The sequence below is a fragment of the Melanotaenia boesemani genome, chromosome 18 (genome assembly GCF_017639745.1).
Source record: "Melanotaenia boesemani isolate fMelBoe1 chromosome 18, fMelBoe1.pri, whole genome shotgun sequence".
NCBI classification, from domain to species: Eukaryota; Metazoa; Chordata; class Actinopteri; order Atheriniformes; family Melanotaeniidae; genus Melanotaenia; species Melanotaenia boesemani.
The window spans coordinates 20,573,380-20,635,645 of NC_055699.1; the positions used below are offsets into that span (position 1 = coordinate 20,573,380).

A 62,266-nucleotide genomic window follows, 5' to 3' on the forward strand; every position below is an offset into this window, starting at 1 on the left:
TGGCAGTGACGCGGCTTCCGGATTGACTACATTTCCGGCTGATGACGCAGTTTTCGGCTGATGGCGACATTTCCGGCTGATGACGCAGCTTCCGGCTGATGACGCAGCTTCCGGCTGATGACGACATTTCCGGCTGATGACGCAGCTTCCGGCTGAGGAGGGACTTCCGGTCTCTAGCAGGGGGCGGGACTTCCACTGGGAAACCTGGTGTTTTTCCGTACTAACTTGTTCTCCTGTCTGGTGTCGTGCCGATACCCTGTAGAACTGAATATTGTGGAATGAGGAAGTAATTTTAATCCCTATTGAGATTCAATGGCCAATTCAATGGCCAACCACGAACCTGCTGGAAAAACAATGCACATTCGTAAGCTAACACAGCTTGCTAGGGACTTGATTGCCGATCGTCAAGAGCAAATGCAAATGTGAAGACACAAAAGCAACAACTAGTTTTCAATCAAGTCTAGCAAGCTTTCATTACATGCAGAAGCAGAACAGTATAAAGTCCCTGTTTACTCCCAACCAGTTCATCATTTTGTCCTAGACCTCAGCCTACAGAGATGCAGAGAAGATTCACCACCACGCAGGCTTTGCAAATCATTCTGGGTGACGCAAGCCTTCTTGACTCCGATGCAGATGAGATCGACATTGAAGAGGAATCTGAACCGGAGCAGTTTTCGGAGGTAGGAGGTGGTCCATTTTGCGGGCCGGTTGTTTTTTCCCTGGTGGCGGGTCTGGTGCAGGCGGGGGCAATGGGGGGAAAGGGAAAACTAAAATGATTGCATCCAGCAAACTTATTGCAATATTTTTTGTTATTGTGCAATTAACTGACGTATTTCTTATTTTGACAGGCCGATTCTGAGGACGATGCTCCCCATCCCCTGAAAAAGAATCCTCGGCTTGATACCACGGTAACAGAGACTGCTAAAGATGGCACAGTTTGGCGTAAAGAAGAAGTTGGACGACATCTGCATTTCACTCCTATTGAACCTTACGCTGCAGATGGAGAGGCAACAAGCCAGAACAAGGATCACAACTCGCCTCCAAAGCTTCCTCTGCTTTCTTTCCCTCCAGATGCTTCGCACCATTCAAGCCTGCACAATTCAGCATGCAAGAGACACAGAGACTGTGGATTGGTTCATGGCTGTTCCAGAATTGATGGCATTCATAGCAATTATCATCTGGCGAGGGGTGAAGAAGGTTCCATCCTTGTCTGACAACTGGTCCAAGATGTATGGAAACAAAGAGATCATGGCAACAATGGCTAGAGACCGCTTCCAAAAAATCATGCAACACCTTCGCTTTGATTGCAAGGACACCCGGCATGAGCGAGTGCAGACAGACAGGTTTGCAGCAATTTCAGAACTATGGGAATCATTTCGGAAGAACTGTGTCAAATTCTACAGACCTGGTCGGCACATCACCATTGACGAACAGCTGTACCCATCAAAAACACGTTGCCCTTTTCTGCAGTACATTGCCACAAAACCAGATAAGTTTGGAATAAAATTTTGGGTGGCGTGCGACCTGAAATCCAAGTATATCTGCAATGTTTATCCCTATGTTGGCAAAGACCCCAGTCGTCCCAAAGAAGAGAGACTGTCTGAGAGTGTGGTTATGAAGTTGATTGAACCATTTCTGGATCAGGGCAGAACCGTCACAACGGACAATTTCTTCACGTCAATTTCACTTTCCAAAAAGTTGCTCAGCCGGAAAACCACCATCATTGGGACAGTCAATAAGATTCGCAGAGAAATTCCTCCTTCTGCGAAAGTGAAAAACTGCAGTGAGTTCAGCACTCAGGTGTTTACAACAACTAACGCCACATTGACTGTTTACGCAGCCAGCCGGAAGAAGACGGTCTATGTCATGAGCAGCATGCATGGGCTCATTCAGACTGAGGACACACACAAAAAAAAACCAACCACCATCACCCAGTACAACAAAACAAAATGTGGGGTGGATTCCATGGACCAGATGGTGCGGGAATACTCCGTACGAGCTGGAACAAGAAGATGGCCAGTGGCTGTGTTCTATAACATGGTGGACATGGCAGCCCTGAACGCCTATGTGCTTTATCAAGCCTGCACAGGAAGAAAGGAAAGGCGGCCAGATTTTTTGATGCAGCTTGCCAGTGAGTTGGACGCGTCTCATGTGACAGCGAAGCAGATTGAAAGGGACAACGGTCTTCGCAAACAGGCTGCTGAACCAGAGGAACCTGCCAAAAGGAAAAAGTGCCAAGTCAGGAACCAGTGCAGTAAGAACCTTGCTGCAAAAAGATGTGTTGAATGTAGCAAGTTCACATGTGGAATGTGCAAAAAAGAAGAGCCATGGCGCTGCAAGGTCTGCGCAGACTAAGGACAGTTTATTGTGTTGTGTTGTGTGAATTTTTGGATTTTCTGTTTTGTTTAAACTTTTCAATAAACCATTTGAAATAAGCAGTTTCTAGTTTGTGTTTTCATTCTCTTACTAAATTGAACTTTTATGTAGTCCAATCTAAGCAATGCAAAATATTTACGAAAAAACCAGGAAGATTCAAGCTCTCAAGAGGAAGATTGGAGTCAGAAGCAATGAAGTTAGTTTGAGTTGCTATAAAAACTTGCTGCTTTTGTCTTCACATTTGCATTTGCTCTGACGATCGGCCATCAACGCCCAATAAAGCAGTGCAACATTGTTAGCATACTGGTTAGCATAATGGTCGGCACAGGTTCAAAACTGGTCCGACTGGTTCTGGAGAGGGGTATCAAAGTGATACCGCTTTAGTAGTTAGGGTTATAAGGTATCCAATTGTTACCTTTTAGGTTTTCCAGTGTTAAGGAGGGACTTCCGGTGATGACGTGGCAACTTCTGATTGGTCGATGCCACCTGTCAAATCAGTTTGACGAAAGGTGGCCCATATATCTCTCTCAGATGCGTCACAAGCTAACGTGAGCGGTAAACTGGGGTCATACTTGCTGATAGAAATCTTTAGCCCCTTTCCGACTGTAGGAACCTTTTATCCAGCCGTTTACCGAGAAAACTTCTGCATCGAAGTTCTACCAACCAGCCAGGGTCCAGCTGCTGCTGCTACAGCTAAGCCGAATAACCAGCTGAGCCTCAGAAAGTGTCTGGACCCTACAAAGTCCAGCCAGGTAGAAGGCCCGCCTCCCCTGAACAATCCCATCGCCACTCCGACCGTATCAGGTAAAGTAATTTGCTTGCTTCTTTTTTTTAAAAAAAAAAAAAAAAACTTTAAAAAGTTTAATGTAACCTACTCAGCTCTCTGAAGCGGTTAACGCAGCCATAACGAATCCTAGATTCCGATGGTGTCATCTGGTGACGCATATTCCGGGGGCAGCTCTTCTCTTGCTATGTGACTCGCTTGTTTCAAGTACAGCGCTGCCTAGAGGATTGGCAGTTCATTGAAACTCTTTTTTCTTTTCTCTTTTAAGGTGCTGCTGCGCTTGAGCGTATAGCAGTTCCGGGGCCAGAGGGCGCTGCCGTTAGAAGAAAATGTGCTGAAGATATTCTATTCAACCCTATTTGTACTCTTTTTTTTAATGTATTTATTTTATTATTTTTTTTTTTTACAAATAATTATTTTATAATTATTCTGATGTAACTAGTGTTTGCTCATTCATCCCTTTTACAGAGAGGTTGACGAGGCGAAGAAAACAGACGCAAACAGCAGTTTTATCTGGCACAAACCATGTAAATAGAGGTAAAACTTTCACTCAATAATAGGTTACTCTTTTATTTAATTTTTTTAAAAGTGGAGAAATTTATTTTTAAGTACTTTCTTTTCTGTATTTTGTGCAGCTCTAGAAAGACAACGCCGAAGAAGACTGCTGCATCAGCGCGCCCTTTCTGCTGCGATTCCACACCGGAGTACCACGGCGCGTCACACCGGAGGAGCAACGGCCGCATCAGTGCTGGACATTTTTCTCCAGCTTGGGCTCACTTTTATGGAAGTTTTAAGAAAACTCTCCAATCTCCTTTAGGTGGGTAACAGTAGGGTGTGTCATGATGGATGAAGCTTTACTGCACATTGATTCTCCACCTTCCTCTCCGGCTTCTCAGTTTCACCGGTTCAGCCCTCATGCGTCGAGTTGATAGAACGAGGCTCACTGCATATTGATTCAGCGCCGCCCTCTCCACCCTCATCCAACAACAATGAAACAGAACGACCCAGTGTCATAAACATCGTGAACCATACCTCTGCCTTGTCTTCAGATTCTAAATTCAGCAGTGCCAATAAATCCAGTAGCCACCATTCAGCATGGTGGAAGAAGAGGAGATTTTCAAACGAGTAAAGGGGTCCCATCTTCTTCACAGTCGGTTCAAAATCCCTCAATATCAGTCTCCCGCAAGCATTTTAATAATCGCGAAATAAGGCGTAGATTAAACATTCCAGTCCGAAATAACCCATGTTATGGCCCCAGGCCTTCTCGCCTGTTGCCATTTATGTGAACGCTGCTGTGCAGGAGCGACTCGATGATTGGGTGCCAGCTCCGACTCTGTGCCCATAAATACTGTGAAGAAACCACCTGTCAGGGCGGCTGAGTGTACCCTTGACACACAGTTCGCCAGGGTGGCATTGCTCAAGCTTAGTGGAAAACATTGGATTCTTAAACTTTAGAAAGTGATTGTGTTCATGATTTAGAAAGACATTTTCAGATTGATTTTGGTTTGGTGAAGAGACTCTAGTTTGTCTGACAGCTTTTGTCTTGTGGGTTCTTATTTATGTTTGTGTAACTGGTATTAAGTACATTGACGCTCTCATTAGGAGAAGCTCTTGAGTTTTGTGTAAATTGAGTAAAGATAATTGACACTCTCAATAGGAGAAATTTGAGTTAAGTGTTTTGTAATTGTAAAGCATCCCAGAACTTCTCTGGTTGACTTTTGGTTTGTGTTATTTGTTTATTTAGTTGGTTAACACTAGAAAAACCAAAGCTGCGCCATTTGGCGTTTCTACCTTCCATGCCCAGAGTTCAGCCAAATGGCGGGATTAGTTTTAGCTAATGTCCTAACTCAGGTGTGAACGACACTATTGTTCTGTAAATGAGATGTTCTGTGAGCAACCCCCCACACGTTGGCCAAGTTGTGGGGGGTTGCTCACTCTCACTCTCACTCTCCTATTCACCTTCTTGGCTCCCAAATAAGAATGTGCAAGCTCACTGGCAAGCTCCACCAGGAAGTCCACCAGCTTCCCCTGCACAGTGGAGATGCTCAGCACAATATTTCTAAGACCAGTGTATGCACAACCTGTCTAGCAAGCTGCAACGACAAATGATATTTTCACATTATGATCAGAAAATTATTTTACCCTCTTTTTTAAGCAAGAGATCAACACAGTCTGTCTTTTTCATTCCTTCATGACTTTTATTTCTGATGTACAAGATTTGAACAAGGAATCTTTTCTTATAGATGCAAGAAAGTGTACAAATAAATAAGTGCAGTATGTGGGTGAAGTGATTGACATTTAAAACACTCAGTGCAATGAAGTTACAAAAATTTCACATGTTCCATGATGGTGGAATGTTCTCAGTGATTTTGACCTGCATTGTCTGAGCAGACTTGGCACTGCCATGCCACCTCCTTTCTGCATTTGCCACACGTGTACCTGTAGCAATCTACACAGCGCACAGTAGCGTGATTTCTCTTGCAACGACAGTTCACCTGGCACGTTGCTCTTTTCCCTTGGTCCGGTGTGGGAGGTTGTTGGCGAAGAAGGTTCTCCTTGTTGACTTTCTTGGCTCCCAAATGTGACTGAGCAAGCTCACTGGCAAGCTCCACCAGGAAGTCCACCCGCCTCTCCTGCACCCCAGTGCACGCCTGATAAAGCACATAGGCATTCAATGCTGCCATGTCAATCATGTTGTAGAACACAGCGACTGGCCATCGCCGTGTTCCTGAGCGAACACTGTACTCTCGCACCATCTGGTCCATCACGTCGACACCACACTTCATGCTATTGTAGTCGGTGACTGTGTTTGGCTTCTTCTTTCGTGTGTCTTCAGTCTCAACCACGCTGTGCATGCTGCTGAGGATGCAGACAGTCTTTCTCCGTTTAGGCGCATAGACAGTCAGTGTGACACCAGAGGTTGAAAACACCTGAGTACTGAATTCTTGGCGGTTCATAGCTTGTTTTGCTGAACCTGGAAGCTCCCGTCGAATCTTATTGACTGTGCCAAGGAGAGTGGTCTTCCGGTTGAGCAGTCGTTGCGCCAGTGATAGTGATGTGAAGAAGTTGTCTGTGGTCACAGTTCTTCCTTTGTCCATAAACGGTTCCATCAGCTTCATCACCACATTTTCAGAAAGTCTCTCTCCAGAAGGACGACTGGGGTCTTTTCCAAGATATGGGATGACATTGCACACATACTTAGATTTCAGGTCACATGCCACCCAGAACTTGATAGCAAACTTGTCCGGTTTTGTTGCAATGTATTGCAAGAAACAGCAGCGAGTCTTTGACGGAAAACGTTGTTCATCAATGGTGATGTGCCTGCCTGGGTTGTAGGATGAGATACAGTTGGAAACGAAAGACCTCCAAATATCAGCAACTGCAGCAAACCTGTCAGTCTCAGCTCGTTCACTACGTGTGTCCATGTCATCAAAGCGTAGGTGTTGCATGATGTCTTGGAAGCGGTTTCGAGCCATGATCCTGGTGATCAGTGGGTGGCCCAGTTTTGAAGACCATGTGTCACGCAGTGATGGAAGTCTAATTACCCCTCGCAAGAGAAGAATGGCAATAAACGCCATTAGTTCAGGGACGGCCATGAACCAACTGCTCTCCTCTGTCCGACGTCCATGCTGAACAGTCCACTCCTGAACAGTTCGAAGCATGTCAAGAGTGATGAAGCAGAGGAAGCTCTGTAGGCGACTGGACACCGTTCTTCTGACCAAAGCTGTCGGCTCTCCGTCTGTAGCATATGGTTCTACTGGGCTTTGATTGAAAGGCCTCCCCACCTGTTCTTCACACCATACTGTGCCGTCCTTTGCCTTCTCCACTGGCCCAGTGTGGGTCTCCACTCGACCTCTCTTTACTGGGGGCAGTGAAGTCTCCTCATCAGAAGAAACTTCAGAATCTGAGCTCATCTGAAGGACGACATCATCTCCATCTGAGTCGCAAGGGTTGACATGATCCAGGATCATGTCCAAAGCCTGCTGAGCGCTGTTGACTTTTGGCATCTTCACTTCTTGGCTTACCGTTGTTCACCATGAAAATCTTGAAGCTGTGAGTGAGCTATTTATCCACCTCAGTTCCCTAGTTTAGTCGTTCACACCGACGCCCACCATTTCACCAATTTGTGAAGCACCCACAACAATCCCACAATGTGGTGAAACCAGTTTTGATTTTGCTTTTCTGTTCCCAGGTCAAAAGGAATGTAATTATCTCTCATTTGAAATACTTGATTATGCTTTCCTTTTGGCCTTTGTGGAAACAGAAACGTGATAATCTCTCACTTGAAAGCAAGCTGGGCGTACAATAGTGTGATGACGATGAAAACTCACATGACCAATGCTCAATAAAGGGTACATGAAAATGTGAGAAATGGTCAAAAGCACATATACCGTTTGTGGTGAGTGAAACTATACAGCACAGTTGAAAGCAGACTACAAGGCTCTTTTCAAGCACACTCCTCCCCCCAAGGAGTATGCTTGAACAGCTAACGGCAGGTAATGGCTGTGTTTACAAATATAAAGGTGCTAATTGTTGGCCATTGAATTGTTAATTTCAAACCGGGCAGCCTTTTGGCTGTACTCTGGGCATGGTAGAGGGGTAAGAAATCTCTGGGTTTTCTAGTGTTAATTGTACCTGATAACAGGACACCTTTTGTTTGATTGTGTATTGTAGTATTACTGGGTTTTTTGCCTTTTCTATTTTAGGACTTGATTTATGTTATCTTTTAAGCTCCCGTTGTGTTTTTGGTTTACTGTATTCGTTTTAGTTGTAAACGGTATAACAAATTTTATTCCAACAGAATTGGTTGATTGTTTTGTTACATTACCTTGACCCTAGATAAGGGAGGCGTAACACCCCAGATCTTGCTCAATTTTACACTGATGTCCATCATATCCTCACAAATCTGGCTACCGAAGTATCCACGGTGGTTAGACGCAATGATCTGGTGCAATTAGAAGTACGGACTGAAAATAATCAATCATCTTTCACTCGCCATCGACGATCAGAACATAAATGAAATTGCAGCAGCTTTTGAGGATTTATTAGAGTGCATGGTACAGTCTAATGAAAGCATAGCTTCAGACTCGTGCTTGGAATTTATTGCTCAAATCATTGTCAATCCACCAGGCGGTGCTAAACGGAAATTGGAAAAAACTCTAGATTGAGAAATTATTCATAAAAAAATACGATAAGATAAGCTATGCTTTGCCATCAGCATTGCTCATCTTGTAAATCCAAACCTCACCAATTACCAGGCTATGTTGCGCGTTAAAGAGCTACAGAGCCCGGTGGGTCTGGATGATCAAACACCTGTCACGTTCAGTGACATAGGGAAATTTTAAAAAATCCTGAATCAGAAAATTGTTTTTTCCAGAATGCCAGACAACCATTCCTTATCACAATTTGAAACTGATTACCACTCTAATCCTCTCTTTTCCAAATAAAGAATCACTACTACGGTATAAAAAACCTTCGCAGCTTTATCTGCGGTAAATACATTAGCAATTTTTGCTATAGATGTTATGAAAAGCCACACACACATCTGTAGGGGATATTGCTCGGTCTGTAATGCACCCTCCTGTACCCAGGAGAAGCTTGCGCCTGTACTGTGCTCTAACTGTAACAGGACATTCCTGTTTTACGAGACATAAAGAGTTTAGAGCCACCTCTTCCTTGACTCGAACTCCACAGACCAGTATTTGTTCGGCGATAAAGCGCTGTCCAAAATGCCGGATGCTGTACACCGTTTCTGCGGGGGATGGAGTGTGTCCTCACACCTGTCCGCATCTAAAATCTAACATCTGCAGTTAGAAATTGCCGGGTGAATCCGACACAGCGGGTGATGAACAACATCAGTGCTATATACAGCCTCTCCCCGTTGTCACACAATGTACTGCAAAACTGATTTTTTATGACTTTGAAACCTTTCCCAACAGTCAGGATGTACATGTTCCATTTCTGGTGAGTACAAAGACACTACAGGGTGTCCAGTGGGTATCATACGGTCTAGATTGCTTTTTCATGTATGGTTGTTGGACCTTCAGGATGTGGGAAAACTTATTTTGTAAAAAATGTGTTGGAAAATGTGAAATGTGTGATGGATGTTGAACCCTCTAATGTGGTATGGATTTTCACATCTTACTAGCCTATGTATGCTGAGATGATGAAGTTTAATAAAAGAATTAAATTTGAACAAGGATTGCCTGAATCACTTGAAAATGAAGATCTGTTTCCCTCAGATCAGAATCATCTGATCATATTCGACGGCCTTTTCCAAGCAGGTGAGCATCAGGAGGTGGTGAAGATCTTCACGTAATATAGACATCATAGATATATGAGCGTATTCTTGCTCACTCAGAATGTATTTCATCAGGGTATATACAGCCGCACCATTAGTTTAAACGCAAAACTATATGGTGCTTTTTAAAAACCCTCGGGATAAATTACAAATATTGGCTCATCAGCTCTTCCCCACACAAGAGATCCCCACGGGTATTTAATCCTGGATCTCACGCAGACCTGTCCAGAACGGTACAGACTGAGAACGGGCAAACTTCTGGGTCAGTGGCCGACTGTTTATGTACCCAAATCTAAAGAACTCACCATCATCAACATGTCAGCGCACAGAAAAAGGAATGCAGCGTTACTTAGAGCTCTGTACCATGCAGCGTCATGGAAAGGTAAGGAGATTCTGTTTCACTGCTCACCTGACTTTCTTCATGCTCTGAGCGAGATTGCTTTAAATCTTTTGAAAGAGAACATTCCTCTGACCTTGTGCCAATATAAAAAACTGAAGAGGCAAAAGAGAATTATCTGACTGTTGGCTGTTAAAAAAAACTGGGATAAAACGCAAGAGACAGGCCTTAAATAAGCTGTCGGGTGGTTTTATTTTACCGCTGCTTTCTGCAGCTGTACCTATCCAGGGAAACCTTTTAGGTGGAATCATTAGAAGATAATTAGAAAAATAAATAAATTATAATAATAATAAAAGAAAAATGTTTTGCAGAAAATGTTATTTGTTTCACCTCAACAATTAAATCGATTAAATCGGATGCAGCTGGAGGCATCTATTAGGCAGACAGCTGAAAATGATCTGGACGAGAAGATGAGGGCGATCTTAAACAAACCGGGGCTGAATTCTTACGAGAAGGTTAAGCGATGTGACGCGCTGCTTTAAAGATATCTCACCCTAATCAAGGAAGGTCTTAAAGGTGACAGCCGAGTTACTCTGACTTTACGCCTTGAGTCAGCAAGCGACCAGCATCCTGACCAACCGCAACCTGAGCTTGAAAATGGATCCGAGGTCAGGCAGCATCTTTCTGCATCCGACCAGACTGACTTGGATGAAATAGCAAATGTATTGGAAAATACATTACAAAGAAACTATCCAAGAGCAACGGTAGTTGGACTTCAAAAGGGGAGTTTGTTCATAAGGGGCAGATTGTGGAAGGCTTACGCATAATTGATTTATTGAAAAACCTAGCACATTCCTTTTAAAAAAAGAAAAGAAAAAAAAAAAAAAAAAAAAAAAATCTCAAGTCACTGAGCCTTGAGGCTGGATGACATTTCTGAGTACTTTAAAAGAGTTAAATATCCTTTTACCATCGGTGACTAATCCTGAAGCGCATGAGCAATACGGACTTCTGAAAACTGGCAATGCACAGTCAGAAGATTCATCACGTATGCAGAGCTCTGGACAGGGAGAAAGAAAATTATTTTATCACCAAAGAGGAGTTCACCGCTGGAAAAAGAAAAGCAAAAACCTGAGAGCTCTGCCTCTAGAGATGGAATGAACTCTAAAGAAATTAGGAGGAGCCGGTGTAAAATTGTAAAAACATCCTGGATAAACTACCCCATAAAATAAAGAAAAAAAAAAAAAAAAAAAAAAAAAAAAAAAAAAAAAAGGAAGAAATTTTATGTATGTATGTATGTATGTATGTATGTATGTATGTATGTATGTATGTATGTATGTATGTATGTATGTATGTATGTATTTAAAAGAGTAAAAGTTTTGCCTTTCTTAAAAGCCTTTATTCTACGCATTATTTTTCTGATCCAGTCTTTTTCTTTTTACAGAAAAAAAGGTGAAATAAAAGTTTATAAACAGATATTTTAAAATATTTAGAAAAAAAGAAGCTAAACATCTACAAAATACCGTTTTAAAATAAAAATAATTAGAGCCTGTAGCATTCGTTAAACATTTGTAGAGAGCAAGTCTGATGATTAACACAGCATGAGTGCTGTTTTCTGATACAACGCTCATATTTCTTTACAAAGCTGTAAAGATAATTTCAAGATAATTTCTTAACTCAGTGTGATAGAGGGATAATACTTGTTTAAAAGATAAAAATGGCAGGCTCTGTGACAGAGATAAAAACACAGTGATGTCTGCATGTGGTAGACAGGGGGTGCTGAAGATTGTGATACAAGATTTTCTGTGAGCGGTCTTCCAGAAATTGTAGAATGCTGGAGGGATAATGAGTAACAGCTGGGCGAAAACCACAAGAGTCAAAGAAGGTAGCAAGGCCGCCCTGCACCAGGGTTAGAGAAAGCCAGTGCTCTCCGGGCAGGTGAGCGGGTGCATGTTCACTATAAAGTAGGCAGGTGGTATAAAGTCATGAGTCAGCGACTGTATCTGATCAGAGGCCCATACCCCACAAAAAACATCTTCCCTAGTAGATGGCGCAGAAGACTCTCCAGTTGATGGTTATTTTTTTCACACCTGCTCAGATCAAAAATAATCCACCAGCACTTGTCTTTTGGAGTTTATCTCCAGAATAGAGTCGTAGCAGGCGTACACAATTTGTTGTCGTCTGGGGTAAAGGTGCTCTGAATCTCATCTCCAGTCTCAGGTTACCGCTGGGTATGAGGGAGAGAGTGTCGGTGTCCTCAGCAGGGTTAAGATTAAACACAAACAGTGAGTATCTGTTAAAATCTTCACGGTTGATGCTCAGCGGCAAAATCTTTAGATGTCGACCCGTAGTGATAAACATACTGTAAGCTAAATACTCAGTATGTCATTAGAGTAAAGTAGAGCAAAATTTCAGGACAAGTGATGTGGTCAAAATCATTCCTTCAGTTTGTCACACACTCTGTTAATTGTTGATGTAGGTTTTTAATAGTTTAATAGTTAATGTTTAAGGCAATAGGTTTGTATCTATATATCTTAGAGATTAATAAATTTTGCTCTTCTTTGATTGTAAAAGGCCCTCTTTTATAAATAACAGAAAGTGCAAGATGTAAAGATCCACACTGAACTTTTAAATAACCATTTTCTTTATGACTCATATCTAGACCCCTCTTAATGGTAAAGCATATATCTCTTTCAATGTTCAGTGATATTAGAGGGTAAACTAACACAGGGGATTTATAATTTGTAGAGTCAAAATTATTTTATTTAGAAGACTCATGGACTTTCCAGTGTAGCCCAGTATGTGGCTTGTGTAGTGAAAGAGAAAATCTTTGTCTTGCAGTTAGTTACATGTTGCTCAGCTGACAAGGAAAAACTGACAATTACCCTGCTACTTATTTACCTATTGAATGGATTACATTAGTCATCACAACAATCGCCCCCCCCCCCTGAGAAATTTGTCAGGAGCCACCACTGCTACCCACAGTTGTTTAAATAGGTGTGGTTACACTTACTGATATCAATTAAGAAGAAATCTAAAACAAAAAATGTGACTCTTCATGATAAACCATCTTGGCTTATGAGGGGGATATACACACACACACACACACACACACACACACTTGTTACTTTTCATCTTCTTGCTTCTAGATGCATCAGTGACTTAGATCATTTAGTTTTACTCATATTTACTTTAGCAATATTTTAAAAAAGGGGAAATGCAATGCTTAACATCTTGTGATACCTCTTTGTAAACCAAAAAGCACAGCTACAACTTTGACCTTTTAGATTCTCATACAGCGACTGACCTTATTTCCCCCACCTACACACATATTTTTGTTCTTTTTATATTTGTTTTGTTCATTTTTGTTCAAAGTGTTTAAAGCTAAAATAGTAAATACAAAAGGAAGGAGTTGTCATTCATGCTCTGCAGCGTTTAGGCTGCAAACAAATTAAAAAGAAAAAAAGAACAAACAAAAAAGTCTCAGAACTGCTTCCACACAAGTGAGCATGATGAGCTGCTTCTGCAGCATTAGTGACAAAACCCTGCAAGCTCCACCAGGAAGGCCTTAAATCCACATCTTCACAGGTGCAGCCAGTTAAGATGATTAAGATCATGGGAACAATGCATCACCTAAAAACTTCCACTGCAAAGCCAGCAGGGATGCAACCAACACACATATCTGTTCTTGTAAAAGGTTATAATTTAAATATATAAATCATCTTAACAATATCTGCGTGATCGGAATTCGTCATGCAAAATATGTGAATAAAAGTTTTGTTTTTTTTTCTAACTTATTTAACTCTAACTTAACTTCTAATATTAAAGCTGGGGTGGATGAGCATTGTAAAATGAACAACGAAGTACAGGTTTGTAAAGAAATTAAAGCAATGCTGCAGCAGTTGTGTAAAAAAGTTAAATTGACAAATCATCTGACTGGCTAATTTAAACTTTTGTATTTCTGGTCAGAACTGCCATATGAACATTTGGATATTATAATATTTAAAGCAAGAGATCAGTGTTGGTTAACTCAAAATTTTCCATGTTGCAGCTGCTTTTAAAAGCTCTTTTAACAAAAATAAGTTGAAGTAATATTTTTCTGTATGACTTTAATCAGTCTCTGTCATGGTTTTGAGGCCGCTCTCACAAATGGTCTGTATAATTTTCTTACTAAAAAGTAATGCACAGATATTCGTAAAAATCCTATAAAATTCTGAATCTATCAGGGCAATCGTAAATTAGTGGTGGCACTCTGACGTGTTCTCTGGAGGACTTTTCATGATTAAATTGAGATTAACAGCCCATCGCATGGGACAATGAGCCGTTATCATATATTAAATTAAAACCCCAGTGGTTCATTAATTAATTACTTTGCACAAGCAAATACTGAAACATTTAATGTCCAGTTTGAAAACTGTGATTGCCTCCTGAAAATTGTTTTTACGTTCCAATTTAATTTCAATAAAACTCTCCCATTTAATTTTTTTCCACATTATTTGTAAATGGTTATTGAAATGGTAGCTTATACATGTGTATATATTTGATAATCTGTGATGTAATCCTGACTCTCACTCATAGCTGCGTTTCCATTACCCCTAAAATTGTGCAAAACCTAAATATTGCAATAAAAACTTGTGATTAAAACACCAAAATTTCGAAAAACAATTTAAATATTGAGCTGTTGCTTTTTTCACAGTTATAGTACTTAATTTGAACTGTCTGTACAATTGCAGTTAAAAAAGCAGTTGCACAATAGTGATATAACTTCAGTTAGCTTTGTCGTTAGCTAGCTAGCAGTAGCAGGGACGAGTCAGTGAATCAATGGGAAAACGGAATCGTGATTTATGAATCAGTAAAGTGATTCTTGAGTATTGGTGGATTCTTTCATGACTCATATAACACTAATAATAAATCCACAAGATGTTGTGCATACCTTTTCAAATGATACTCTGTGAACGAATAATGTGTATATGTTGTCTAGTGTCCTACTTTTCTCCTATCGAAGCTAATATTGAAGGTGAATTAATGAAAGGAAAATAAAACCTCATGGTTATTTCATGTATTTCTGTGAGATTAGGTTGCATAGTTTGTTCAGATGCAACTTTACAAACCTAAGCTGTGCTGCCATGTTCTTAATAGAAATATAAGGATTTTTTCCTGCAGCCCTTCCAAACAAGCCATTCTGGTTTAGTCTTTTTTAAATTACCGACAAAACGTATGAGTTTATGGAGCTCAGACTGATAATGATTAATTAATCAATGCGTTGATCAGCAGCACCTGGACGCTACTTACCATTTAATCCTAAGCGGTAAGGGTGGACTTAGATTTCCATACACTAATGAAATTTCAGCTAATGTAGCAGTGAAAGTGTTTTTTCCTTGACTGTAACTATAAAATCCAGTTCAAAATCCAAACCCCAGGAAAACAGAGCAGATCTGGAGAGGCAGAAAGAAAAGACATTTTAGTTTTTTTTCCTGATTGGTTCTTTTCTTCAACTGAACATTTTCAGCTGAAAATCACAAAGAATCTGTCAAGTTCAAAAGGCAAATTACAAAGCAGTTTCTGATGGCTAAGGATGTGTCACAACAACAAAAACAAGCCCTAAACACAAACACCACATGCCAAAGGAGAGAAAAATTGCCTTCAGACTTGGTTAGAGTGAATAAACATTTTATAATAGCTGTCAGTGTAAGTGACTGCTTCACCATCTGTCCAGACAATCCAGACGACATGATGTGAGTAAAACAAGTGAAAACGATGATGTGTGAGGTTATGGTGACACATCGTAATGTGTTGACTGATTACTGGATTGTATCTCATCCCTGACAAGGCAGCGACGAGCAGCAGTGACATCCCTCTTTACCAGAACCTCATATCTTGAAGTTAATGTGCCGAAACATTAACTTAATCTTTGCTGCGATGCAGACTTCACCGTTGTTTACAGCAGATTTTATTGTTGCTGGCTTGCTGATTAACACCTGACAAACTTATGGATGAGCTAATATAAATCAAATCAAATTATTATTTTTGTTCCTTGCCAGACTTTGTTTAATAAGGAGCTCATTCAATTAGATTAGGCTACTTTAATAATATCTGCAATATATCTGATGTTGGACTCTTGGTTGAATTACCTGGTTTACGGAAGTCTGCCATTTTTCATGCAGATGGATTATAATGAAAGTGACTTTACAGAATTCTCATTATTTCCTTTCAGCAACCCATTAATTTTCTTCAATTTAAAGTGAAAGGGTGTTTTTTCCCTTGAAAGGCACATTAGTGAACCCATCTCTCCTGTATTATCCTTTCACTTGGTTTGTTTCTTTACAGATGAAGTATGAAGAGAAATTCTAAACAAAAGAAATTCCCTGAGCTGTTGAAATAAATAAATAAATAAACAAATAAATAAGTAAAAAACAAGATTGTGTTAGATTCTATTTGTCAATTGGTGAAAACATCTGAAGTCAAACTCAGATTTTTAGAACAGGGTTGTCAAGCTCCGGTCATCAAGGGCCACGATCCTGCAGTTTTTTGATGTTCCCCTTCTCCAACACACCTGGCTCAAATTAGTCAGAGTGCATAAATTCATAAGCTTTTGGATCAGTTTAATTTGAGTCAGATGTGTTGAAGCAGGTTAACACTGAAAACCTGCAGGACAGCGGCTCTCGTTTACTGAGTGGATACGCCTGGCAAAATTTTCATGTATGTCATATATAACAGGGATCCGTAGTCCCGGTCCTTATAGGACTGGTGTTCTGTGGGTTTTTGAAGTTTTGGTGTTCAGACTCAGACTAATCTGCTGTTTACACAGTGATTTAAGTCAGGTGTGTTGCAGCTGGGAAACTTCTAAAACCTGCAGGACACCAGCCCTCAAGGACCAGAATTAAGAATCCCTGTTATACAATATGATATGACATTATAAGTCATATAAATCATTGGGGGAGAAATTTTGGTCCATTTTTCTATCCTGCATTGATTGAGTTCATTTAATGTTTGCAGCATTGATTTGTGCTCAGTGCTCTGAAAGTCCCACCACAGGATTTCAATTAGGTTGAGGTCTTGACTTTGACTGGACCATGTCAACACCTTGATTCTTTTCCTTTTCAGTCATTTTATTGTTGATCTGTTGCTGTGTTTGGGATCATTGAGCCTTATTCTCACCAGTGTGTTCTTACAAATCGTCTTCAATTTGTTCTAAAGCTTGTTAAGAAATCTCGCAGTCAGATTCACAAAGATGTTTGTAGACCGCAAAACTGTTTGTATCTTTCGTCTTAGATTGGTGAAAGGCTGTTGGCTCTACTTTGCATAAGGAAACGCCAAAAAATGTCCATAAAAGGTCAAGGCTTACGGACCATGTGCAAACAGACAGACAGCAGTGAGACAGACGAGAAAAAAAAATAAAATAAACACAATGCAGAAAAAGTGAATGAAAACAAAAAAATAATAAAGATGTATTGAAAACTGATTGTACTCATTTTACAGTGATACAAATGGTTATTAATAATCACATAGATTCAAATCATATAAAAGCAGCTTTATTTTCAAAGGGTCATTATTTACAGCTGAACTTGGACAACAGTCTGGTAAAATGAGCACATCAGGACAAACAGCTTTGTGGCATCATTACTTAAAGGTAAAGAGGTACACTGTGAAATAAATGTCCATTACATAACCTATTGCATCTTCTACTGTTTGTGAACCACATTATCACCTGCTGTGGCATCCTTTTAAGATGCAGTTTGCATATATCAAGTGGTGCATCTAGTTAAATGCAACTTCTTGGTGAGTCTGATAGTTCCTGAGTGGTGTTATTAACCATAATGTTTAACATGTAAATACATGTATGTATGTAGATGGAGCTGTTGGGTTTTTTGCACATTCTCAGGGGATTGCATGTCTGACCATGTGGTATGAGGTGGTCATGATGTTGTGATGGTTCATACAGTGACTGAATAACACAGTTACTGTTAAATAACTAACGTAGCACTTCCTTTTACACATACTTTTGTTGAAACAAAATTTCCAGGAAGTGAATAACTGTAGTGTTATTTAATTTTGAGCAGTTGTAACTCAGAAGGAAGAGTAATTATCAGCCAGTTGGAAGGTTGGTGGTTTGATCCTGGGCTTCCACAGTCCACATGCTAATATTTCCTTGTGCATGAGACTGAATCCAGATTTTCCTCCAATGCATTCAGCAGTGTGTTAGTGTGTGTGACAGAGCAATGGCACCAAATGCGCGATGTATGGATGAATGTGCCTTATAATATTAAGTGTTTAAATTTTACTATTTGCTTCATACCCAATTTGTTGAAAACATTTATTTTTTAATGTTCACTAAAAAGCCTTTCTACATGTACACAATTCAAGATTGGCATGTTCATGTCTACAGAACAGAAAAAGGAAAAACATCTAATTTAGCTGACTTTACATACATCTCTGCTTAAGTTTGATCTATTTTGATCTAGCTCAGCTATTGTATATGAATTAGTTTATTTTAGATTTTTTTTCTGACCTGCAGGAGAACGTCAGACCCCTGCTGCAAGTTTTCAGTCCACCTCCATCAGAAAGAACAATGACAGAAACCCCAACACAAACCAGAATCTGTGATGATGGAACAAACACACGACAGAGAGCAGTTTAAGAGTAAGAGGGATTCTACATTTTACCAATAACTGATTCTGCAGAGCAGTTCCACCACCTGATGCTGGGCCACCATCTCCCCCTACTGGAGAAACACCATTTGCACTGGAGAGAATGATCAAAGAATGTGCAGTAGACCGAATAAAACTAATATATAATCTCTGCACTGTAGATTAGTTTATAGATTGCAATTTGCAGCAACCAAACTGCCCTGTGAAAAGGAGGGTAATTGCTGGACTAAAATAAATAAACAAATAAATGAATTCAATGCAACAGTTTTAATGGAAAACAAACTGCTATACATCAGGCATAACAAATGCCTGTTTTATATGATTTACAGCACATGCATCTGTTACCCCTCCAAAACCAGCCTCCTTAACCAGTTAGGAAAGCTGCTGCACAGTATAAAGGAGTGCTGCAAAACTTTATTAAGGAAATTAAGATCTCAGTGAAGGCGGAAAAAATGTTTTACCAGGTTTGTTTAAACCTAGAAAACATTTGGAGGAACTTTAATAACCTGGAGAGAACCTGACTCTCTTATATACGTAAACATCAGTGCACACATCTCTAGCAGTGCCTGAACATCCTGATTCAGAGGCTCAGAGGTGTGTGCGGACATGCTGAGTTTTCTTGCACAGGGCTGCGGCCTCAGATCTCTGCAGGAGAGCAGGAAATAGACATCCTGTCAGCCATCATCTTACCCCCTCACCTGCAGTGAGGCGATTACATTTAGCTGCAGCCTCTACCCCCCCACCATCTACAGTCCACATCTTGATAAGAAACAAAAATGACTCAAGCTGGCACCCTCAGAGGTTACAGGGTGTTGCAGCCTGATGGGAACACCAGTAATGGCTCTTTGACCAGCAGGCTGCAGGCACCAGGAGTGATGAAGACTCAAACATTTCATCATAGATGAAACTATAAAGAGCAAACTTCAAACTGTTAAGAAACTCCTGGTTAACTCAAACTTCCCCTTAATATGCACTTGTGTTTTTTAAACGTTTCTTTGTTTTCCAGTAAAACTTGAAAATAAATAAAAATAAATGAATAAGCACTTCTACTGGACATCTCAGTGTGGAAAGGCCAAGAACAGAAACCTCTGTTGGATGGTCTGGGCCTTCAAGGTCCCTCTGGTAGCACTGTAGGAGAAACCACCATGACACCATGATCAATAAGGCCACATAGACTTTGGAGGACCTTGAAAACCATTGTCTCTCAACACAGCTCCCCTCAGATGCACAGAAAGATGCCATCTTCTGTGGACCTGATGTCTGCTTCTATGTGCAAAATATGAGAAAGATTATCCAGGCTGTTTTCAGAACAAGCTGTGATGGTTTGGGGAGCATCAGTGTCCATGGAGGACTTTGCTATTAATCCAATCAAACATCCAGTCAGAATAAAAAAGCGTCATGGAAACACCTCAGCTTATAATCATAATAATAATAGTAATGGATTAGATTTATATAGCGCTTTATCAAGGCACCCAAAGCGCTTACATTGTGTATCCATTATTCATTCACACACTGATGGCAGAAGCTGCCATGCAAGGCACTCAACCATGACCCAACCCGGGCAGTTAGGGGTTTGGTGTCTTGCTCAGGGACACCTCGACATGAGCTTGATGGCTGGAGATCGAACGGCAACCCTTGGGCTCAAGACAACCACTCTACCCTCTGACCCATGCTGCTTAGCTTTTCATGGTCTGACTGACAGGAAGAAATAACACTTTATACACTAATAAGACTAAAATAACTGCCTAGCTAAGGAAACAAATGGATGGCATCAGGTCTTTTCTTTACTTTAGTCCCCCATCCTGAGCATGAACAGAGAAATTGGAGATAAAAAAAAACAACCTCCCTTTAAATCAGAAGGAAAACCTCCAGCAGAACCAGAATCAGGAAAGATGGCCATCTGCCTGGACTGGTTGTTGGTGGAGACAGGAAAGAGGGTTCACCAGGGATATAACTCTAAGCTGAGAAAGAAAAAAATAACATTCTAGGCAACAAAGTCGCAAAATTTGCGACATGCACCAGGCCATGTTTTCAGAAAGAGAGCTTAAACCTGTTACAATATTCCACCACTAGATGGCAGACATTTTCTCAATGTAAAGTTGGATTTGTACTCTGCAGTGTCTGCGTGCAATATTGCTGGCGTAGCTGACCCTGGTGAAATTGGCTCTCACACTCGAGTGAGGCCTACGCCATTGTGTTGTAGTTTCTCCGCAGTTAGTGCACAAATTTAGCGAGACGTTCCAGAAATCCAGAAACACGTAACTGACCAATCACAATGTAATACATCGTCTTAACCGTTATGCAAGGAACTGTTGATAAAATCCTTTCCCAGACATTAGCCACCTCTGATTCTGGAGGAGAGTATTTGCCTCCTGAGGATATTGATTGCTCCTCTAGCAACAGTGAAAGTGATGCTTCTGTTAGAAAAGCATGGTGCATCCATCCATAATAACTCTCCTAACATGTGGAAGATGACAACTCTTTACAAGGCTTTACCTAACCAAAGTCAGGGAGGCAGAATTATAATATTTAGGAGAGTTTCAGAAAGTGGTTTGAGGCAGCAGGGGAGGAAAACATAGCACAGAAATATCTGTGGGAGCGGCAGAGGTCCTAATAGTGCTATACATATTGATAATAATGATGGCTGGGTGTATTTAAAAAATAAGGAAGTGCATCACAAGTTGATCAAACAGTTTCAGTCTCATGAGAAAACTGAGTATTTAAAAACTCAGATTTGAATATGTATATAATAATTTTTCATTATTGAGCGTACTGAGCTGCCACTACCTCTGTTTGACCTGTCTGTGGCACCCACCAAAGACACCCACCACAGACAGGTCAAAAATACTGGAGCCCGCCAGTTCTTTCTCTGCTCATCATATCAGGTCTGCCTTGACTCGACATCCCTTCCAACTGCATTGCCACCACTATGCCTATGGTAGCATAACTAAAATAATGGCTAAGTGTCACCAAGCCTGCACTAACTATAAGATTTATCAAAAAAGGAAATTTCGAAGCCTAATCTTAAAGTGAGAGAGGATGTTTGCTTCCTGAACCCAAACTATAGGAGCTGGTGTTCTCATTCTGCACCATTTCCAACAGCAGGGCTTCATATCTGTCTCCTGTTGAAAATGTATGGATCATTGTGAAGAGGAGAATGGCTCAAGAACCACAACCTATTAAACAGCAGCTGGAATCTTGGATTCAGCTAGAATGGACGTAGATTCCTCTAAAAACTAAAACGAACAGGATCCTTAGTTCTAAACACATTAAAAAGTCCCATTAACAGGAAGCTGATGGAACATATGCTGGGATCAAATTTGAACAGTGGGGTCGGTCAGTGCAGAAATTGAAAATCCATCTGTTTTATAATGATTTTAGTTTTAACTGCAGCTTAGAAAGTTGAACATCTTAAAGGCCAGAAACATTATCTGAGCTTCTTTTCTACATGAATTCAGTAAAGGAAAGACATAATCTTGTGTTTTTATTATATAACTAAGTTATGAGTGGGTGAGTTTAGTTCATTAAAAAGCAGCTTGCTTTCTATTGTAAATACAGCTGTGATCAAAGTTAGGTGTAGATAATGACCAGCAGGGGACAGTGTCATCCCATGTGGAATGTTGTTCAACAGTATTAGATAATCTCAAGTTGGCCAGAGTCAACATATAATATATATTGCAGGATGAAATGATTTATTGACCCATTCATACATGAACTACATCTGTTGGTGTGTAAATTTGGGTTATTTTTGATAATACGTTGGAAAGAAGCATCCAATTCATCTACAGTTTTATCCCAATAACACAGCGTCCCATTCATCTCTACATCCGGACCAATGGAATAACAAATGGTACAAGATACTGCTGAGTGCTCCTACTGAGCAGAACTTATAAAAGACAGCAGGTATTGTGCTGTGTGTCATCTCTCACTGATATGGGTATGGTTCACGTTTGCCTGAGGCCTTTCGAATCTGGTCCATCTTTGTATCCGTGATCTCTCTGCACAAACTGAATCCCCTCAGGCATCACAACAGCAGTGTGAATATACTCTTCAGTGTCTGGAAATCCCTCAAAGCCTGCAAAGAAAACAGAATATATATGCTGAAAGGCCAAATATCATTAATTATTCATAATTCATCCTCCTGTACAGAATGTTTTTCTCTCTGAATTTGCAGTTTTCCCTCAGTGAGAGGATAAATTATTAAATAAAACAATAAACATCTACATCATAGTGAAACACAGGAAGACACTATCAAAAACAGACATTAAGAGGAAGCAAGCATGCAACATCTGATATAAAATAGCCACAGAATAAACTATAATAAAAACTACATAAAACTGCACTGAAATTTAGGGTTTCATTCAAAAATCAGGGTTGAACTGGTGAGTACACTTTTTATAGTTAGCTAACTTAATTCCTTTACTAAAACTTTAGTTGATTTTTAACTTTAATTTATAACAATTAGAAAGCCTGTTTAAAAATCTGTAACTTGTTATAAGTTGGAAAGATGGCGCTTCTGTGGAATGAACACAGCTAAACATGAAGGTATAACCCCCCCAAAAATGTACCAATATCCCCTTTTTCACACAGATTAATGACTGGCACCTGATTGGCACTGAATTGATAGACAGACATTTAAATGAATCTGGAGCCACTGGTGGTTCCATATCTCCAGAATCTATGACCTAACTCCATCCTCCACGATGACAACGTTCTCCCCCCACAAAACCAGGATCATCACACAGTTCTTCCAGACAGGGCCGGCCCTGGGCAAAGGCGACCTAGGCAGTCATCAATGGTGCCATCTGCTGGAAGGGGTGCCCATTTGCTATTTAAAAAAAAATAAAAAATTGTATGCAGATTTGATTCCCATTCAATTTCCTCATAAATAATAGCTAGACCAAACAAATTATAAAACACTAAAGGAAGCTACAGTATTCTGAAATGATGACGACCTGACCTCCTGCTCCTGCTGCTGTGGGCTGGCAAGGTGAGAGAATGGAGGGAGGGGAGCAGTGCATCCATGTTCGTAATGATAAATACTGGTGGATGACGCCAACTTGTCATGTGTTGCTAACAAGAAAATCATTATAAAAAAGTTTATAACAAAAAGACAATACAAGCCGCCAGGTGCTGCTTAGAGAAAACAAAGGAAACCTGCCGGCTCTGCCTCCACCTTTAACCCACCTGAACATTTGGTCGGGTTTTACTTGCTAGAGTGTCAAACATAACCATGCTGGTTGAGAAATGGGATGCCATCACACGGCAAACTTTATGATGGACCCCTCTCATCCATCTCACTAGTGGCTTTTCCATTACAGTTTTTCACAAAATAAAAGCAATATTTCTAAAATTTCAACAAAGTGCAATTGTGATTTGCAGGTGTTTCCAATGAATGATGTTTAGCACATTAGCCGTTACTCTTGTAAAATATCATCCTGCGAGACTTCACTTTGAGGAGGAAGGACATTTCTAATTCTTTGTAAAAGTCTTGCATTTTGCTGTTGTTTGCTGTCAAGGATGGCATTTATATTTTTTCATTGTTCTGTGAAATACTGCACCATCTTTGCTTGAAATGAACTGGTCACGTGACCCCCTACGTCACATCTGGGGCTGTGTAAATGCAAAACAAGTGTTTCCATTACACTTTTGTGATCATACAAAAACCACCTCATGAGAGCATAAAAACTTTCTATCGATATTTGAGAAGTTTTTTTTTAAATTTAGTTTTTTCTTGACCGTTTTTTTATTGCAATATTTAAGTTTTGCAGAATTCTAGGGGTAATGGAAACACACCTTCTGTCTCTTTGTGCTAATTTCCTCTGGTAGAAGACTCCAGAGCTACAGGCCAGGACATCCAGACGTTCTTACATCAGGCCATCAGTGAAACTGCCCTCAGTTCCTCTGATTAGCACCAGGAAATGAAACACATGAACAACACACTTTTTCTTCTGTCCTGACTACACTTAAACAACATCTCATCACACCTATGCTGCTTTTAAATTTAACCTGTGTTTTTGGTCTTCCAGTGTGTTTTTAATCAATGTTTTTTTCTCTCTCTCTCACTGATATTGTACAATGTGCATGTTTTATATTAAGCCCTGATGAAATGAGAACAGTTTTTGGCTTCCTTTTATGCTGAAGGTGCGTAATGAAAGTGACAATAAACTGAACAGAACCAGGCTGGTGACCAACAGCTACTGAGGTCCCTGACAAGTGTAAAAATTATTATTATTGCAGTTTACTTCTTATTACTGTGGGAGATTGCAATCATCCAATCCACCAAGCATTCAACAGCAGGACAGCAGCAGGAGAACATTGCAGGAGATTTTGGTGGGTGCTGTTGCTCATTCCACAGACTCACAATCCTTATGAGTTATACCCTGTCATAAAGGTGACTAATCAGGCTTTCCAACCATGTATAACACTAACTGGCATTATTAAAGGGGAAAAATAATCAAACAATTACAAAATTCCTTACTTTTTATGCAAGTTTACATATTGTAACCCAGAAAGAACTAGTAGTAATGACTTCAGAATATACAGTATGAGGACCACCTCAGTCTGGACTTAGTCCTTCTGTAGTTACTTGTGTTGACAAAACACTGCAGCTTAAAATCAATGTGTTTCAAGCCATAACAAGACATTTGTTGGATTTTACTTCTTTAAATTGTATTTATGTTGATTATGTATCTTTTTTTATTTAAGTATATTGTTGTTTACTGTTTGTGCACTCTTTAAATGGGTTGATGTTTTCTTTCTTGGCTGCTTTTATGTTGCACCTTTGGCATTCTTGCACATCTCACTGCTCTTTAGCAGCCTTGATCTGTGGCAGGTCTCTACCTGAGCCAAGTTGGCTAATGCCAAGACCTTTAACTAAGAATAAAAAAATAAATAAAAAGACACAGAAGTGCAAAGTGCAGAAGAGCAGGGGGAAGCAGCAGAAAGTAATGGTTAGAGTATGTGCAGGGCTTCTGGAGTGCCCCTGATCCTGTGTCCCAACATCCCATGAAAACAGAAAGAGAGAGAGCGAGGAAGGGGAGAGCAGTGAAGAGAATAAGGGTCAGTCCAGGAATTGGGCTGGAAAGGAGAGGAGCTATTTCTGTGTATGTGAGGAATGGTTTTATGTGATGGTTTCAGTCCTTTTTTTAGTACCTAGAAGCAATAATTTACAGGCCACCAGAATGAGCCGGACCACTTTCTTTGAGGTAAGTCAAAGCATCGTGTTACTCTCAGCTGGTTATCTGAGATTTTAACTGACACTTACTGATATAAAATTAGATTATTTCAATTATACCATTTCACAAGCCTTTAGTTTAGACTAATATTTGGATATACAATGTTAGGTAAACTTCATGAAACCCTTAATAAGGTTGAATTATTAATTTGTTTTCCCTCTGTATTTTTAAATGTCAGGCAAGTGTACAAAGTCAGAGTTGCTATGCCAGATAAGCTCAGAGCTGCAGCCTTTCTTCTGATTTCTCTCTTGACTTCGGCTTCATTTCACAGGCTCTGATGAGCACTAATGAAGACGTAGCCGTGTAATTTGCTGTAAGTGCAGCAGGCCTATGAGCTGTAGCTAATTACAGCTGGCTCTGGGATGTGTGCCATGCCCTTAGTAGCTGTTACAGCAAAACTGTAAGCAAATTAGACTGTTCTTGTGACAAACCTGCACTTATTATGACTACAAATATGTGTATACAATAAAGAAGATGAAAAATGTAACTTGTCTTAAAAAAAGAAAAAAAATTATTCAATTAGAACGTCCCTGCTTTCCATTGTCTCAGTGTTAAGCTAACCTAACAAATTTACTAACTATCACTCATAATGCAGGAATAAATGTGAAAGTAATTCTTCATATGACTTTAATGAAAGAAATCAGGACAATTCCCAAAGTGACATACATTTCCTAAATCCCTCCTGTGAATGTGCAACCGATTTCTAGGAGCTTTGTTTGAAATTTGATATTAAATAAACCAGTCAAATGTGACATTAAATTCTAAGAATCTTTAAGAAAAAATTAACTCATTAAACTTTTCCTGCAACTTAAAGTGCTTTCTGAAAACTATGTGTAGCTTTTTTATCACCATTAGCTCCATCTTTGCTAGCAGTTACCTTATCTGTTAGCTAAGATAACAGATTGGTTAGCTAACCTAACAGATATTAAGCTAATTTTTGAGATGCCTTCAGTGGTTCTCAAACTTTTTTTCAGCAATGTACACCCTATAAAATATTTTTTTCAACCAAATACCCCCTCAAGATTAGCACATTTTAACTTTTCATAAATGCACAACAGATTTCTAGGGCTTTGTTTGAAATTTAGCAATAAATAAGCCAGTCAAATCTGACATTAACAACTAACAATCTTAGATTTAGAAAATTAACCCATTAAACTTTTCCTACAACTCCAAGTGTATTGTGTAAAATCTGGATAGCTTTTAGCACAGTTAGCTGCATCTTTGCTGACAGATATTTTCTATCTCTTACTTTAGTAACAGAAACCTTAGCATCTGTTAGCTAAGCTAACAGTTGGCTTACTAAGTTAACACATACTAAGCTAAACAAACAGTTAGCTAATCTAAGAGATACTAAGGTATCTTAAGCTATTTAAGAAATATACTCCATGTGGGATAAACTTTAGGCTAAGTAATTTTTCTCAACCTGTTTTGAGCCAGTGCCCCTCTGTCCATTATTCAGGTCTCCTACTGCCCCCACTATTAAAATAAGCTAGACTAAGGTTAGGTAATGCCAAGTTCTTAATGCTTGATTCCAGTTGTTTACTCAGATCTGATTTATTTTATTATTGTTTTTTTTTATGTTTGTTCGCATTACAGTTTAAATATGAACTCCATAAAACTCTAGTGTGAATGGTGTATGACCATGAAGCGACCTACATGTACAGAAGACATGATGACAGACGTGCGCATCAGTTTTGCAGTTGTGGAATCACAGCTGACTAAATAATGATATAATAAAGTTTTGTCCGTTGTTTACATTCATCTGGCTGTGTCCCACCTCCTCTGGTGCAGATTGGGATGTCTGTCTCTCTTCACTGATATAAAAGTGGGATGACATGTGACATGATCGTTCAGGTTTAAATAACTTTGAAAAAAAAACTGACATGGATCTCATTTAGTACCACATATAAAGGTTGTCTGGAACTAATTTGAAAAAATCGGATATGTGCAATTCAGGGTGTAAAAAACAAAAATCTGATTTCGGTCACGTATGATAATAAGAGTCGGCTTTGTCTGCAATGTGAACATATATTTCCCTGAATATTACCTAATGTTGATTATTCTGTTATAGCATATAAATTACTGCAGTGAAACTAAAACTATGTGAGTAGAAGTTACATGCAACACTTAGCAATTTGAAACTTATAAATATGTCTTTTCAACAAACAGTATGACAAAGCATCCAATAAAAACCAGTGATGCTGCTACACGCTAATCACACTAAGTTAGTGTGAACTCTGTCTTTGATGGATTTTTTTATGTTTTTTTCACTGCAGTTTATATAAAGTCAATTTCAACCGTAGTGTGTCATCATATCCAACTAGCTGAAAGCGCCTGGAAAATGTTTGCAGAGACGGACTAGTAACGAGAAAAAGAATGCTGTTTCAGCAAGCATTTTGAACAGGAGCTGAAGAAATACAAGGACATCACTGAGGAATTGGGTCGGTCATCCAAAGCACCAAACCCAGAAGGTCAGAGTGAGCTCAGGCAGGTGAAACCCCAGGTGGGGAACCTCAACGGGCTGGAAAATTTAAAGAAATGGTTAAAAAACAAGATCAGATCTAACCAAGCATTGAAATCTGAAACTGATATCTCAGGAGGAGACAATACAAGATCTGGAGTGGAAGGTGGCTAATATATGCAGCTAATAAGCTTCAGTGTGTACAGTATATAGTAATGACCCTGCGGTTCAACTCAGCCATAACATTCATCAGCTTTCACTTTAAGTAGAGTGGAGCCGTGGTTACGAGACAACCCTTGCTGACTTCACAAATCATTTCACAAAAGAGGGAGTTGGAAGGTTTACAAGGGCACAGTACTTCACAACACATGGCCAATACCCTGCCTCTTTTTTAACATGGAAATACATCAACATGCACTGGCAGACACTTCAGTATGTGACAAGATCAACTTCAGTATTGTTATGAAGAAGACAAAAGGGAGTAGCTGAGCATTTTGCCTTGCTGTACAGGCAAACTGAGTTGATCTGGATGTAGTGAATGTCTTAAGTGCATATTCTGTTATGCAAACAGCAGATGATGTGGCTCCTCTTCATCTTCATTCTCTCTTTCTTGACTGTGCACTCAGCAAATCTTTAGGTATCCATTAGTGGGGTATTACACTGTCCAGTAAAGGAACCAATTTAGCTGGGACAGCTCTGCTGAGCAGCACAGTATGGAGTGCTTTCAGGGCAGATTGTGGGTCTGCCCAACACCCTCCTTGCATATGCCATACATCACCACTGACATGGTCTAATTAAAATGGAAAAAATGTGCAAGAGAGCAACACAACTCTCATTCTAACAGACTCGAGCATCCTCACTCTCCATAAGCAAACAAGTAGTTGAATCATGTGGCTTGTTGTGAAGCAGCAAACTGAATTGACATGTATACATGAAGTAACAATAATATTCTGTCTAAGCAAGATGTGTGTTGCTGGGCTATTATGAAACCTTGATTAGCAAAGTACAGATATTTGACCTGTTGTGTGATATGTGGTTCTTCTTTTCCTCTACAGGTGGTGATCTTTGATGCCAAGACAAGGGAGCAGCTTTGTTTTTTAGATAAGGTATACTCACAGAATTTTACATGAAGCCCTAAAGGGTTGAAAAGTGTTGAGCTGCACAGCATGACTCTGAAGTAAAACCCCTGAAGTTTGTGGTCATCACAAAGTTTCTTACTGTATGTTTGTGTTTCATTCAGGTGGATCCTCACTCAACAATAGGAGACATAAAGAACCTCCTTTACAAATCATGTGAGTGCTTTCCAGTCATTAATATAGTCCCACACTGTGCTGCAGTTTGTTCAGTCTTTTCCAAATTCCTGAGTCTAAACTGAAGTATTGTATTACACTCTTCTGATTCTCATGTGTAATAATTGAAAACGATTAACATTCAATGATTTTGGATTAATAGCATAGTTATGAGAAAGTTTACATTTTTTGAGTTCACATTTACGCACCAGAGCATTAAAAATGAATAAATAAATCAAATCAGCTGCTTGCTGTTGAAGTAGATAAAACACAACCTGCGATGTAAGATGCGGTACATGAAAAGCTTATTCTATTGAACAAAAAACTAAAATTAAAAGCAGAAACTTAAGGTCTTGCATATATGGATAGAAAATCAACTTATTATCATTGTGTGTGTGTGTGTGTGTGTGTGTGTGTGTGTGTGTGTGTGTGTGTGTGTGTGTGTGGGTGTGTGTGTGTGTGTGTGTGTGTGTGTGTGTGTAATGCTGTGTAAAGCTGTGTAGACCATTTTGTGCATAACTTGAAAATGTATATTTAAATGCAAATCCAAATATCTAGAAATTCAGCACACAAAAAGCACACAATAAATTTACACATGCACAAATTCACAAACATTAAACTTCTACACACAAATTTTACCTTCAGCCTCACAAATCTAATACGTTCATGTCAAAAAGGCAACAAATTGTTACACAAAAATTTGTTTAGAAACCATGTATTAAACACACATTGATAAGAGTCCATTTTTTTCCATATACAGCTTCTCACAGATCCCATTTTATTTTTGCCTAAAATGGGTTTTAACGGATAAAAGACTTGTTGTGGGCCAACTATTTTACTGGACTACTGAACCTTCTCTTATGTAAAAGGAGTGTTTTGGTTGCAGTATCATCTGCTACTGGAGTACAGTATGGCTTCAAAGGTAAATTGAATTCATGGTTGGTCTATAATCAGTTGTCATGTCCCATCCACAATGCCAATGGATTAAGCATGTTCAACCAGTTGTGGGCAGTATCATAAATATGTGGGACAATCAGAGCTGTGAGCTGTTCTTGGTTGTGTTGATGGTGCCGATGGTGCATTAGCTTTGCTCTGCTGTGGAAACTTGACAGTGTAAATATCTGCTTTGTAATGGAATAAAATTAGGTGAAATGTTGTATTGTGAAGATTTTCACCTATTTCTTAGCTATGTATCTGTTCTAGTGCTTTTTCCTCTTTGTTATAAACTGTGTTTTTGTCAGTCAAAGTTGGGTCCTTCCATCTCGAGCTAACTTACAGCAATTTCTGTCTGTTGAAAAAATGTCACATGGTTAAGGGAGCACATTGCTGATGTGTGGTGAACATATAAAATGCCTCTTACTGCTTCCATAGGAATTCAGAGGGTAAGAAGCAGCCAGGTGCTGCTAATAAAATGTGCTTATTTGTCAGTAAAGTGATAAAAATAAGTCTGTCAGTTTTCTGCTCTGCAGCTTTCATGTACATGTGTTAACACAATGTGAAAAACAGACCAAGTGTAACTACCTGTAAATCTGGGAAAGGTTATAGGATATTTTTTAATTATTCAATTCCTTCAATCAACAATGAGAAAGATTATTCAGTGGAAAATATTCCAGACAGCTGCTGATCGTCCCAGGAAATTCAGCTCAAGATCAGACCATGCAATGCTCAGAGAAACTCCAACAAACTCCAGAGCTACATCTCAGACTCTCCAGGCCTCAGTTAGCATGTTAAATGTTAAAGTTCATGACAGTACAATTAGAAAAAGAATGAACAAGCATGGATAGCTTGTTTGAGAGGGTTACAGGTTTGTGAAGCTGCATATGAACAATCCACAAGACTTCTGGTACTGTCTTTGGACACCTTGCAGCCATTGAGTGAACCACGAACTTCTCTGGATAATAAATTTTTCCAGAGTTAATGCGAGTCCATCTGTCTGACAGTTAAAGCTTGGCTGAACAGGATGACTGGAAAAAGAAAAGAATCAAGGTGATGACATGATCCAATCAAACTCCAGACCTCAACCTGATTGAAAAGCTGTGGTGGACCTTCAGAGAGCTGTGCCAAAACAAATGGTGCAAACCTCAATTAACTGAGCAACTATGTGAGAGACTCATAACTTAATATAGAAAACCATTATGTTAACTTATTGCTATTAAAGGAGCTTCTGCAAGCTACTGGATCATGGAGGGAACGCAGTTGTCACGCACTGATTCTGGCTTTTAGTTTAGTTTTTTCAATAGATAATTACACAGTTTAAGTAAAGACCAGACCTGGTTTATATATATATATATATATATATATATATATATATATCCTACTGAAATTTGCAGTGTTTTCTGTCATAAGCTTGTCTCAGGTCAGAAATGCTACTAAACGTTTGCCGAGCCCGAGGCTGTCAGCATCCATCAGAGCAATACAGCTAAACATTATTCCATTGTGGTCAATTATAATAGAGCCTGAAGCCAAAAGCTGTGTGTAATACCAGCTCTGACCAACCTGTATGTGTGTGAATGTGTGTTTGTTATATATCTGTGTGTTTGATTTGCTCAGATCCTCACTGGTATCCAGCAAGACAGGCACTGAGACTTGATCCCAGTAAGTAGCCATGTTGTAATTACAGTATCTACTCTATGTACCACACAAGTTTTAAATAACAGCATTAAACTAGAGAATGTGGAACCAAATGTGGTCATTATTTATTATCTCCTACTTTCTTAACTATCTCCAAGTGGCTCAAAGTGACATATTCTGATGATTTATTAGTAGGGTTGAATGCAGAGGAACATCAGAGCCTGCAGTGGGGTCAGATTCAGCTAATGAACAACATTTGATCAGAACAAGAATCTTCAAACAGCTTACAGGTTTTTAGAGTGAAATTCAGAATATCCTTATCAGAGGAGGACAGCTATTTTTAATGAATTTATTCTTTTGTCTGAGCTTCAGACCAGAAGCTGAGAAACTTCACAGCAAGGAACAGCACAATGTAGCTTCATCATTACCAGTCCCACCAAAGCTCCACAACTTTTTTTTGTTATACTAATTTGAAGGTATTTGATGAGGTTTTTGTGTGTCTGTGTTTGTTTTTGTCATGCATGGCTGGTTGTTATCTCATTTTCCACTGATTGAGAGAAGAATGACTGCAGTAGATAAGCTAAGGATGTCATGAGAATCATCCATTGTACAAAAACAAAACAAAAAATTTAATGTCCACAATATCTGGGATCCAGCTTCTTTCTCCAAAGTTCTCTCCACAGGCGGTACCAGATTTTTGTCTTAATGAATTGTGTTGCCGTTGCTTACTTTTGATCCACAGCTTGCTTTTTTGTCATAGGTAGTGCCTCTAGCATATTCGTCTGCAAGTGACATCTGACTCGAGTGCCCTCTAGCTTTTTAAATTTTAGGGCCCATTTGCTCTAGGAGAATCTGGGACACTTGGTTTAATGGGGTGGAGAATGTCAAGAGGTGTTGCATCCTCATTTGGTTTGGTTTGCTTTCACACTGCACTTTACTCACACAGTTACAACAGCTGCTCACTAAGGCTGGTATAGCCCAAAACAACTACTGACCAATAAGAGAAAAGCAGGAGAAAGAAGAAAACTTGGCTCATTGATTGGTCAGGAATGAAAATGGAATTCCTTCCACCGCAGCAGGGTTCATCCACCACGAGCGAACAATGAAACATTAAGTTTCTGCAGTCTTGTGGTTTCTCTTTCGTCTGTTTGCTCTCAGACTGTCAGTGAAGTACACCAGGGTTCACTTGGTGGTGAACCCAGACCCATGGTTTTCAGGCAGACTTGGTCTGCACCAGAGTGCGGATGAGCTTTCACTCTACTTCAAATTATTATTTTATTATTCATTGTTTAGGATCCCCATTAGCTACAGCATGGCTGCAGCTATTCTTCATGGTCTGCTAGCATATTAAAATAACACAGTTCCTAAAATAACAAACAAAAAAGCTAACCCAAGAGGCTTGAACAGATGAAGAAAAAAAAAAAAAACTGGTTTCAGTTCCCAGCCCTTCACACAATCAGTCTCAGCTGGCTGTTTGTTTAATTGATTTTTATTATGATGCTCTATAATTATCATTCATACTGATTTAAAAGATGTTGCTTAGTTAATAGTTTGAATTTTATTTGGCTGTTTCTTTGGGTGATGTGCTTAGGGAATAAGTTCCACTCTTACATGGCTCTGTACACAGCAGTTATTTTACCAGCATTAGACGTGCCTGTTGGCAGTGAAAAATATCCTCCAGCCGCATGTCTGGTGATGTATTATTCATAATCATAGCTGTAACATAGTTCTTGGTATAATGCATTAGGACATTTTGTCATAGACATGTTTCTAATAAATAACAGTAATGATTAAGGTAGTTTGTTACTAATCCCAAGCCATGGCAGATTCTCATGCATATTAGCAACACTTGTCATTCAGTTACAGCCAAGAACAATGCATGCAGCGCCGTTTTGTACTTTCTGTAGTTTTGCAGTCATATTTGCAGTTGCATTTTACCATACTGCTGGGCAATAATCAATATTTGACACGATTAATGCTTGAATTACTAATTTAGTTGCTTCTGGAGTTAAACAAGTTCTGTGTCTTCTTATGACAGAAATACCATTTTCCATTTTATTATTTATGTGTGGTTTTCATTAAAATTTTCCATCAATGACTATTCCAAGCAGCTTGGTCTCTTGCACCTGCTTCATGCTGCCTTGTTTTACTTTAAGGTTTAACGGTGGATTATTCCTAATGTTAAAGTCCACCACATATCATGCAGTTAGATTTTGATGCATTTGTAACAGCACCAACCATTTTCTTATCAGTTTCCCCGAGCCTGTCATCAGTCATTTGACTTAAAGCTGTAGCGGGGGAGTGCCCCTGTCTAAATGCTTGCTAAGAATCAGTTATTACATCATTGTCTAGAGTATAGCTCATAATTTGTTAATATATTTTACTTTTCATACATCTACATAATACGGATAATATACATATTGGTCCTGTGAATATCTGTTTCCTGTTTGTAGGTAGTGGACATATTTTGGCTTTTTTTCCATCTATCTGTCACTAGCAATAAAGGGTTAGCTGTTCTTTAATTTGTCAACCTTGTTAAAAAAAATATATGCATTGAAATAATTTGCTATATCATTTGGTTTTGTTAGGAAGTTTCCATCTACTTCTAAGAATGATGGTGCATCCTGAGTGTTTCTGCCCTGTAGGTTGTTCAGTATGTTCCAAACTTTTTGGTCATCATTATTAATATTATTAATTCTTTTTTGATAATTGAATTTATTTTAAAGTCTATTCAACTTAGTAACATGGTTTCTTACTTTGCAGTATATGATCCAGTTGACCCTGTAGTTATCTTTGCAGTTCTTTTTAGTTTGGTCCCTTTGTTTCATTTATTCTTTAGTCTCATTATCCAGCCAGAGTGAGTAAATATTTTTAATTGTAAACTTCTTGAGAGACGCATGCTTATCAGTTACATGCACAATGATTGAGTGGCTGTTTTTATAACCACTTTGTGTTCATGTGTCAAAAAAGAAAGAATTTCTTTGCTACTGAATCCTATTCAGAGGACACAGGTTTGTTTGCAAAATGCTTCTGTAGTTGTAGTATTTATGAGATACTTGATACCATGAAGTTAAACAAAAAACAGTTTGTGTACACCCTAAAGATCTAAAATTAAACATAACATCTGGCACTTTCATTTAGTATCCATTTTATCATTATTTTAATAATGATTTTATGAATCTCAATAACTCAAATAACAGACAAAAATAGCAGGAAAATATATTTTGTCCTGTGTTTCAAGTGGTAAATATAATATTAACGGGAAATTATGTTACTAGTTGAAGAATTGTACTTTAGTTTAACCACTGAAGGTTGACTATTGGATGCACATTATTGTTTCATTCATTTAGACTATGCATGACTTTGAGGTCCACCTCACTGCTATAAATGACACAGATTAAATGTAGTCAGGCGCTATTTGGGTCAGTTACTCCGGAGGATACTCTAAAAATGCCGTCCAATTAGTGCAGCATATTATCTGTGGCTGCAGCATCATGAATTTTCAGGATAGAAGAAAAGCTGAAACTCTTCTGAAAACCACAATGCTGACTGCTTGTTAGGTTTATTTGTACTTAACTCATGACACTGTGCATATTATTGTCAATTTGACCCATCCTAATCTAGCCAGCATTCTCTTCTGGTAGTAAAAGTATCATACATTTATCAGTTTTGTTAATTTGCTTTTATGAGGAGGGGTGCTGTTTTATTTTTCAGAAGGAAAACCCCTCAGAGATGATGAGATCCTGCAGAGTCTACCTGTTGGCACCACCGCTACCATGTATTTTAAAGATCTCGGCCCACAGTTAGGTTGGACTACGGTGAAAAGACCGACCTTCAACATGGCTTAAATATTCTGAACTGGTTTTTTATATAATTAAGGCTGCAATGTGTTTCTTTTCTTTTCAGGTGTTTTTTGCAGAGTACATTGGGCCCCTTCTCACCTATTTCCTCTTCTATTTCCGAGTGCCGTACATTTACTCTCACAGATATGCCTTCACCTCCAGCCCCCATCCTGTTGTCTCGTAAGTTAAAATGAAACATCAGCTGCAGCACAAGTTATGACAATCCACAAGCTCATGACAGGCTTTCAAGTTGTTAACTGCCTGCAAAGCATTTCACGCTAAGTGTGTGCTTACTGAGCATGAGATTGATTTATTGTCTAGATGAATAATGTTGCTCTGGGAGTAATCCCTCACTATATATAGAATTACATATATTTTGCAAGACTGTCAGTCAAATAAAATCAGAGTAAGAAGTTGTATTATCTCATGCCAGGTCACCATCCTTAATGTGTAGATGTTCTTTGAAAAAATTTCCTTAATAAACGTGATAAGATTCTTTGGAAAATTGCTTTTTGTTGTATTGTGTTGCTGCTGATTGTTCAGCAACTGTCTTTGTTATATGAATAAAATAAAGACATGCTGCTGCACTGACATGGTTTGACTCAGCAGTCAGATCACGTTTAAGCTTAATCTTCTATTTCAAAGTTAAAGCTGCTGCAGAAATATTCTTGAGAGTTTGGACACGACTATTGGAGGCTCGAGAATAATCCAGTTACAGCTCTGATTTTATTCCTTCTCCTCTTTCAGACTGGCCTGTGTCTGTCATACTTTCCACTATGTGAAGAGGTTGATAGAGACTATCTTTGTGCATCGTTTCTCTCATGGAACTATGCCTCTCAGAACAATTGTCAAGGTGAGGATACGACTGCCTTCTGAAGAAAAAAAATATTTATGATAGGAATTTTCACAATGCATGGCCTCCTAATATTTCTTCAATGGTTGATGTTTTAAAGTATTTAGCTATTTATAGGTATAAGTATACAGCATGAGCCACTGCCACATTGCTCTTCCCTAGATGGAGCTTTGCCACAAAAAAACAATGATGCAATAAAGAAATATAAAACTAAATCTTGCTGTTAGTTTGGTCTAAAAGACCACAGTGAAGAGAGAGCACAGAACTGCATCTTTATAAGCAGCGTTAATTCCTATCCATATGCACGCAGGTATTTTGATTAACACAGAATTCTTCAGTGTTTGTTCTTTTCATTTACATGCAAACACAGTTTTCAGGGACTGGAAATGAACTTTGAGGAAAACGACTTCTAGGAGGAAGATTTTTGGATAATCCGACTCACTCATTTTGTGGCTCAGTGTTAGATTGTGTGCTGTCATTTGTATGTTTAGCAACCTAATATGCACTGCTACGTCCTTTGTTCACACGGCATTGGCAGATATAGCCAGGATTATTCTTGTTCCAATCTTAACAGGACTTTTTACTTGTTTGCATGTAATATACAGTTAGTCACTTACATATTTTGCTATTAGTCGGCATGAAAGATTTTGTTAGAAGCATACTAGCTATTAGTCGTGGCCTACATGTGTCTCACGCCATTTTAATTATCCAGTCCAACTCGGGCTTGGTTTGAAGAAACTAAAGTGTTTATTCCTCAAGTGTCACAAAAAATATGCCAGTCCCAATATCTTTACTGCTAGATGACAAGTTAAATAGGCAAGATATGGTAAGAAAACGGTGAGGCTTCACAGCTAGTATTTTACAAAAAAATATACTCCACTGTTTTACCCCTACACACCTGGCTCTGTTCTTATAGCCGCAGTACACAATTACCAGGGAAAAGAATTAGCTCCTCCTTTACATATTAAATTCAACTAATTCAAATTAAACTTAAATATCTAATGTAACTACTTTTAATTTACTATTCAACATTGTAACAATTAGAATAAAAGACATCCTCCTGAAAGTAGTGCAAACCCAATGAGAAAAATATTAAGATGAGTTTGCCTCACACAGATTGTGCTTTTGCGCTCCATGTCATTTTTTGGATTTGCTGGAATCAGATCATTGATTTAGTCTGCTTCTGAGGCAGGGTTAGATAATCAGCATTTTAATCGTATCTGTTTTTTTTTAACTATTATTATTTATAGTGTAGAGTGTATATAAATTACTATGTGAAAACTATTTTGCAAAATACCCATGCTGTTGTGAACATGCCGCCCTTAATTTATGGCTTGTGTTGTAGCTAATGTTTCTTAAAAATGCATACAGGAAATATATTTTAAAATATTTCAAACAATTAATTGTCCAAGATACAAAAGATGTCATGATAGATTACAAACAGAAATGTTACAGCCTGCTCAAAGTTGCCAGATTTTAGGAATACAACAGCAGGTAAATAAATAGCAGGCTAGTGTGGATAAGTAAGAGGGTGATGAGAAATAACTAATATGTAATCTGGACATTTCATACATCCTGCCCCAGTCGATATAGGTAATAAAGCTTTTTCTTTTTTTCCTTACAGAAGGTCATATATAAAAAAGAAAGAAAAAAAAGGAAAAAAATAAAGACATGCTGCTAGCATCACATATGTTCTCCAAAAATTAATTGTTTTTGGGGTAAAAGTGGTTATTTTATTGTCTTAGTCCAGGAAACGTGGGTTTCATGTAAAACATTGTGAGGATTACTGGTATAAGGAGAAGTATTGGTTTAAACAATCAGTGATTTTGAAATAATTTTGACATTTTTCCTGTTTTTATAATTCAGGATTGTTTGTTTCTTCTTTCAGAATTGTGCCTATTACTGGGGTTTCTCAGCATGGTTGGCCTACCATATCAACCACCCTCTTTATACACCTCCATGTAAGCCTGTACAGACACTTACACACATATTGTTGCTCTCTGTTGTTGTATGGGTCCCTCCTTAATCATGCATTTCAAGCCCCCTACCTATGATCAGAAATATACCCTAGCAACGAAGGAAGGAAGCAGATATTTAGTTGAAATTAGGATCACAACAAAAAATGTCATAACTTTGGTATTTCTGACGACATTTGGGGTTCTTGGATCAGGAATGTCAAACATTTGGTCTGATTTCTCGCTACACTGCCCCAACTGATCACCCTTTTTTTTAATGTTGTATACAAGTGGCAGTGCGTGAGGCAACTACTATAAACACATAGTATTTTCTGTGAGAAGCAAGAATATTTCAGGCCAAATCCCAAATTTTACCAAATTCTTATGTTAACATGGTAATTCTTAATTCTCGTGAAATACCTTTGAACCATTAAACATCATTTTTGTTCTCACACACCTGTTGTACCCCACAACCAGGTGGGCTAAAATCAAGACTGTACACACAAATATATTTTTTGTCTGTTCTGTGTCTTTATTTTCTGCAGTAAATAAATGCCAGACTGTTTCTCTTTACAGCATATGGAGAATTGCAAGTCAACTATGCAGTAGTTCTATTTATGGTACGTATACTGATATACTGTCGATCAACATAAAGTCAGACTCCTGATTTGTTTATTTCTGTTAGATCTGTGAAATGGGAAACTTCTCCATTAATTTGAGTCTGAGTAACATCAGAGTAGATGGTGAGTTGATGAACCTTTTTTATTCTTAACTTACAATAATGATGAAATAATAAAGCTTTGCCCCGTCTGGATTTAATGCAGTAGAAATATACCGATTCCAGCCATTCACTTGTCCTTAGATTATACATTAGTAATGCATTATTTTGGTTTTATCTGTAATAACATTTAAAGTCATGGTCTCCTATGGGTACAGACACTAACTCAAAGAAATATAACACATGTAAGTACTACTGTATATATGCTATACACATTTAATATGTTCTTTCTCTTGTTACTTCAGGATCCAGAGGCAGAAGGTTTCCTGTACCAACTAAGAACCCATTTACATGGTTGTTTTTCTTTGTATCCTGTCCAAATTACACATACGAGGTAATATTTATAGCATTATTTTTACAGCAACTATGAAAAATGATTGTGAATTTACCTCCCTGTCTGCCAAATCTAACTAATCCTGCAGGTTGGAGCTTGGGTGAGCTTTTCCATTATGACCCAGTGTCTGCCAGGTACCTACTGTGTGTGTAACATAATTACATATCATGAAATTTCTTAATCAATCAAGTGAGTATGCACACTGTACAAAGATGGTGGAATACAGGAATCTTCTGTTGTATGTTTTGTCTTGCAGTTGCAGTATACACACTACTGGGGTTCATTCAGATGAGCATCTGGGCCAAAGGCAAACACAAAGCATATGTCAGAGAGTTTAAAGACTATCCTAGAGCGAGGGGGACCATTATCCCACTGATTCTATGACAATGACTAAAGCATGAACTGTTGCAGCATGTAAGGGGACAAGCACTATGCAATCTTGTTTCTTTTTTATGAATAAATTAACTGAAACAGCTAGGAATAGAGCAATAATGTGATGAAGTACTGTATCTGAGCCTATAGAAACTACAGGGAACATTTAATTTTCGGGTTGCTTTTCAGTGGTGGGTTTAACTCTATCATTATAACTATGTAATTTAAGTAATTAGCAGCATTTGAAATCATTCTCAATATTATCTATGCTTTGTTACCATCTGAAGTTTCATTTTTCGTTTTTAATATAACTTGTCTAAAGGCTGGAAGATGTATTTTAGAAACCTATATTCAAACCAGCAAGCAGCTTCCTCCCATTTTCCTGAGAACTTGGCAATTGCTTGTATTCACATGAAGTCGCAGCCACCTCAGCAGTGCTGCGCATCAGGAAGTGGGGGTCACCATAGCTCATTGTAGACCAGAATGTGTGTGAACAGGTTCTTGAGTTTGTATTGTCTTCGGCTTTTCCAATGGATCAAATCATGACACTTATTTAGGTTACTTCAGGGTTTCCCATGAAGGCATAAGAAAAGGGAAAGAAAAATGCTGTCATCATTGTGTTAAAGACAACCACTTTACTTCAGCTGGCCAGGGTCCTTCTCCCTTAGCTTCTGCTGTGTTCTGAAGCTTTTTTATAGAATATGCTTTAAAAAGATGTGTAATGGAATAAATAAACAATCTTGAATAATGCAAATCTCAATGTGACTAACCATACTCAGATACATTGTGTTTAACATAGGAGTGTATAAAAATTAGTTTACTAGAACAAACCTTCATAACAGTATGAATGCTTAATGAAACCCTAATGCACCATGTAAAAAAAAATCTGTCTATCTCTCTATCTATGGTTTGTCCTAGTAGACTAATGTTTCAATGAGTGTACTGAATGGCTCTAACTGAATGACATGCAGATGAGGGAATTCAGCCATTTGATTCTGGTGTATTGGAGCAGGGAAACATCTAAAAGTTGCAGTTTGGACACACTTTTAAAGGTTTGGACACACTTTCACATTAAATGTAAGAGTAAAAGGTGTCCAAACTTTTGACTGGTACTGTAGAATCTAGTCCATAATATAGTTAAACATCCAATTCGGATTTTTTTAACACCAAACACTAGCAACAACACTATAAAAACACCAAAATGTGAACTTACAGGAGCAGAAACAATGCAAGATTTGTCATGAATCCCAACAGCTTTCATTCATTCACACACCAAGAAGTTACAGGCTTCCAAGTTTTTCATGTTGACTTCTTCTTGGCTGTGTGGAAGGTTTCTAAAGCACCTGATCTCGACTCTCATTACAATTAGCAAAAACACCAGTAAAACCAGATTAATGATGAATATAATATCACGTGGAAAATTTAAACAATATCAGCATTTTAAAGTGTAAATAGTTCTATTAATGTCTCCAAATGAAAGTGAGGAACAAACGTCTCGCCTGAAAGAAAGAAGACACTCAGTAACATGTTGACTGTCACCACGTTCACAGACAGGGCCGCCATGAAACTCCCACATTCCTCCTTCATCTCTTGTGTTGGAGGTGAAAAAAGAGAAAATGAACAAACGTTCCTGTCAAATACAGAATTTAGGTTCTTCTTCTTTAATATAATAACTTTAAATATCCAGAAATTTACCATTTAGTTTACCTTCTTAGTAACTAAGATCTTCTGCAAAGTTTAACTGAGATGAAATCAAAAAGACTCTAATAAAATATTGTTCTGTAGAATGAGGCTAATGAATATATCGATTCAATATCAAAATATCAATTTCTGTATGATTTTTCTTACCAATTCAAAGCCGTAGATTCTCTGTTGATGAAAAACAGCACAAATAACCAGCTTCTCATTTTTGGAAGAAAAAATAAAAAAGTTCAGATATGTGGTTTTAGTCTGTCTTCATTCTTCCTGCTTCACCCATGTTAAAGAGAAAGTCGCCTCATTGCAGCATCTTCAGCTAAGTAGGGTGAGTGCTGGGTGATGTTTTATCTTTTATTCTTCACTGTGATTAATCCTCTGAATATTTAGACATGCAATATGAAAGAAGATGTTTTAGTATGCGTTGGTTTTTATTAGTTTTGTCAGGTGTTATTCTGAAATATATATATATTAAAAAAAATCTTAGAAAGAAGTTGCAGAGTGAAAACACTCCTGTGATGGACTGTGTGGTGTGTACTCTGCTTCCCATTCGTACCTGGGACAAGCTTCAGCTCAGGAAAATGTCTGAAAATGTCAGTACTCACAAGTAAATTTGATACTAGCTTCAGTTTGAGTGCTATGTTCAGGAAGATGTTCAGCTATATCCCCCCTGTCTCCAGTCAGACAAAACACATCCTCCACAAATCCACAGCTTTCCTGTCACCCTGCAGCTCAGTCATGCACTTAAACACAGCCTCATCTTCCTCTACACCAGTGTGGCGACGGCAAGTCAATTAAAGTTTGTTTTAACCTAAACTCACAATGCCGTCTGGGGGTTACACGGGGTTCAAATTAAATTATTGACATATTACTTCCAAGCATACCAAAAATGCAATGGCTGGGTTTTAACAAGGAATTACGATCCTGGAAACAAAAGGAGGGTTCTTACATGCAACAAAACAAAGAGTACATAAAAAAAAAAAAAAAAAAAAACCCACACAATAACACCCTTTAAATCAACAAAAACAAAACAAGCTGCATTTCTAAGTGATAGCCAGGTCTAAGCTTACCCATGACTCTTGGGTGGACAGTCACTATACAGGGAGGGACATGTGACCCATCGACTAGGGATGGTGAAACCGAGGCCTCATGAAATATTGAGTCAACTTTGACACAAATACCAGAAATTGTCTCAGTGAAAACATTTGACACGGTCAAAGAGCTCCATCCGCCGGCTCTGATGCATCAGAGGGAAGCATTGACAAGGCTTCCTCACTGCACGTCTGTCATCCCTGTCTCATCTTTGACTGAGTGTTAAATAAAAGATATGTTTTCTACCACAAATGAATATCTTCTTTTGTCGTCCATATAAATGATGAAAAGGGGGGTGTTAGGTAACATTGGTTTAGGTAACAGAATTATGGTGTAAATTAATGTATACCGATCTGTAATGACAGTAGTAGTAAGTGGGTAGAGTTGTCCTCTGGTAGCCTGAGGGTTGCCAGTTCGATCCTCGGCCTGTCAAGCTCATGTCGAGGTGTCCCTGAGCAAGACACCGAACCCCAAATTGCTCCTGATGGGTCGTAGTTAGCGCCTTGCATGGCAGCTTCCGCCATCAGTGTGTGATTGTATGTGTTAATGGGTGAATGTGGTGTGTAATGTAAAGCGCTTTGGGTATTATTCCAGGTACAGTAAAGTGCTATATAAATACAGAACATTTTACATCTGTAGCGGGAACATATGAGGGAAGGGGTGCTTGTCCAACATGGATAGTGATTGTATTAATGATTTTATACAGTATTAAAATGTATTATGAGAAAAACTCTTGTGCAATTTTGTGAAGTGTCAGATTTTTATTTTAAAAAAGTATTTTCTCAATAATGTTAGGCCTCAGTCTGCTCCTATTTTGGTACACTACCTCTCCAACTTTGGAGAAGACAGATGTTGCTGGCATGTGCAAGCACTGTTTAGCCAGCCTGATTAGGTTGGGGTACACAGCTCTTTGTGTTTCCTTCAGTATTTGAGCAGGTCTTCTCCTCTGCAGATAAAGGGTTTGGCTAGATGTTGCTGCAACTCCACCGTGGCATCTGGCATTGCACTCTGAGTGCTAAACAAGAAATAAGTATGTGAAATTTAGCCTATTTTAGGAGGAAATAATGTAGATGTGATTAGAGGCTAATACAAACCAACTGGGCTATCCAGAAGGCTCCACATATATATAACTATATATATATACATAGTTAGGTTTATTTATTAACCTAACTATATATATATATATATATATATATATATATATATATATATATATATATTATGTATATGTATATGTATATGTATAAGTATAATTCTGTGTGAAGATGTGTTTGCTGTCTGTATGTTTGTGGGTGTGTGTAGTATTATATGGGCTCAATATTAAGTCATAAAGATTTTGCAGTTGTAAATGAATGCTTGCACATACTTTCGGTTTGCGTCTGTAAATCAAGCTTGTCACCCTGTAAAAACAATCTGCCTGAAAAATTCAAGTGTGCAAATGTGCAGAAAAGGTGTTTGCGTGGTTGTAAAAAAGATTTGTATTTGTGGGGGAAAAAATAAAGTTCTTTTGCGAAAACCCTGTTCATAGATGCAAAGCACCAAACTGTGTGCGAGCCTCTGAAGTTGCGGTTGCGAATTTTGTCTCTGTCTTTACAATTTTATCTGATTGGATGGTGACAAATCAAACTGTCCAATCAGAGCGCAGATGGCTTCCTGTCCTTCCGCACAGCTGCAGACTCTTAAAGGGGAGTAGAGTTTCAACAATGGACGAAGGCGCGAGTACGTCTGTTACACCGGTGGGTTCTAATTTTAAATATAGCTGGAATAAAAGTTCATATTTTATGTCACAACTTTATTGAAGCATTCAGTTGTTTTAGTGTCGCTCCAACTAAGTTGTCCTTGTGTATCTTCTTAGTTAAGAATTGCGGCCTATATATATTTTTTCTTAAATGAAGATCAGCTTTTCCGGTTTATATTAGCCTCACGATGTGATAGCTGACAAATCAGCAATTACTAACTCCAGTTAGGGATGGTGAAACCGAGGCCTCATGAATCATCGAGCCAACTTTGACCCAAATGCATGAAAATGGCTTAGTGTTCTGAATCATTTGACCATATTAAAGAGCTCCATCTGCTGGCTGTGGGCGTCTGCATCAGAAGGTCAGCGTTGCAGTTGACACCTCACATCTGTCATCCCTATCTCAACTTGGAATACGTATTCAATAAACGATACATATTCTACCATGAGTGAATATTTATTTTCTGTAGTTCATAAATTATAAAGAGGGGTTATTAGGTAAGATTAGTAAAGGTAACAGAATTGTGGTGTAACTTAAGTATACCAATCTGTAATGACAATAGTTACTCACAGCAGGAACATATGAGGGAAGGGTGCTTGTGCAACAGGGATAGTGATTGTGTTAGTGATTTTAGACAGTTGTAGTAAAATTGTTTACTGTTTTATGTGTCTTATTATTTATAATAAATATTGCAAATGTATCTTATCGTCTACCTCATGAGTTTGTTTTTCTTTTTTTTTGCATAGCTGATTGTTGTTGAATGTAGCACACTGCACATTTATGTACATAGATTATTTACTCCAAGTTTTTTTTATGTTATCTTTATTTTCTATCTAGTTTTTTTAATTGTTTATTTATTTTATAATGTTTTCTGGCATTCAGGGTGGACGGCAAAGTAAGATTTTCGTGGTTCAGGGAAACTTGTTTCCTTACTGTGCAAATGACAAACACTTTGAATACTGAATCTTGAAATGTATTATGAGAAAAATGCTTTGGCAACTGTGTGATCTGTCATAATTTTTTATTTAAAAACGTATTTTCTCAATAATGTCAGGCTTCAGTCTGCTCCTCTTCTGGCACACTACCTCTCCAGCTTTGGAGAGGTTGCACCTGAAAGAAACACAATAACAAAATTGTAATTAACCAACTTTAAAATTATTAAAATTCTCTACTGATGATGATCAGAAACCAGCTCGGCTGTCTAAGGTCCTGCAGGTTGTAGTTTTCCTCTGCAGCTGCAGACCGAGACGTTTCCTCGGATGCTTCTGGTTAAAGTTTGATGAATTTTAAAAGTCTGCTTTTTGCATCGCTATTAAAACATTTATATAAGGAGAAGGAAATAAAGCTTACCTGTGATGTTGAAGGCACCGCCCGATCCGTCCTTCTCTCACACTCCGAGCTCCTTCAGCAGTAACCCTGGCAACAGCGTCTCACGCAGACGTTTGTGTCCCAAAATCTCTAAAAGCAAAGTGTGATCCAATATAAACTAATGCTGATGTGATGCTTCCCCTAATTTTGTTGTCAAAATGTAATGTCGCACAATGGCTCCTCTCAAAAACCCGCAATCTCCTCAGCGTTTGTAATCTGTCATTGAGAGATTGATTGAAGACCGGTCCCTTTGAAGATCCCGCGTGCTGCTTAAAACGCGCTGATAAGGTAACGAGGCCTCGTTTGGTCTATCACGTGACTTTTGGCATGCTGAATCAATGACAATGCTCGCAACAGTTCCGTGTCACATGCTCGACACGTGATCGAGCAGATTGGCTCGAGCATAACATCCCTACCCACCGGCGTAACAGACGTACTCGCGCCTTCGTCCATTGTTGAAACTCTACTCCCCTTTAAGAGTCTGCAGCTGTGCGGAAGGACAGGAAGCCATCTGCGCTCTGATTGGACAGTTTGATTTGTCACCATCCAATCAGATAGAAGTGTAAAGACAGAGACAAAATTCGCAACCCCAACTTCAGAGGCTCGCACGCAGTTTGGTGCTTTGCATCTATGAACAGGGTTTTCGCAAAAGAACTTTATTTTTTCCCCCACAAATACAAATCCTTTTTACAACCACGCAAACACCTTTTCTGCACATTTGCACACTTGAATTTTTCAGGCAGATTGTTTTTACAGGGTGACAAGCTTGATTTACAGACGCAAACCGAAATTATGTTCAAGCATTCATTTACAACTGCAAAATCTTTATGACTTAATATTGAGCCCATAGTATTACTCCTTCGTGTTTGTCACTAAGTGTGTCTCTATAAATGTATGTAAGCTAAATTGGATCCAATATGAGCTAATGCTGATGTGATGCTTTCCCTAAATCTGTTTTCAAAATGTAATGTTGTACAATCGCTGGCAGAATCTCCTCTTCTCAAAAACCCACGATCTCTTAAGAGTTTGGAACCCCTTTTAAATTATGGAGAGGTTGACATGCCCCGCCCCTTCGAAACTCCTGTGTGCTGCTCGACACACACTGATGACGTAACAAGGCCTTTGTTGGTACGGTCAAGTGACTTTTGGCATGCTGAATCAATATTTAGAAACGCTCATGACACTCCGGTGCTCAACATGTCTTAGAGCAGATCAGCTTGAGCATAAGATCCCTACCATCGGCCGCCGGACCAGGAATAGTGCAAACGGAGTCCTGTAGAATGTGTGAAACTTGACAAAGGACAAAACAGAATGAGAATGAGCAGCAGACACGGGACACTGCAGGAGGAGGTGAAATCAGTCGATCAGCTGTTAAAATCACCTGCAAAAGTGACTCCACTCGCCACAGACGACTCCAGCCTGACCAAAATGATCAGCAGTCCACCAGGCTGCAAATGAGTTAGAGCCAGCCTGAGCATCTGAAGATGGCCAAAATCTGGCAGGGGAAAGAAAAGGGTATTCTATTCTATTCTATTCTATTCCATAGTCATTTGGCTAGTTATCCAAAGTGACTTGCATTTGAGAATAAGAACAAAACAAGCTAGAAATCAAACAAAATCAATGGACAACATTACAGCCCTGATTTAGCTCCATACAGCTCCCCAAACAACTCAGATCATGAAAATCCCTGAGAAATTGTTCTTGGCTTGTCTTAATTGCAAGTGAACACCTTTCAGGACCCATCACAGCTGGTCTTAGGGTTGAAGATGCCATCATTTACCTGTTTCAGAGAGCCCACTCTCATCTGGACAAATCAGGCAGCATAATGAGAATTATTGTTTCTTTTATTTCAGATGTGTTTTCAACACAAATCAACCTGTCCTGAGAAGTTCAATTCCAGTTCACCACCAACTGGATTTAAGACCACCTAACAAACAAAACACAGTTTGTGAGACTGAAAGGTTTCGTGTCTGAGATGGTGGTCAGCAGCACAGGAGCATCACAAGGGACTGTACTCCCACCATTTCTCTTCACACTGTACACCTCAGACTGCCACTACAACTCTAAAGGTGGATTTTTGGTTGTGCAGTGTTTGCATCTGCGTAACTACCCTAGGCTCGGTGTAGCTCCACAGAGGCTGGATGCGCACCTCTTTCAGACCTGACGTGCAGCCCTGCTTCGCAGACGGTTACGCGGAAGTACTCCCTTGTGATTGGTCAGTTTGGAATCACGTGTTGCCGGATATTTGGATCTTCTTGCTGAATGTGTGTGGTAACCTACGTTTTTAAAAACAATAACCAGTGGATCAAGTTTATGAAAAGGCTATTCGAATTATTCCTTTGTTATCTTCCACAAGACACTGAACCATACTGGACACCATTGTTGTTTTTAAATAGAAAATATCTACTGAACTGAGGTGAACCATCAAAAGAACTCCAACCTGGTGAGTTTACCGGCCGAAACCACCCCTACTGCCACCTTCAGATTAGGAGGCAAAACTGCAACACAACTCCAAAACTACGTGTACCCCCTACGCTTGAGTGCGAAAGCAAACTCACCAGCGTCAGCTACGCCGTAAACGACTGCACTCAGACGCCACGCAAGCATAAATCTGGCTTAATGGGCAAGACACACGGGAGGCGATGTCACTCCTTCTCCATCATTTTCTATGGAACTTACGCAATGAGGTGATAATCGCTGCCCTCCTCCAGCCAACATTCATGCACGTGAAATGTTTGAGCCCGTTCATGTAGACGTGCTCACAGGGTTTGGAACGCGACACAAGAAGATAGAAAAATCTTAAATTTTTTTTGCTGTCGCATGGCAGTACAACCAGTCTTTACTGACCACTGACAGCAGGCTAGTCAGCGCAGTCTGCAAAGACTTCCAACATGGAGGAACAGATCATTTTAGCTGTGTCTGACTTTCCCATATTTCATGATACTTCACACAAAGATTATAGAGATGTAAATAAAAAGGCAGCCTTGTGGCGCCAGGGTGAATTTGTCCAAACGTAGGTTCTGGATTTATCTGGATCAGCCTTGAGGTCTATTACACATTCTTTAACTTAATGTTGTGTTTCTCTTGCTGTTGCCTTCGTCCTACCAGGGTGGGATTAGATCAGCTTCTGCTTCCATCCACTCCTTTTCACGTTTTCTGTTTGCTGTTTGGGTTTCTTTTTTTTAATATTTTGTTATTATGATCAAAAGATTTTTTTCAATCAATCAATTAGTCAATCAATCAATCAATCAATCAATCAATCAATCAATCAGTCTTTATTAGCACTAGTGTTAATGATTCTCCAGAAACACCACTTAGGCATTTTGTGCATATTCTTTTATTTAACCGAATAAAAACTTTTGATTTGATTTAGATTTGAAATGAAATACAAATATAGCACATATTTTATGACTCGCCACCAAGAGAAGCTTATAACTTATCAATTTTAAGAGGTTAAAAAAACAATAAAAAATAATAATAACAATTACTTTTTCCTGGTAGATAATTTTATAGTCTGAAGCATATATAGATGAGTTTAAATAAAATAACTCAATGTTTACAGCAGCACTTCTCCTGCTTAGGTAAAATATGTACACAACAAGGCAGCAGTAACTGAAGTAAACAGATTTAACAAGTTTATGATGCCACCTACTGACATTTAAATAAAACTGCAGCTTTAAAATAAAAACATTCCTCATAGCTTTGCTATGCTAAAGTGCCAAAACACTGTAATTCTAAGCTATATACATACACACACCACTGAGTAACAACATGTAGTTATAGTATTTTTCTTTATTTAACCAGAAAGTTCTGCTGAGGTCAAATCTGGAAAAGAGGGTCTTGTGGCAACCTGATTTCTGGTTAATTTTTCCAGCTTAGTCCAAACATTGTCCTCCCTCTGACTGGCCAGCAAGGCTTCATAGACGGAGGCCAGATCTCCACATTTTGGTTTTGCTCCTGACAGCATTTCAAATGTGTCTGAGCGTTTTCACGTGGATAAAGAATGCCTTATTAGTCATAAATTGCAAAACACCTGTGTGTGTGTGTGTGTGCGCGTGCGTGCTTGTGCGTGCGTGCGTGTGTACGTGCGTGCGTGTGTGTGTGTGTGTGAGTGACAGGTGTGGCAATCAACTGACAACCGTGTGTAACAGGAGCAGAAAGTAAAGACAACAGAATACACATTAGGATAAACTCTGATAAAAAAAAACCTGAAGCAAGACCAACACACAGGAAACTTAACCTGAACTTAAGGACAGCCTAAAATGAAAACCAGAGAACAGATGGAGGAAATAATACAAAATTAAAAATGTAAATCTAACAGGAAGCTAACCTAGAAGCAAAAGTTAACAGACCATGACAGTAAGCACACATGCATGAACAATGATAATATCATGAGAGACAAAGCCGTGCAAGATGCAGGGAGATGAGGTTTAAAGCTTCCTGGGAGGAGTTAAAACAACAGATTATTTATAAAGTCTAACTAAATTATTTACCTGTCAAAGAAAAATTAAATACATGTAATCAAACAAGACCTCTATGGTTTGGGTCATTGGTGGTCTGTGTTAAGCTGCTATCTGGCTTTGACTCTTTCTTCTTTTCTTCCTGCTGCTGCTGTCTGCCGTCCTGCACTGAGACAGATGAAGGTTCAGGTCTCCGCTCGAAGAAGTTCATAACTTCATAAAGGCATTCTTCATTTGTTTTATAGGCTGGCATTAGAAAATCCAGCTTGTCATTTGTTTGACTCTGTGGAAAAATGTGTTGAACTAAACATGTAGTGAGCTGGATCCTTTCACACCTGATTAAATAATGAATATAGGTCACAGTCATTATGGATGATCAGATGACAGGAGATACTTTCCTCACCTGAATGTTGTGATCCTTTGGGACGTCAGCTGTCAGTGTTGAGCTATTTTCTGGCTCAGACATGTTGACCTGTAAACACAGAATTTCCTGCTGCTGACTGCTGTCCTGCACTGAGGTGGATGAAGGTTCAGGTCTGTGCTTGAAGTGGTTCATTTCTTCATAAAATATTTCTTCCTGTGTTTGATTTCCACTCTGTGGGAAAATGTTACAACATGAAATAATGAGCTTAATCCTTCAGACACCATTAAACAATCACCCACCTTTAACTAATTGGTCCCTTAATGACATTTACATTTTATTTGATTGAAATACTGGCAGCTCAATGATTTCTAGATCACCTGCGAAGATTTCTAAGTGCAACAAAAACTTCAATCTGTAATTATCGGTTTGATTATTTAACAGACACAAGTAATAAAGGGATTTTCAGTGTCTTTACTGGTTGTATAGAAAGCATGAACAAATCTAGAATATGTGAGACCACCACTACTTCAAACTAAACAGAACATTGCTCTACAGAATATCTTTTTATATTTTCTATATTAAAATGCACATTTTGCACATGTGCATTTTAGCACAGTGCACATTTTCTTTTATTTCTTTCATAATATGTCAGACAATTTTAGATACTATAGACTAATTCTACATTCGCACGAAAAGTGAATGAAGTGGTTTTTTTTGTTTGTTTGTTTTTTAACCTCATGTAAGTGGAGCGCAATGGATGTAAATATACTTTTGGTGTAATAATTGGTGTTACAACTGCCTATCAGCGCTGAGATTATTTCAACATCACTGGGAGTGAAAGGTGCAGGAATACCGAGCAAGCTATTAAAGTGTGCATGATACTGTATTGTAGCTCTTGGTTGTAGGCTACTTTACTGTGGACCAACTTAGCACTAGCATTAGTTAACTCCATCAAAAAGTTGGTTTCTATGTTTTTATGCAGGAAGCAGGCAAATGTAACCACGTTATATGTAGATATATGATAGCCCTCCAGTTGGTATTTACCAAAGGATGCTTTTTTACTTTCTTTTGTTGTCTTTTGAATTATACCTTCTGTGTGTTATAGAGACTGCATCAACTATAGTACCCATAAACACTCAGAATAATTGACCTACACTAGAAACCCTTCATATAAAATGTCTGTTTCAATAGTTTAACTCCGCCCTTGGGATTAGCTCTGGATGTAGGAATTTTGTGACCTACCAGTCAAATAAACCTAAAACATTTTGATCTAGACTGTTCTAAACTGTTCACAGTGGAGTAAATTAGAGCTGAGGCTCAGACTCCTCAGTACAGGCGAGGCTGGTGGGGCAAAACTTCTCTGAAAATGTGAGAGTAAATTTCTATGTAATTTTTTTTCTATTTCATTGAAAAAAAACACATATTTATACTTTTCAGATCTGGGTTTTTGTCTAAACAAATCTTAAAACTACTTTAAATAACAGATACAAAGCAACTCATTAATGTAACATGATAACTGTAAGTTACTAAGATACATTGTTTCTATGGTAACCATCAAACCGAAAGGGGCTGGAGTAAAGTGAGGATCTTTCTTAACATTCATTTGCTGTGAATGTACCATAAAGCATATTCTACCATTATAAGGTATATCTTAGTCCTCGGTTCTTCTAGATTGACCGTTTGTCCCTATGCTCCATTACTTTGGATCCAACCTGCCTGATACTCACTATATTTTCCATAATATTGATGTGAAACTGTCTAACCTGCAGACATGGGGCTTGTAGAAACTCTCACAAGTTGTATTATACAGTCACACACACAAGGCAGTACTGAGTTAAACATTTACCCACCTGAGTCTGTACTGAAGTTGGATGTTTGTACTTAAAGTAGCTGGAAAACATGAGAGAGCTGTCAGAATAATTCTGCTGTTTCAGGCTGCTGAGGTACGGAGATAAAACAGTGACATCTAAGACTGGAGCTCAAGGTAAAATTTAACTTTGAAAAAAAATCAAACTTGAACTAAAAACAGAAACATTGGTATTGAATCACATACTGAGAAACTTTATTTACACCGAAAAATAAACTCAGTTAATGATGGCAGTGTTTTCAAAATTATTTTTTACTGTGACAGTTTTCTATTAATGATGGTAATCTTCAGTTTCAACTCTCTGTTCTGGCTACAATATGGTGGAGACAGTTCAGGGGAACACTTGTACCGCAGGTATGACTTTTTTACTAAATTTTTATAAATTTAGTTGATTGCCATCGGAGAACTAGTGGAATGATGTCTCCTAACCCTGATCTCTCCTACTGGAACAGTGTTGGTGCCAGACCAAAGTCATCAACCCCGGCCAGAACCTGGTCTGATGTTATTCGTCGTAGACGTAAATCCAGCAGAAAATTTAAAGCTCAAGCACTCACTCCACCACCTGAAGTCTCACTGCATAATAAATATGATGTGTTGACTCATATTAAAATGAATGATACTGAATGTAATGCAAGGATCTATAAAAACTCCAGAAATAGCCCTAAAACTCAGCCCAGGGCTAACCAGACCAGGAGGAAAGGCCAAAATTCCACAAACAGGAGGACTAGAGAAGCTATCGGCGCCTCCATACAAAAACAAATAGACACAATTCTGATTGGGAACTCCATAACAGCATGTGAGGATGGCAAAGATGGAAAAGAGAAGAGATGTTGCCGACCATTCTGTCTTTACATCCAGATGTTATGAAGATTATTTTCCACACAGGGTTTTTTGATATTCTGAGGAGCAAAACTGGCTTTGAGATCCTGAAGAAAGACTTTTCTCTGCTGTTGGAGAGACTGTGTCAGTTTGGAGCACCATATTTACATTTCAGGACCCATTCCTACAACGGGTAAAGGAATTGAACTTTTCAGTAGACTTCTTGGCCTGAACACATGGTTATCAAACGCATGTATCACCCATGGGATAAAGTTCATTGATAACTTCAATATCTTTTGGAACTGTAAGGAGCGATTCAGATCTGATGGTGTGCATCCAAATCTAACTGGATGCAGATTACTTGCTGCACACTTGCGTCATGCTGTTGGGATGGCAAACCCACACATGAGTGTACAGATAAGAGCAAAGGACACAGCAGAGAGGCGATCAACTCCCAGCTCTCCCCCCTCACCAGACCCTCTTCTCCACATCACCCAAGGTCTTCAAAGGATGTCTCTGTCCCGGTCTGTGTTAGTTAGTAAAATAAGGAATCGAACACAGTCAGTTTGTGGGGTGAATCGATCTAATCTGTTAACTATACCGTGTATAACAGAATACAACAGAGACCAGTGTAAACTTCATAAAGCTAGCTGTACTTAATGTTAGATCTCTGTCCAACAAGTCACTGTTAGTTAATGACTTCATCATTTCTCACAGTTTAGATTTTCTTTTTCTGACAGAAACATGGTTAACAGAAGACACAAGTGCTACAGTTATTAATGAAACAACACCCCTTCATTTTGGTTTTATGAATAAATGTCGAAAAGGGAGGAAAGGGGGAGGAGAAGCTGCCTTATTTAAAGATTCATTCCAGTGTAAAGAGATTTCATTTGCTGATTTTACTTCTTTTGAATATCTTAGTTTTATTTTAAGGGGCATTCCTAAAATCCTATTTCTAATCATCAGAGGTCCAGGATACGGTGTAAATTTTATTGATATTTCTGAATTATTGTTGGTTATCTCTACTGATTTTAACCATTTCATCATAACTGGGGATTTTAACATTCACATAGATAACATGGCAGATGGTGATGTCAAGGAATTTTCTTCCATATTGGACATGTTTGGTTTGTGGCAACATGTAAAAGAACCGACCCACATTCGAGGTCACTTTCTGGACCTGGTTATTTCAAAGGGTGTTGATATTTCTTCTGTTGTGGTCACTGACTTGGCCTTGTCTGACCATTTTTGTATTTTGTTTGATTTACTGATCATTCAGAATGTCCAACCAACCTGCTCCTCGGTTAGGAAGAAGTACATTAATGAAAGAACAAGTGCTAAATTTGTGGAGGCCATAGCTATGTTACCAACAACCAGGGCAGAGTCAGTTGATGGACTCCTGGATAATTTCAATCTGAAAATCTTGAATGTAATGGATGCTGTTGCACCGATAAGAGTCAAGAGCACTTTGAGCAAACAGAAAACACCATGGAGAAACACCACTGTGGTTACCAGCCTAAAAAGAGAATGCAGAAAATCTGAGCGGAAATGGCGGAAAAATAAACTTTAAATTCACTATGAGCTGTACAAACAAAGCCTGCGTAACTATAACAATGAGCTGTGCAAGTCCAGAGAGCTGCATTTATCTGAAATGCTCAACAGGAATGTCAACAATTCTCGCACTCTGTTTGCTATGATTGAAAAACTTACAAATCCTCCTATACAGATAAGCATGCATGAGAAATGCAACCAATTTGCCAACTTTTTTAGCCAAAAAATGAAAACAATTAGGCAAAATATTAATTCCACACAATCACACAAGAAAACTAGTCTGTGTCTAAAACCCGGAAATAATTCTGATGTTATGTCGCAATTTAAAATGGTTGATTTAAAAATCCTACAAGAAACAGTTTAGCATTTGAAATCAACAACATGCACTCTGGACATGATACCATCCGACTTTATATAAACAGTTTTTACCTCAGTAGAAAGTGATCTCCTACTGATAGTTAACAGCTCACTGGCATCAGGCATTTTTCCCAAGTCACTAAAGATAGCTGCTATTAAGCCACTCCTAAAGAAAAGGACCTGTCTCTAACCTCTCTTTTATTTCCAAGATTATTGAGAAAGTTGTATTTCACCAGCTTAATGACTTTTTAAATGAAAGTGTAAATCTTGAGAAATTTCAGTCCGGCTTCCGACCTCATCACAGCACTGAAACAGCTCTGGTCAAAGTGTTAAATGACATTAGGTTGAATACTGATTCTGGTCCAGTATCAGTCCTGGTTCTGTTGGATCTCAGTGCTGCGTTTGATACTGTAGATCACAGAATCCTTTTGCACAGGCTGGAAAACTGGGTTGGACTTTCAGGAGCGGCCCTTAGCTGGTTCAGGTCCTTTTTAGAAAGCCGGAGTTATTTTGTTACGATCGGTAGCTATGAATTTGAGCGAGTGGCCATGACTTGTGGAGTCCCCCAGGGGTCAGTCCTTGGACCTCTTCTGTTCAACTTGTATGCTCCCTTTGGGTCAAATATTACAGAACTATAGCATTAATTATCAAAGTTATGCTGATGATACACAACTTTATGTGTCTCTGTCACCAGATGACTGCAGTCCAAAAGACTTATTGTGTCAGTGTCTGGAGCAAATAAACACCTGGATGAGGGAGAATTTTCTACAATTAAATGAAGACAAAACTGAGATTATTCTGTTTGGTAGCAAAGAGAAGAGGGTCAGCATTGGTAAACACCTGGAGACTCGGGCTCTTGAAATCACCGACCAAGTTCGTAACCTTGGAGTGTTGATAGACTCAGATCTGACTTTCAGCAGCCACATCAAAGCTGTCACTAGGACAGCTTTTTACCAGCTCAGAAACATCAACAGAATTAAAAGTTTAGTCTCCCAGAAAGACCAAGAGAAACTCATCCATGCATTCATCTCCAGTAGATTGGATTACTGTAATGGTCTTTTAACAGGACTTCCTAAAAAGAGCATTAAACATCTGCAACTCATCCAAAACGCTGCTGCTAGAGTTTTAACCAGGACTAAGAGATTTAACAACATCACACCAGTTTTGAAATCTTTACATTGGCTTCCAGTCAGTCACAGAATAAATTTTAAAACCCTTCTGATTGTTTACAAATCCCAGAAAGGTTTAGGCCCAGAATACATCTGTGCTATGTTCAGAGAATATAAACCTAGCAGAGCTCTTAGATCCAAAGACTCTGGTCAACTAGTCTAAACCAGATTCCAGACTAAACATGGAGAAGCAGCATTTAGCTGTTATGCTGCAAACAAGTGGAACAAAATGCCAGTGGAGATTAAACTTTCACCAAATGTAGACATTTTTAAATCCAGGTTAAAAACATTTCTTTTCTCATGCGCCTATGCATGAAATCTGCACGGAAACTTTTTTAACTTATCTTGCTTCAAATCATTTTAATGTAATTTATTATTTTATTGTGATCATGTGTTGATGCCTTTTACTTTTTCTTAATATCTGTAATGCTTTTGTTTTATGTAAAGCACTTTGAATTGCCCTGTATATGAAATGTGCTATACAAATAAACTGCCCTGGCTTGCCTTGCCTAAGTCACTAACTACATTTAGTTTTAACTGTTTAATACAGTTTATTGGTTTGGCAGAGATGTGCTGGAGAAAGCTTCATTTAGCCAATGTTTGCTGCTGATCTGAACGAATATCCATGGTGTGTGTTTGGCCCCCTCATCAAAACATTTCTAGACCCACCCCTGCATTTCTAAGTAGATCTTTTCTATTACCTGTCAGCCATGTGGTTAGAGAAGAGTCCTGCTCTGATTTGTATCTCAGAACATGTTTATGATGACTCCTAAAAGGTAAACCTGCCTACCTAATATCTGCACAGCACCACTGATTTAGAGATTTAATATCTGTATTTTTTAGCTTAGTCATTTATCTGTGCATCTTCTTTGAGTCTCAAAACAATTAGTCAATATTAGTGTTTCTGTTTTATGTCCACTTTTAATTTTTTTCAAAACCAAATTTTTTTTTCCAACACCAATATTAGCTGTCACTGTTTTAACTCCAAATGGATGGAGACTAAAGGACTGAATGACAGAATGAATAAAACAAACATTTATTTTACAGTGAACCAATGTAGACACAATAAATGTAAATAATTAGTTGGTGCACAAACAAAATGGGGAGATTAAGTATTAACTTTCTTACCTTAAACTGAGGATAATTTCATTCATTTATTCATTCATTCATTCATTCATTCACTCACTCATTCATTCATTCATTCATTCATTCATTCACTCATTCATTCTCCATAAGCTGTTTTAGCTTATCCAGGGTTGATGGTCTGCAGGGAGGGTACATGGTGTCAGATGCTTTCATTTCTGATACTCACCAAACATTTAAAAGCAGGCAGATGAGAAGACAAACAGCAATCATTGCAGGAACTAGGGCTGATATCAGAGACGTCTCTGCTGACATTAAAACAAAACACGAAAGTCACAAATAAACAAATCAAAGATAAAGAGAACAACCAGAAAAGTTACAAACATACGTTAATATATTCATACTGTTGGTAGTGACTGAATCATAAAAATTAAAGAGGGAATTCTGATTTTACCTTCATTTTTTAATTAATCCTTCATGATATTTGATTACTGAGAATATTTTAGCCCCACAGTAACTTTCTATATCTGCCATGTTGGTGATGTTAACTGTGTAAACCGTCCCTCAGACACATTAACGGGTTCCTCTGTTCAACAAAACTGAAACAGCCATGACTGAGACTGCAGTAAATTAACTTTTTACCTTTAATATTAAGACGGATTTCTTGGGACGTCTGGTTTCCCAGTTTATTTGCAGCCACACAGTAATAAACTCCTCCATCCGTTGCATTGAAGCTGTGAACCGGTCCCTCAGACACATTAACGGGTCCCTCTGTGCTGATCTTGAACCAGGTGAAGCTGCTGACGGGACGCTTGGCTCTGCTGGAGCAGTTCAGCTTCACCCAGCTACCTGCTGACACCAAACCTGATGGACTGATGGATGCTGAGGTGTCTTTAGGAGCATCTGAGGAAAATGTGACACACATGAACTTTATTGATCAGAAGCAGCTGAACCATGATGTGCTGACAGGATCACTTACATGAAACACTGAGAGTCTCTTCTGTCTCTGATGTCTTCACACGTTTTCCTCCATCCACAGGATATCTGGCAGAACATGTGATGTTGTATCCATCATGTGTGTGTGACAGAGTGATGTTCTGCTGGATTTTAGTTGTAAAGGTTCCATCTGTGTTTTCCTCTGTTTGTCTGTGAGCGTCTTGTTGGAGATTCCAGGTGAGTTCAGGAGGGGAGTGTGGACAGGGAGTGAAAGCTGAGCAGGTTATAGTGACAGACTCCTTCTCCTTCAGGTCCTTCACATCACCTGAGATTTCTATTCTGGGTCTCTGAGGAGAATCTGGGTTTTCATATCAAACACACATTTTACACAGTAAAAACATTTCTTAAACTCTAGGGTGGTGGATGTTTCACAAAGAAAATCATCATGATATGTAGCCTATTTATCAAGACGTTTAATTTAATTAAGTGATAGAAAGAAATAATTTTTTAAAGTTTATTTAAAATAAAATCTCACCTTTAACTGTTATATTAACAGGATCACAAGAAGCTGTTGCCTTGAACGCTTCGTTCTCAATCCTGAAGAAGTATGTGTCTGACTGACTTGAGTTTAAATTATAAAACAAAGTGGTGCAGTTTTTCTGTTTCAGGTTTCCAATTATTGTCATATTAAAGGGATTTTCTGACTCACTGCTGTTAAAAATTATATTATATGGTTTATTTCCATATTCTGGGTCACTTTTAATCCACACCCCAAAGGTTTCTCTGTTGCCATCCAACATTTCTCCTGATCTATCACTAAAGTTACATGGGATTAGCAAACAAGATCCACTCAGTGCTTCCATCTGCTTTGGTACAGTGATGAAGAGATGTGGGTCCTTATAACACTCAGCAAAAACACCTGTAAACCAGATTAATGATGTACATAATGTTACATGTGGAAAATTTAAACAATATCCCCATTTTAACGTAGAAATAACTGAAATATTGTCTCCAAATGAAAGTGAGAAACAAACATCTCACCTGTATAAAAGAAGACACTCAATAACACGTTGACTGTCACCACGTTCACAGACAGGAAACTCCCACATTCCTCCTTCATCTCTTACACTGGAAACCAGATGGAAAAGAAATATTTTGAATTTCAGTCATTTAAAGGTCAGTGATTTTATTGTGTTGAAAATTAAAAACATTTATCATTGATTTTTCATGACCATTGCAGATGAAACCAAATAGAAAAAGAAAAATTCTTTAAATGAATGTTTAAGTATTGGAGAAAAATAATCTCATGTGAGAAGACTTGAATATTAGGAAGATTTTTCTTACCAAATCTGCAGCAGAAACAAGAAATAATTCAGTTTTAGACTAATGTCCTGTGTTAATATCAGTGAATGAGCAGCAGACCAAACAACCAACTTCGTAGTTTCAAAGGAAATGTTTCTGTCTACAAGCTGGCAGATGCCTTCTTCCTTCCTGCTCCGACCGTGTGAAACAGGAAGTCACCTTATTGAAGCATCTTTAGACAATCTGGACTGTTTATCAATTTATTTCACATGTCACTGTCGTTTACTTTTTAGCAAGAGTTTTACTCTTTGGGATTTGCCAGGTTTAAAAAATAAATTAAAATTGATGAAATTGTGAACTTTAACAGATATGTGTGGTTAATTTTTAGCCAACAAACATAAACAGTCTTTTTCAAACATCAACATGAAATAAACATAGAGATTGTGAAGAATAAACCGCTGATGTGCAAATGATTAATTAAATTCACAGTTTTACCCAAGAAACCAACTTCTTCTGTTTACTTGAAGTTCTCAGTTTTTTCTCATCACTTTGTCCACAACTATCAGTCTGCATCTCGCCCACTACTCTGGTAATCTGTGTGGTTTATCTTTCACACACACACACACAAACACACACACATACAGTGAAAGACTTTTATGTTTCTGTTTGCTGCTGTCGCTACATCTTTACTTATTCTGTCTGCGCTGCAATCATTCTTCATCATCGTCATCATCACCATCAGAGACTTGTTTTGTGTCTGATTCAGATGTGATGTGTGTGGTTTGTGTCCCAGATGGGGGAGGTTAGGTGAGAACATTTTGATATAACTGCTTAAGGTCTACCTGTCCAAGCCCCTCCTCCTACTGCTGTCAACCAATCAATCTGCAGAACAGTTTCAAATGCAGGAAACATGAATGAACAGCATTAAAAATGTGCTTGAAGCAGGTGCATCAACATGAAATAAATGGGTTTGGTTGTAACATGGGCTGAGATTAGATGAGCTAGGGGTCATGTGATAGTTTCTACTTCCTTCTCAATTTCACATGGCTGCTGTCAGGGCTGGAAACAGGCATATGCAGATTTTATTGAGAAAAAACTATATTTGAGTTACTAAAGTATCTTTTTTTTTTACCAATACTAAACTTTGCTTAGCACTTATACAATTGAAGATAAAATCATGTGACTTACAGTCAATTAAATTGTTTTCTTTTAGGTAAAATGTGATGAATTTTCTGCTTAATAATTTTAAACCACTATGCTAAAACAGTTAGCTTAGCAATGGCTGACAGGGTTAAGGTGGGTTGTAACATGTATTTTAAAAGTGTTACAACCGTCCCATCACATAAAATTAAAAAATTTCTTCCATCCATCCATCCATCCATCCATCCATCCATCCATCCATCCATCCATCCCTCCATCCATCCATCCATTATCTGTCTAAGTCGGGTTGCGGGGGCACCTGCCTAAGCAGGAAAACCCAGACTTCCCTCTCCCCAGCCACATTCACCAGTTCATCCGGGGGGCTCCCGAGCCATTCCCAGACCATCCACAAGATGTAGTCCATCCACCATGTTTTAGGTCATCCCCAGGGCCTCTTTCCAGTGGAACGTGCCCGGAACACCTCACCAGGGAGGCGTACAGGAGGCATCCTAACCAGATGCCTGAGCCTCCTCATCTGGCTCCTCTTGACACGGAGGAGCAGCGGCTCTACTCTGAGCCCTTCCTGGATCTCGAAGGGAAAGCCCGGCCACCCTGCAGAGAAAACTCATTTCGGCCACTTGTATTTACAGTCTTTTTCTTGTGGTCACTACCCACAGCTCCTGAACATGAGGGTAGGAACATAGATCGACCGGTAAATCGAGAGCTTTGCCTTTTGGCTCAGTTCCCTCTTTACTACGACAGACCGATGCAGATTCCGCATCACTGCAGACGCTGCACTGATCGGCCTGTCGATGTCCCGCTCCATCTTTCCCTCACTCGTGAACAACACCCCGAGATACGTGAACTCCTCCACTTGGGGCAGGAGCTCATTGCCGACCCAGACAAGGCACTCCACCCTTTTCTGGCTGAGGACTATGGTCTCATATTTGGAGGTGCTGATTCTCATCCCAGCCACTTCACACTATGCTGCGAATGCGCTCCAGTGAGAGCTGAAGATTACGGCCTGATAAAGCGACCTCAGCCCCAGAGATAGGAGAGCCAGCACCAGCTACCCCAGACTCTGCTTCCTCATTGGAAGACGTGTTGGTGGGATTAAGAAGGTCTTCAAAGTATTCCCTCCACCGCCTCACAACGTCCCAAGTCGAGGTCAGTAGCCCCCCCATCCCC

The 62,266-nt window shown here is 38.9% G+C and overlaps 4 protein-coding genes across 8 annotated transcripts; 2 read left to right on the plus strand and 2 right to left on the minus strand.

Annotated features, from left to right (window-relative positions):
• Positions 1-411: 411 nt before the first annotated feature.
• Positions 412-4,289, plus strand: LOC121629257 (piggyBac transposable element-derived protein 3-like). The gene is made up of 5 exons (XM_041968892.1): positions 412-680; positions 849-1,007; positions 1,072-2,254; positions 2,986-3,180; positions 4,210-4,289. The coding sequence occupies exons 1-5, from the start codon at positions 558-560 to the stop codon at positions 4,287-4,289; spliced, it is 1,740 nt and encodes a 579-aa protein (XP_041824826.1). The 5' UTR covers positions 412-557.
• An 813-nt stretch (positions 4,290-5,102) lies between these two features.
• Positions 5,103-7,451, minus strand: LOC121629258. Its single transcript, XM_041968893.1, has 2 exons — positions 6,775-7,451; positions 5,103-6,513 (listed from the first exon to the last, which is right to left on the minus strand). Exons 1-2 carry the CDS (start codon positions 7,165-7,167, stop codon positions 5,521-5,523), a joined length of 1,386 nt encoding a protein of 461 aa, XP_041824827.1. The 5' UTR covers positions 7,168-7,451; the 3' UTR covers positions 5,103-5,520.
• Positions 7,452-25,578: 18,127 nt separating this feature from the next.
• LOC121628947 (very-long-chain enoyl-CoA reductase) lies at positions 25,579-41,080 on the plus strand. Of its 2 annotated transcripts, none has more exons than XM_041968372.1 (13): positions 25,579-25,651; positions 29,198-29,248; positions 29,383-29,434; positions 31,982-32,026; positions 35,717-35,820; positions 35,909-36,024; positions 36,592-36,697; positions 38,586-38,658; positions 39,229-39,272; positions 39,338-39,395; positions 39,676-39,764; positions 39,853-39,898; positions 40,021-41,080. In XM_041968372.1, the coding sequence occupies exons 1-13, from the start codon at positions 25,628-25,630 to the stop codon at positions 40,146-40,148; spliced, it is 936 nt and encodes a 311-aa protein (XP_041824306.1). In that variant the 5' UTR covers positions 25,579-25,627; the 3' UTR covers positions 40,149-41,080. The 2 variants fall into 2 exon arrangements, with proteins under 2 accessions (XP_041824306.1, XP_041824307.1); XM_041968373.1 differs by having other exon boundaries at positions 39,853-39,909; positions 40,021-40,147.
• Positions 41,081-49,361: 8,281 nt separating this feature from the next.
• Positions 49,362-60,076, minus strand: LOC121628488 (B-cell receptor CD22-like). 4 transcript variants are annotated; one of them, XM_041967521.1, is made up of 9 exons: positions 59,981-60,076; positions 59,678-59,764; positions 59,172-59,555; positions 58,680-58,994; positions 58,343-58,603; positions 57,930-58,005; positions 52,705-52,744; positions 50,894-51,085; positions 49,362-50,773 (listed from the first exon to the last, which is right to left on the minus strand). In XM_041967521.1, the coding sequence occupies exons 2-9, from the start codon at positions 59,754-59,756 to the stop codon at positions 50,552-50,554; spliced, it is 1,569 nt and encodes a 522-aa protein (XP_041823455.1). In that variant the 5' UTR covers positions 59,757-59,764; positions 59,981-60,076; the 3' UTR covers positions 49,362-50,551. The 4 variants fall into 4 exon arrangements, with proteins under 4 accessions (XP_041823455.1, XP_041823456.1, XP_041823457.1 ...); XM_041967522.1 differs by having other exon boundaries at positions 49,362-50,653; positions 57,930-58,008; XM_041967523.1 differs by having other exon boundaries at positions 49,362-50,658; positions 57,930-58,008.
• Positions 60,077-62,266: the final 2,190 nt, after the last annotated feature.

What these genes read in the sequence shown, in the direction of transcription:
- LOC121628947 (XM_041968372.1), top strand. Translation starts at nt 25,628, where the DNA reads ATGAGCCGGACCACTTTCTTTGAG. An exon ending in GCCGGACCACTTTCTTTGAG is followed by an intron (nt 25,652 to 29,197) that starts GTAAGTCAAAGC and finishes TTTCCTCTACAG; the next exon opens with GTGGTGATCTTTGATGCCAA. An exon ending in AGCTTTGTTTTTTAGATAAG is followed by an intron (nt 29,249 to 29,382) that starts GTATACTCACAG and finishes TGTTTCATTCAG; the next exon opens with GTGGATCCTCACTCAACAAT.
- LOC121628488 (XM_041967520.1), bottom strand. Translation starts at nt 59,756, where the DNA reads ATGAAGGAGGAATGTGGGAGTTTCCTGTCTGTGAACGTGGTGACAGTC. An exon ending in AATCCGTCTTAATATTAAAG is followed by an intron (nt 58,009 to 58,342) that starts GTAAAAAGTTAA and finishes TTTTAATGTCAG; the next exon opens with CAGAGACGTCTCTGATATCA. An exon ending in CAAAGGATCACAACATTCAG is followed by an intron (nt 50,774 to 50,893) that starts GTGAGGAAAGTA and finishes ATTTTTCCACAG; the next exon opens with AGTCAAACAAATGACAAGCT.
- LOC121629258 (XM_041968893.1), bottom strand. Translation starts at nt 7,167, where the DNA reads ATGCCAAAAGTCAACAGCGCTCAGCAGGCTTTGGACATGATCCTGGAT. An exon ending in TTCAGCATGGACGTCGGACA is followed by an intron (nt 6,514 to 6,774) that starts GAGGAGAGCAGT and finishes AGGTCTTTCGTT; the next exon opens with TCCAACTGTATCTCATCCTA.
- LOC121629257 (XM_041968892.1), top strand. Translation starts at nt 558, where the DNA reads ATGCAGAGAAGATTCACCACCACGCAGGCTTTGCAAATCATTCTGGGT. An exon ending in AACCGGAGCAGTTTTCGGAG is followed by an intron (nt 681 to 848) that starts GTAGGAGGTGGT and finishes TTATTTTGACAG; the next exon opens with GCCGATTCTGAGGACGATGC. An exon ending in CTTACGCTGCAGATGGAGAG is followed by an intron (nt 1,008 to 1,071) that starts GCAACAAGCCAG and finishes CTTTCCCTCCAG; the next exon opens with ATGCTTCGCACCATTCAAGC.